Source organism: Lytechinus pictus, chromosome 13 (genome assembly GCF_037042905.1).
Source record: "Lytechinus pictus isolate F3 Inbred chromosome 13, Lp3.0, whole genome shotgun sequence".
NCBI lineage: Eukaryota > Metazoa > Echinodermata > Echinoidea > Temnopleuroida > Toxopneustidae > Lytechinus > Lytechinus pictus.
In genome coordinates, this window is record NC_087257.1 from 29613861 (window position 1) to 29685949 (window position 72089).

Here is a 72089-nt window from a genome sequence, read left to right on the forward strand (position 1 = left end):
TGTATAGTGACTGCACTATACGAGTGCTGATTTTCTAGTTAAATTTGAACTAGAAAATCAGCACTCGTAGTGCAGTCACTATACAAGCGCTGTAAGGGCTAAATTAGCACTTCATTTTTTAGTGTAAAGTAGGAAAATATGTCCTCATGACTCGGACCCATCTCAAACATGATATATGATATGAATAAATAAATAGTGCAATAACAAGAACAGAACCTAAAACAAAGTTCCTATAATTAGCACAACTATACAATCTACACATAACATTATAAATAGAGTTGCATGAAATATTTGAAAGCCACTATTTCCCATACTATATGTAATTGCACTTACCATACTTACATTGCAATTTTCTATTACACAATTAATTTTGTTAATAAGATTTACGGGGACAGTTCATATACTACATTGTTTTCTTACATTAAAAAAATTGATCATGAAATTAAATCATATTGCACCGAATAAAAAGAACACAATATCCACTTATAAGGCATAACTTAGTCATAATATTATGGGGATGTAGAATTTATACCTATATAAATAAAACCAATTGACTTTAGATAATTGAACAAAAATATACGAGTACACTCGTCAAAAATGAACATCAAACAAGCCCAATAACAATGAAAAGGCCACAAAATAATATCCATTTGGAATCAAGATCCACGTAAATAGACGTTAAATGTATCTGAAATAGACTAATGTTGAATGTATCTTATTATGCTTATTATTATGCTAAGTCTTCCACCCATGTATGGGATTTCCTAATTTTCCAATATCAAATAAAATTGTACAAACAATAAACCCTATTGCAACAGCAATGAAAGCTCGCAAGATTGGTTTCAGCCTGTGATTTTTTTATCAGTCACACCTTAAAACGCAAATTCGAATATACATACTCCTATCAAACTTCGTTCTGTATTTTATACAGAGGACGGTTGATAAAACCACCACTTTCTTCCTCAAACTGAAAGAGGAAGTGATGCTTTAAATTACCTTCAATAGTTGCTTCAAAGGCCTTATACTTGAGTAGTGCCACTTCAAAATTTGTAAGTGACGATTCACATTTCATCTCTTGTCATTTGAAACTACAGATAAGAGAATTCATTGATTCATAAGAAAAGCTTTTTCAATGATAATCATCGACTGGTTTGTCCTCAGCCAATCAGCTGCTAGAATTTTCCATAGCTTATAACATTTAACCTGAAAAACACCGACAGAACTTTTTATGAAACACTCCCTAGTTCTAGTTTTTTCTTCCTGTTTATGATAAGAGGCGTTTAATACTTGAGAGTGGTATTATGGACGCTCAAGTTATTTAACTCTGAATCTCAAGCATCATCATCATGGTCATGTTTAACTCGTTGTCAACTGATGGCGACAAACAGTACTACGTGTTACGTGAGAAGATTCCACTATACGATTTGTTCTTAAGGGGGCATATGTATGATTCAGAAATTTGAAGGGGCCGAGTTTGGGATACGGTGCGCTATAAAAAGATCGAGGGAACAAAGTGAGAGGACTCAAAGCAGGACTCATCATGTAAAGTCAGCCAATAATGTAACCTATGCTGCTTATATAATACCATTGCTTTCACTTCTCTGGAAGAACGCGACAACCCACATACAAAATTCTGAGGGTGTTTGATAAGATGAGATTTCCTGAGCCGGTTCGTCATTAGACCGGTCTAGACCAGACAAAGGACTCGGATTTGAGGGGCTATAAGATTATTGTGCACAATAATATTGCAACATATATACCAAGTTAAAGAACTGACAAACCCTCAACATGCTGCCTGCTTCCTGCGTTCTTTCACTCTCTAATAATGGCTCAGTAAAGATCAAGGAACAACAAGACATTCGCAGCTGTAGGTCCATGATGAAAACCTAGGGAAATATTCATCTACCAACATTGATTAAACCCTCCTACAGGACATTCCCATGGTTCTCTCTATATTAGCTGATCCATCCACTATTTGGAGATTCGTTAATTATGTCTCCTGTGATCTCGTTACCTTGTTTCCTGCAGCATCGGAGAGACTGTGCTCTTGCAGCTTCGTATCTGCATCATTGCAGCATCGTAAAGGTACATGCATAGTTGATGGAAACCGAGGGAAATATCCATCTACCAACATTGATCATACTGGGAACGCATCTTATGAGAGCTAAGAACGATCATCATCCCGCATGATGCGATCCAGTATCATGTTGGTAGATGGAGCATCTCACATTGGCAACGTTTCATCGAAATTCTTCATCCGACAAAATCTGAAAACTTCCCTTGGTCATGTTGGTTATGTCTGAGAAGGACGAGTGTCCGCCTGTTTCTATGGTAACATATTTTTTCGGATGAATCTCTATCAAGTCCTTTTATGAAGCGTTCTCTTGTTGGTAGTTTGATGGTTGTCGTGGTGTCATTTTCTCGTTGCGAGTACTCCTGCTAGAATAGCGACTACGATGACGATGAAAACCGTCATCACCACTGCAATGATGATTCTCTGCTTCCCGCTCCGTCTCTGAAGGTAAAGAGAATACAAAACAAAGAAAAATTATACACTTTCAAGGATGGAAGACAGATTATGCTTTCAGCAATGCATGGATTCTCTACATCAGCTGATAATTTCCTGCATATTTCAATCTGTTTATCTTTTAAAAAATCCAAATAATCACATTTTCTTAATCTCTGTGTTACTTCAAACAAAAAGGGGAGTACAACAGCATGTACAAGACAAACAAAAATATTCAGCAAGCATTGCAAATAAATTCGGAGTTTCTAATTGATCATGATGATATTCAGCCTAAACATAGTCTCTGCTTGTAATATTATTTTTAAACCAACAATACATCTGAACCGGCATGGAACAACTACCATTCTAGATCTATTAATAGATAAAATGAAAGTAAGATATTTAGTAAGATATTTATTATTGCGCATTCCGTATAATATTCCAATAATGCGCATAAATTCCATGGTTGTTGGTAATTCATGAAACAAAAGAGATATAATACATGAGATATAAAGTATATGTATTCGTTGGGTTAGTATGTAAAAATAATGTCTATTCATTCAGATTGATTTGTGCAACGCGTTGGCGTATTTTATCAGGGGCCCGTAACACATAGTATTTTGTGGCTGAATATCAAAGGAGAATCTAACATTTACAATGATAAATTATTTTGTGTGAAAGAAGGAAAAAACAACATAACAATCAGAATAATGGGAGTTTGAAAGAAATTCGACAAGGATTATGAATTTTAAAACTGTTTCGAAAATGAAATCATAAGACTTTTTTAATTGTAAATCCCAAATTTGCAAAATTAGTGAGAGGATTATTACAAGAGTATTTTTATCACAACAACAAAGAGATAGATAATGGGCGTGGAATTGAAGCAAATATTACCGTCCTGCTTTCATCAAACATGTGACCAGTTTCATATCCCAATTTTGTTAATGCTTTATGATGTCTTCCTCTCTTCTTATTCGTTTCAAAATATTTTACAATTTTGGTCGCGACCCCCCCCCCCCTGTAAAGAGTCTAAAAGTGAATCTAATACAGGCGTTTTTATTTAGACCTGTTTACTGCTTCAATTCAGGCTGATTCTATGACCAAATGGTGAAGTGAAAGAACCTCGATAAAAATGCTTTAATGATTGCGACCTATAAGTCATTTGCGAATTGGAAATTAAAATGGATGATATATCGAATAGATAACTCTGTGAAATTAATATACAATATCACTATTTTAGTTTAAGTCGTTGATGCCAGATGGCTAGCAACATAATACAGACATATTATAAAGAAAAATATACAGCTTTATCAGTATCACAATGATGTAAATGACTATAATGTAAATTATGTAATGTTATACTTACTTCGACTGTAGTGTTGTTTTGGCCATCCATTGCAGTAGTGTATCCCAACAGCTACAGTTACTGCATTCACAGTAGAAGAGTGTGCAAAGGATATGGTGTTCGACACTCATCTACTATGGCCAGCAGCAGTAGCATACGACTACATACGAGTTGATTATGTCCAGCAAACAATATTCATTTTCCGCCCAGCCCGTTTCCGACAAGTTAATGAGATTACTCTATTCCCGATTAAAACAACACATATAGCTTCCTTTCTAAAGGGAAATGAACAGGCAGTCTGTCTGTTATAGATAATGCGGGCAAGGGAGATTATATAGAACTATATCATAATGATGACGAGATGATTCGCAAATTGATTAATATTCATGAGATCGGTCGCGTGGATGGCACGCGACTGAGATTCGCTCGCTCCTCGTTGTTAGTCTGCAGACACAGACCCTGATTGAAACTTTGATCAACAAGTGTGTCTCCACGCAAAGACTAGCACATACAAAACTTGCTGTTTCAATTCTGAGCGAGAGGGCCTTCAGTACACAAGGCATGGGTAGGCTGCAATTCAGACCATTTACTCGAGTGAAGGGTTTGCACAGCAGACTACCTCATTGTGGTGTGCTTAAATGATTGTACAATATTGAGTGCGCAGATATACGGCACGCGACTGCACTCAGACTTATTTGGGTAGTAGGAGACTGGTCTTGCTATAAATAGATGGGTATTTTGCCCGCCCCCCCCCCCCACTCAGTGTTATTTAGGGTACGCCTATGCTCGTTCCCTCCCTTTGAAAGCACCCCCTATCGAAGGTCTGCCAAAATTTCTGAACCCCCCTTCGAGGGCTTTTTCTGCCTTAGAGACCCCCCTAAATCCGGAACACTGCTCAATGTACCCCTATCTCAGGTGAGCTCTCATTCCAACAAAAGGTCCGTACTTTACTTTTTAAAATGAAATAATCCTGAATTCAGGATTATTCAGGCTCATTCGAATAAGCTTTCAAAACTAGCAGGAATTTCAGGAATTCGATCCCGGGATTGGATCAATTTTTCTATGTTATTCAAAATATTTTATAACCCCCTTTTAAAATTTCTCAGGAGTCCAAAGAGAGAGATAAAAAAAACAACCCCTTTTTAAAGAAATCTCCGGGTGAAAATACAAATACACCCCCCTTTTTTACAATTCGCGGGCCAGACTTGTCCCGCGAAAAAGTACCCCTTTACCGGACATTTTGGGAACACGTTATGTTTAGGTTTCCTAATTATTTTGTTAAAATTCACTTCAAATTCATGGATTGATTTGATTATATTAACAGAGTGATGACAATGAACGGACTGTGTTGATTAACACTGTCTATATCAAGAGTCTTGACTTTGATGGCGAACAGGAAGACTGGGACTTCCTTGTTGAGGCATTTCAGCTGTTTTCATAACCATTCATTGATAGATTATCATTTTTCAAATTAATTTTGTTTGATTTTATTTATTTTGATTTGGATTATTATCTGAATTATTGCAGGGACTCAGTTTTAAGGGGAGATGATAGTGATCACTCGCTACTGCTCGTCTTTCAGTTAGAGCGATTTATCGCTCGCCGCACGCAGTAAAAAAAAAATTATACAACGCTGTTTACTATATGAACCTTACAGTAATTGTTTAAACAGTTTAAACAACTGTTTAAATCTTAAGCAACAAAGTTTAATTTTCAATATCTAATTGTCAATAAATTAAACATGATTGTTTAAACGGTTAAACAAATACTGTAAGGTTCATATAGTAAACAGCGTTGTATAAAATCTTAAACAGCGTTTTTACTGTGCAGCGAATTTGATTTTAGGGGGATATGAAATGATAAATGCAGAAATGCAAATAAACTTAGAAAACAGTCAACATCATACACATTAAATTGTTTGTACATTTTATTTTCATATGTAATCTCTGTTCTGACATCACTTAACCTGAACGTAGAACAAGAGTGTCAGTCAATGATTGAACCATAGAGCCAACCTTGTAAACCTCTTTCTCAGTCAAATGAGAAGACACACAACAAAAGCAAGAAAAAACACACATTACAAGAATGACAAAAAAAGTTCATTGGGATAAATGTTGCATATAAATATACATCTGATTGTTTGTCTCCTTAGTTGTGGTTTTGGTTCCTCAATCCATTTTGTAATCAGACAAAAAAAGTTCCCCTTGTATGTCGAAGAGCTTTTTGCAGTGCTCCCCTACCGCTCCCCTTATAACTTGTATAAGAGTTTGTTATTGCTCCCCTCATTATCATAATATGAGTCCCCGCATATATTATTGTTTTAAAACATTTATTTGAAACAATGAATTAAATCACAATCAATTTTACATGCCAATACAAAATATACCCTATTGGTAAGTCAACAAAATGGTCAGGAATAAAGATATAAATGAGGGGATACATGGGCGGATCCAGGAGGCCGAAGAGCCCCTTTACTCCAATATTCTTTTTTCTTTTTGCTCTGCAGAAAATGCCCCCTTCTGAACTGTTCAAACCCTGCTTGTTTCTTCCCTGGGAGCTACAACTGATCCTCAATTCAGATTTTTGTTATCATCATTAGGCCTATAAATGTTATTTGTTTCTAAATTTCAGGAAGGAAAGAGGGCCTTTCAAGCATTCTTATACCACAAGAGAACGTTAGAAGAAAATGCCTGAGACTCTGCAGGAGAGAAAACCAACTTATAATATTTACTGTCATTGTCTCCACAACGGATGATCGATTTTATAATGGTGATTCTGAGTAATCTTCTCGACACTTTTTAAAATTATTATAAATGTTTATGATTTCTAGATGTCTACATAATTGTGAACGAAAACCGATTTCTTCTATAGGTCATTTTTTCCAGGTTACAGGGACCGTTTAACATGTTTAAGATCGCATAGCATATGGGACATCTGTTTGTACTGTAATAAATAATGAAACTATTGACATACATAATTCATTTTTAAAATTGAAGGTCAAGTCCACCCAATAATTTTTTTTATTTGAATCAATAGAGAAAAATCAAGCAAGCATAACATTGAAAATTTCATCAAAATCGGATGTAAAATAAGAAAGTTATGACATTTTATAGCATCGGTTATTTTTCACAAAAAGGTTATATGCACAAATCAGTCACATGTAAATGTGAGAATCGATGATGTCCCTCACTCACTATTTCTTTTGTATTTTATTGTTTGAATTATACAAATATTTCAATTTTTACAGATTTGACAATAAGGACCATTTTGACTAAACCATATTAATGTTAAACACTGGTAATTCCATATGTTTAGGGAGAAATAAAACTTTGTTTCACAGGACAATGGGGAGAAAATTAGAATATTTTATATAATAAAATACAAAAGAAATAGTGAGTGAGTGATGTAATCAGTTCCCTCATTTGCATACCTACCGGTATAAGCGAAATTTATAATGTCATAACTTTCTTATTTTACATCCGATTTTGATGAAATTTTCAGTATTATGCTTGATTTTGATTTTATTCTTGTTATTTGAATTAACTTTTTGTTGGGATGGACTTGTCATTTAAGTATAAATGTATGAATCTAGATCATATACATTAAATATTTTGTGAAATATACAAATATTTATAAACAACTATAGCATGAATTGATGTATTTAGAATTTAAACATGTTTTATTGTCGAAGATTTTTTTTTTTATGATTAGAAACTAGCTGAAAGATATTTAACCTTGCCATGCTTGTGGATCCGGATTTAAATCTAAAAGATTTTGACTTGAAGCTTTTGAGATTTGTCAGGACCATGATGTAAAACAGTTTTTTAACTGATCTTGTCATCCTGAATAAATATATTTGAATAAATAAATAAATAAAAGTAAATCATTTGGATTCAAAATTCGGATGCTCTCAACTGAATTATGCACAGCCGCTCATTTTCATATATTCGATGAAAACATAACAAAACTTTAGAATGCAAAAATAATTTGCATTATTTTGGAATAATTGTTAAATAATCATAGGGTGAGTATGTGTCATGATCTGGGCCTTGTCTCACAAAGAGTTACGATCAATCCGATCAATCACAACTATATGGATGGCAAACAACATCAACTAAAAAAAAATCAAATTTGTTTAAAATATTCTCTAGATATGATGTACTTTCATATATTTTATAGTTCTATTGAAGATTCAGTGTGATTCTCTTTGTTTTAAGGAGATTGTGCGAATTCCCTATAGAAAAAAATTATGACACTGATGGATTTCCATAGAGTTACGATTGATCCCACCTGCTGTAACTCTACTATGGAAATCTATCAGTGTCATATTTTTTTCTACAGGAAATTTGCAAAATGTACTTTGTAAACAAAGGAGATCACACCAAATTGTCAAGAAATCAATGAATTTATGGATATACATTCATATCTAGAATTTAGGTAAAAAATAAACATGCATTTTGTATGTTGACTTTGCTGGCTTTCCATATTTGCGATTGATTGAATCAATTGCAACTCTTTGTATGACGGGACCCAGCTCTCGCAGAAGCTTGTTACGGATTCTCTAATGAAATCGGTCCCTTATTTGTACACCTTTTTTTTATAGATTTTTTAGATTTTATTTCCGTTCAACAATTTTTTCAAATTTTTCCACCTCCTGGAATTTCAGGGTTGATTTTTTTCTCAGTGTATAAAAATCATTTTTTTTGTGTTGTAGTCTTGACCTTTAAGATACAAATAGCAGATTTGAAAATAAATTTTAAAAAATCGACATCATGAAGATTTACTATTACATCCTAACTATTAATGTATAACTGTTTTACGAAAAGTGGTAACCAAGAAAAACTAGAACTTTTGAATTTAATTCGAAGTTTTATTTCTGTTTTTTTTCTTCATTTATTCAAATCATTCTATAGATCTAGATTTTAACGAGATATATTATTAATTATACAATATTACAACAACGAAAACGAAAGTATAAACGTTTAACTATGAATGGTTATCATTACTAATCAAATAAGGCTTAATGATGATATTTTTAAGAGCCTTAGTAACACTAAATTATTTCCATCGTCATTTTCAGATGTTCTGTAAAATTTTCTAATGAGGGTATTTTGTTTTATTTCGTGTAATTTGATCCTTTGATAATGGCCATCAGCCCCGTAGCCAGGATTTTCAATGGGGGTGTCGATTCCTTCTCTTTCGTTGATGAAAAATTTGACAATAAAAAAAAATGAAAAAAGCGAATTTCTGTTTTTTCCCTTATTTTTTCTTGCTTTTGAAAATTGGGGGGGGGGGGGGTGTTCGATCGGGCCGACCCCTCCCCACCCCCTAGCTACGGGCTTGACCATACAGTTCTAAATTGCATGTTCGTATTACATTAATTGTATCTCGTGTGTAACTCTTTGCGAGTTAATTAATTATGTTTTGTTTTTTGTTTGTTTTAACTAAATCAGTATACTTCTCCAAAAAGTATTGCCTCGATAGACTGATGCTGATTGATTTAATGAGTCGATCGCAGCGGCAGATCAAGCCAAGAAAATTAGATTCATTGTATGATTATTGTTATACGTAACGATTGTGTAATCAATAAAAAGTTTCAAAAGGACACACAAAAAAAGCATGTCTATATAGCTTTGGTGAAGAGTACTTGAGAATCATAGTGTTCAAATCTCACAAAATAATGTTTAATGGCGTGCTGTTTAACACTTGAATGGGAGAGTTTGTTTATATCCAGCACACTTTCTTAATATTTTTGTTGTTGAAAAGGAGAATTGAAGACCTATCTGTAAATAGGATTTCAGAAAGCTAACCACAAAGACCATTTTATACCAATTTATAGCAATTGAGTCTTGCAACTCTGGTTTGACTGCTCTCCATGCAAGAGAGTGGAGAAAGTGCATACATTATGTGCAGGAGGAAACCCCCAGATTTTGAACGGGCATCCGATCAAAACAAATTTTCTTGTAAAATTTTTAAATACACCCATTAAACTGAAGCAAGGGTTTACTATTTATCATTCCATCCACACCAAGACAGTTTTAGGAAATTTATACAATCATTATGTGTGCAGTGAAAAGAAAAATATAGGGATATTAGACATATTGTAGGCCTAATTTTAGAACTCGAAGAAAAAGAGTATAAAAAGGTCTGGGGCCATATGTAACTCGATCATTTCATTAAGAAAATGACCTCTTGCACTCGAGCTCCTTTAAATAATCAGAAGCCTGTATTTCATGAAGTACGTTTGTGCGGGATAGGAATCTAAGGGATCGAGTCCCGGCCGAAAACTACGTCTAAAATATTTCCTTTTTGTAAGCTTTATACCCATGCCTCCCCCCCCCCCCCCGGGCACCCATGATACTGTTTCTTTTCTGTTTCTCCCTTTCTTTTTTTCTTTTTGTTTGCCAGCCGATTGGACGCTCATTTTCACACTAGTGCTATTATAAAATCAAACTTCAATAAAGATGGGTGGGGGCTTGTGGATGCTTGTGCTCCATATTTTTCACAACCAAGAAAAAAGGTAAAATAGTAGGGTGTATTATGATAATGTTTTTTTAATATTATGTTTAAAAAATCTATTAAAAAATTTGATTCTTGTAATTTGAATGGTCAAAATTCACAAATATATGCCACATCTTGCCCCCTAATTTTTTTGGGGGGTCATTACGCCACTGATCTCAACAGAGCATTTTCCTACAAAGGCCCTATTTCTTCCCCTCCCCCTCTAATTCCTTTTTTTTCTGGGGGGGGGGGGGACATCCGACTGGAGTCCCCACCCCACCCGAGCTGCGATGTCTGAATGAGATATCCATGAGCTCCATGAGATATCTATGAACTTCCGATCGGCAGTGTGTGGATTTGGAGCGAGCAAGCTGAGCTGTCATATTTCGATAGAATCCCCTCGCTTTATTGGTTAATTTTCGATAGAGATAATTGCGCAAATACGGTGCTGATTGGCTGCCGTACTTGAGAGTCTGATGGTTTGTTCTCATGCCGAGACTCCAAATTGCATGCCCGCCACCTAACCATTATATACTATAAGAAACCCATCCCTTCAGCCAAAGCCCGGTTAGCTCAGTCGGTAGAGCATCAGACTTTTAATCTGAGGGTCGCGGGTTCGAGTCCCTCATCGGGCGGGAGCAAATTTTTTTTAAATTTAATTCCTCGGATTTTTTTTGGTCATGAATGTTATTTTTCCGGTGTTTTTCCCAGCGTCACGAAAAATTCGACTCCATACGAAGAAACACTACCGAGAGTCAACTCCTACTGAAAGTCAAGCCAAGGCAGCAAAGTCAAAGACAAGGCTTGTCAAGAAAACAGTCCCATATGGTTACATTCGCGTGAGTGCGGTATACCGGTACCGTATTATCAACAAACGCAGACGTTCAGCAACTGTCGACGTGGACTGCTCATTTGTGGATGATAAATTGCAAAATTCAGTGAATTATAAACAACAAGATACAGACCTTCAGAATCGCCGTAACAGTCACTAACATAAAGGTTAGTGACGAGAAATAAGCGTGTATTCCACTTTGATCTGTTTAGTGTTGGTACCGGTACTAGTTTTGACGATGTTTTTATTAGGGGCCGAACGTTAGATCTAAACAGTCATGATAGTGTGACTAGTTGCCGGTAGGTAATCGGTATAGCCTACCGGCAGTACCGTATGAAAATCTATCTGAGACTGAGACCTGAGTGTCTCGCTGGGGCTTCTTTGGCTCATGTGTAATGTGAGTGAGTGTATCACAGAACTGTGATTTTCTGTATGGATATGTGTGCATCAGAATTGTATTCACTGGTGATCAAAATGGCATGCAGTGTTGTAACTTGTACTTGTAGTCGACATTATTATATGCATCTTCAGAAATGCTGTCCGGCGATTGATAAATGATTTTAGATTTACTTAGCATGCTTAGGCCTGGCCTGGTCTGGCCTTGCCTTGGCTTGGCTTGGCTTGGAAATGGAATTAGTCTATAGATCTAGATCTAAGTTAGTCTTATTACAATACTATTACTTATTAGAATTTAAATAACATAATTTTTTTTTAACTCACTGAGAGTGAGACACTGCACTGTGCAGTGCCCTTACGCAAGTTACGGAAGTTAGAATTAGATTGGTCCCACCTTAATTGAATGGCCCTTAAGTAGGCACTTCAGTTGCGCGAGCGATCATGCGGACAGATCAGCTGGACGTAGATTTTGCATTGCAGTGAATGGTGAGCGCATATCTAACACAGACAGTTCGCTAGCTATGCTCGTCACTTCAGCCGAGTGCTGGAGTGGCATTATGAATACATGTAGCTCGAAAAAACAGTCAGTTTCTTCCTTTTATTCCGCTGATTTTGATTGGTTAAAAATTCTTGTGGTTGCTTCTTACATCTTCTGTAAACATCGGAATTCGGAAATATACAACACAGAGTTTCACTTACCTTCGTGCGATGGAAAGACCTACCTAGGCTACATACAATATCAACATGATCAAAGGAAAATGAAACCTTTGGAACAAGATACATGTAGCTGATGTGAAAACAGAAAAGTCAAAGAAACAGATCAACAAAAGTTTGAGAAAAATTGAATAAATAATAAGAAAATTATAAGCATTTGAAGTTTAGATCATTATTGTAATGTAGATCCTCCCATTGGCAATGCAACAATGATGCGTGATGTCACATGTGAACAACTTTCCCATTGCATTTGTATATATTTCACTTAAAATGCCTCTTTTATCACATCTATCAGTTGATTATGAATTCTTTCTATATGAGGGCTTGCAATACAGATTTTCAAGTAATATATTGTGGATAAAGAGTTTGAATCACCACAAGCAAGAGCCAAAAGAGACAGTTTAGGGGTATTTTATAGTCCATCAAATGGAAAGTTGTTCACGTGTGACATCACACATATTTGTCGCATTGCCAATGAGAGGATCTCCATAGCATTAGTGATCGCAATATTCAAATGTTCATAACTTTCTCATTATTTGTCCGATTTTTCTCAAACTCTCTTTGTTCTTATTCTTTGATTTTTCTCTTTCCATACAAGTCCACTTGTTCCAAGGGTTTCATTCCCCTTTAAGGTATTTCTTCTCTTTGCTTGTAATCGCCTTCTTGTATCATCGGATTTTAGTAAAACTCGGTGTATAATTGCATGAGAACATTTTATGAAAGTTTTATCGAATTTTGTTCGCAAAGAGCCAGCGGTTTTGAACTTCAATTTTGAGTGTTGTGAGGTGTTTTCAAATCTGACTCACTGATCAAGCAGGGGTGTTGTTTTGACCGTAGGAGAAGCTGTGAGTGACGTCATCCCCGCTGCTATGGGCATCGAGATTAGTCTGGATATTCAGACACATTTGGTTTCATTTGTTGTATATATTTTTAAATTACGATTTGAGCTCTCGTAATTATGAAATTTTAATTGTTATTTTGAAAATAATTTTGTAGAATTTGTGCAAAATAAGTATTCAGAGCAAAACTTTAAGTAAAATTCAAGAATTTTGTTTGATACATGTAAGTGATTTTTTGTTAGAATGCGTCTGAATGTCTAGAATATGGTATTGTTAATGGAAGTCCTATTCTTGAATGGCACAGGAAGCCCTTTTCATGAATTTTAATTTAGAAAAGGTTTGAGATGTTTCATGAATTTGATATCTGATTATAGACCTTTGTTATGGTGTTAATTATTATTTCGAAGAAATTATGAAATAATGAGATAAGACAATAATGAGGCAATAATGATGAGACAATGATAATATTATTGAGACAATGAAATAATTATTTGATAATTATTATAAAAATAATTATAATTATAGGCCTGAAAATTATCGAGATAACAATGATAATAATTATTATTATAAAATGTAATTATAATTATTATGATAATTATGATTGTACAGGGGTGTGAGACAATATTAATGAGACAACAATAATAATTATCATGAAAATAATTGTAATCATAATAATAAAAATGATTATAATTATAGGCCTAATAATTATTTCGACAATAATATTTTTTATTACAATAATAATTAAACAACCTACACGAGAGGATGCAGAAAACAGCATGTTCATGACTTACATATTCTATATAAATTCTATTTTGACTGGACGCCCTATTCCTGGAACGCCGTGTGCAGCGCTCTTTACATCTTAAGCTTTTTCGAAACATTTCATATACTTTCGTTAGCAGATCTTTGTCGTCACTAAATAACGCTCGTTTTTAATGTTGGCATTTTTTATTTTTTTGGGGAAATACATGGATACAACACTTAATGGTTTAACTTACATATCACTGACTTGAAATTAAAAAAGTTGAAACTGATTACAAAGAAAATACGTTTTTTTATTATATGTCACGTGATTGATGACGTTTTTTGACCCCTGTACCATAATACGTTCGGGGGGAGCCACTTCCTTTCAAAGATGCACAACATGATTGTCCAAGAAAACTCGTAAAGCCGGTTTAAGTTTCATCGTCGGGCGATATCTGTGCGTACAAAAGAATGGGTATCAATAGCAACAAATTTATTATTCTTTATTTTCAATGAATACTCAGGAGTTGTTGTTTTTAGTAGGTTTTCTCATAGTGTAAACAACGTCCCCCGGGTACAGAGGTTTTGTTGCTCTCGGGTACTCTCCGATTTGAGAATTATCTTGTTCGTTTTGATCATCGTGTTTTGATCATCGTACACATTTTTTATTCGGAAATGTTCGGAAAAGAAAACGCAGCTATATTTAGTGCATCACATATGTGCACACTGCATATCGTTGGTCATCATTGACATTGTTCGCCGTATTATTCAGGGTGATGGGTAAGTGAAAAGTATGGTCATGTGACCTTACTTCGCGCATGACCATATTTCGTGGACGGCCGTATATCTCAGAAAGTACTTAATATCGTGAAAATCTTATATCACTACCAGAAAAAGCGGTCAAAAATTATCCTGTAGTGAAAGTTTCTAGTTGATAAGATTGGAATTTGTTTAAGCTAGGGCTAGGCGATTGGGCAGGCGCGCGCACCTGCCTCAGCCGATCCTCGCCCATGCGCCCACCACTAACTTAGCACTTAGCAGGCAGGGTAGGACTTCGGACACATGATCCACACATAAACATCTCCAACTAAAGTGAGTACACTATAAACTACCCCAACATTGACTTCCAATCTAAAAAAACACAAGGTGAGAGGATGTATTCCCTGTATGGGCAATGCATCCTCTCACCACCCAAATTTTCTGATCAACAACTGTCCTTTTTCCAGCCATACATTCTCTGCTCTTTGATTAATGATTAACATGGGCAGTGAAACCTGATCTTATCCTCAGCATCCTAACATAGCTTCAAACCACTACCTCTCTCTAAAAACGCCCATTATCAACCACAATACAATCCATGAAATAAACACAATTTGAACACAAAACAAAACCAAAAAGCCTGTGTATCCATTGACATCTTTTATGATTGATAAGATATCCACGCATAAAGGATTTGGACATGTTCAAAACCATCACCCCCACCCCATGTGCGCCACAAATTCTACACCCTAAACATACTATAATAGCCCCTTTTCAGCTCACCAACCGCAACATATGTTATTCATATCTGGTTCCAAAATACACTGGATTTAATTATGAAATAGAATAGAAGTTAATGATAATTTTAGTTGTTAAATGTATGATTTTGAAAATGATTTCAGTGTAAGGGTTATATTTTTTCTCGTTTCCACTTTGTTTCAGAAATTTTTGTAAAAAAAAACCCATTTAAATAAAAATAATCTGATTTAAATCAAATAAATCTTCTTTTTTTTATTTGAAGAAAAAAAAAGCCAACCCTGAGATAGGGCATGTTACGCACATAACATGATAAGGGTGTAAAAAACACTAAAATAATAGAAAAAGGGTATCTATTTGGCTAGGAAAGCTACATGTTTACAGTCCAATTTGCAAGGGTATAGATTATGATATTTTATAAAGTGTGTACTTTTTTGCACCAACACTACGTATTTATGGTCCTGCGGGAGATGGGGTCGTACTTACCCAGCAGCCTTAACTTTAATGCCGACGTACGTTACCCAGTTTGTTTGTGTGCTTCTCTGGTATTGTAACTCAAATGTCCATACACATACTAGAAAAAATATTGCTGTTAATGCTGGGGCTGTTGAACTATTGCTGTAGATCTACTTGTTTAGGGGGTCACAGTAAGGGGAATACTTGTTAAGGGTACCTGTTTGTTTCTAATACTTGTTAAGGGTAGGATTTCACATGCCAATTTTCAGAACATGGAAAATACTTGTTTAGGGTGCTTTTCGAAACCCCATGTTCACGCATGGTATCCACTCGTCAATGGAAGTGCCCCCCCTCCCCCCTCCGGGTGTAGACTACATGCTCCAGCGAGCGAATGGGAGAATGTACATGATCAGGATATTGAGGAGCCATGATCTTTGTGTGAATGATCTGCGTACAATCTATGTTGGTTACTTAAGACCCTTTCTGGAATATGCGTGCCCTGTGTGGAACGGCGGAATCACAAAACAACAGATTGCTTCCCTAGAACGAATTCAGAGGAGAACTGTAAGAATTATTCTAGGTCCCTGCTTCACATCATATGACTATGCACTTGAATCACTTCACTTAAAGTCTCTTGCTGATCGAAGGAAAGATTTATGTCTTTCCTTTGCACAGAAACTTGAAAAGAATAAAAGACTATCACACCTGATCCCTAAGCCGAAGGATGTCGGCAGAACCATAAGAAACAGTAAGGTCAGGCAACAACTGAGATGTAGGACTTAAAGACTTTGTCAAAGTCTTCGTCTACATGCATAGAATCTGAGTCGTCGATCTAAATATGGGATTCTGATATCAGCTAAATTTTCTGCACAAGAGACAAAAACTTGATAAAACTGATGAATATTTTCGCAGATATGATGCTTAAAAAATTAGGTGGTCGATGAGGGGTGGGTCCAAACATACATGTACATCAGCTGACAAGCAATCAAAGTCACATGACAGATATACCGGTATGTAATTCTTAACCCTAGGAGCTCACTTCTATGATACTAAAGTTTATATACATTCCTTGTTTAATATGCCATGGTGGTCAATGCATGATATGCTGTGCAGTATGTACAGTACCATGTATGGTATAGCCCCTAAAGATGAATTACATTTTTTATTTAATAATTTTATTGTATTGGATGGCTCAGAATGGAATACAAGAAATATTCCAAGAGTTCAGGAAAGTATTCCATGAATCGCAGATGAGTGGAATATTGGCCCTAACGAGTGGAATATTTCTGGTATTTCATGAAATAAAGCAATCCAATATAATTATTATCATCTACCCCACCCCCCAAAAAAAAGAGGGAGCAATTTGATTTAACAAGTCATATCACTTATCACATTATGCCATTATCATTTCATAGAATCAATTTTGGTCGTTGACATGCGACTTACATGTACAGGGGCCGCGGAAGCGGGAGGGCTGGGGGGCTTCAGCCCCTCCACTTTTTTCCTAAACCGTGTACAAAAACGTAAAAATGACCATATGATTGTGATTTTTTGCATGGTCAGCCCCCCCACTTTTGGCTCAGCCCCCCTACTTTGAAAACCGTTCCGCGGCCCCTGATGTAGTTCATTGTGACATCATTGAGCGTAATTGTGATCTATGCTGCGCATCGCATTGCTTTCATTGTTGTACGCGCTGTATATTTCATGCATTCGCGCATGGGCACTAGACTGTTGAATATGGTCTCATACTCAATGCCCCTAAAGGTAAATTTTGTACAGGAGCCCATGGGATATTCGTCAGATTTCTGTCATTTTAGGGATACGCTCTGATACTGCACAGGCAATTGATGCAGATCAAAATACCCCGCAAAATATGCGTTTTTAATGTATGGCTAAAACGCTCTACATGTATATAGATGATAATAAGATATATTTCTCAAATGTCTGTAAACTCCAATTTAGACGAATAAAAGCAATAAGAAGCTGCTTGCTACTGCTCAATTTGTATCATCTTCTAATAATATCCAAGAACTGCAAGACGATGAAACTTAATTTTTGGCTGAAAAAAATTTGGTAAATTTAGGTAAAAGATAATGGTTTAAAAGAACTATTTTAGGAAAAACAAATTGCCTGCCCCAAAACATATGAATGGACACCAAAACCAGAGAAAAAGACCACGATATAAAGAAGTTGTGGCCAAAATTGTGATATTTTGGGGTTTGGCAGCCATTTTGTATTTTGGCCAGGGCACTTTTTTCTTGGCCCTGAGACAAAAAAATATTGTCATTTCATGTTGAGATACATTAAAAGGATTGAAAAAAAACTTAGTGTTACCATATCAAAATGACAAAAAAGTATTTTTGACCCATGTATAGCACATTCCTAATTCTAGTTGAAAATTCTCTATTGAACTTGTTTTAGTTTTTACCTGTGACAGGTACAATTAGGCCAGGGGGGCCAGTCAAATGTATTGCTGTACACATGTGTGACCAAATTATTTCCAAATACCCCGAAACAAGTTTTTTCTCTGTGTGCAAAATAACGCCCTAAACAAGTTTTTAGCGGGCTTTATTTACACATTTTGGCCCCTAAACAAGTTGTCGCCAGAATATGACCTTGGGGAAAAAGCTTGGGGAAAAAACATACCCTAAACACGTTTGGCTAGTCTTTAAAAAAAAGCTTTGGAAAAAACATACCCAACTATGTTTGACCCCACGATTGACCATTGACCAGTCTTTCAAAACCACCCTTTTTCTTGAAAATCAGTGTTTTTGACTGGGCTATTTGAGATGTACATGTATTGAGGACTGGGGGGGCCATGATGGCCCCCCCCCCTTCTGATCTCGACCGCCGTTCGCGTGATCGCACCGAAATTTGGCACGCACATTCCTTACCACATCAACTACAAGATAGTAAAAAAAAAAATTATAAAATTAATTATTTTTTATTAATTATGAATAAAATATGCAAAATTATTCATGAAAAACATTATTTGCATTTTTAACACCCAATTTTACTTCAAATTTTCTTCTTTTTTTGCAGATCTCATCTTTGTAATCTAATTTAAAGGTTTCCACAAAGAAAAATTGCGAAAGCCAATTTTTTCCTTATCTTTTTTTTTTTTTTTTTTTTTTTTAAATTTCTTATGTATTTCGTTGTTTTTTCATCTTTTGTTTTTCATTGTTTTTTTTCAATGGAAATTATTACAGACCATTTAACAACTAAATTAAACCCTAAATTAATTAAGCAGACCAATTAGAACAAAAAATAATCACCCTTTTATGAATTTAATCTCCAATAGACTTTGTACACAAAGTATAAAAATGAGCCATTTTCGGCATGACATTGTCTCGTAAAAAGTCACATGATGTCGCGATGCTATACCCGTATGTCGCAAATTTGGTCTCAAAAGTTGCGCGAGACTTCAAAGAAAAAAGTCTTAAAATTTTGCGGAGCTATCATTTTGCGTGGCCCGTGTCCAAAACTGAAAAAACACCCCTTTAAACACATTTTTTGGTCATGCATGTGTACAGCAAACTGTAAATTTGACTGCCCCCCGTCAATTTATAATTGCATATTTTCTTGATGTAAATTTTATTACAAGGTTATACGTAATATATATATATTGGAGAAAAGCATACCTTAAACATGTTTGGCTAGTCTTTAAAAAAAAAGCTTTGGAAAAAACATACCCTAAATATGTTTGACCCTACGATTGACCATTGACCAGTCTTTCAGAACCATATATATATATATATATATATATATATATATATATTTATATTTTTTTTTTTTTTTACAAATAAAAAATTATCAATGTTCAAATTTGTTTACACCCCTTGACATTTCATGTTATAAGTTAGCATTGCAAGCAACTCTTAAGTTGTGATTTTTTATTATTAGTTTTCTTTCATATTTTAAAAATCAAATTCACAAGAACAGGGATCATGAGTCCGAAGTTACACATAATTATTAAAAAAAGAAAATGCTTTTCACACTGCACTTTTTTTCTTAACCCCAGGAAATTGGTGGGGCTAAGGGGAGGGGGGGGGGGGGTCTTAGCCCCACCAATTTCCCGGGGGTTAGCTTAGCCTACTTCGTTTTCACACTACGTTTTAGCAAAGTGGGCTAGCACGGTAAATAGCACGGTAATATCTAGCCCTGCAAAAAGCCGGCTTATTGTGGTGAGCGGTGCTAACAGATGCAGTGTGAAACGAAAACAGGGCTAAGGAAAAGTGGGGCTAAGCATTAGACAATCACAGAAGTTGAAATTGCACGTTAATTGCGCTCTGTATGGTAAAATAATAGCTCTATGGTAAAATCATCAATATTCATGAGCTGTGTGATAATCCAGGGTTAAGGCGTTAATCCCGGCTATTAAAGCAAATAGTATGGGGTTAAGAAAGACAGTGTGAAGAAAAAAAAGTAGTATGGGGTTAAGGATTGTATGGGGTTATGGAAATGCAGTGTGATATTAGATTCCATTTGTCATGATGTCTTGATCAGATAAGCACAGCACATTTGTTTTTTGAGCTAGGTTTGTTAGTGGGTTTGCTTCTGATGTCATGGGTGTGTGAGGTAATGAGTGAGTGACCCAACATTTGGTCCTAAGATCCAACATGAATACTCAATACTAGGCATACTGTGAATTGTAATATACAGTAAACCTCTAGAATTTTTTATTTAATATGCTATCTTAATCTATCAATCTAGCAACTTTGATTTTGGCCAAGAGTATTGTTTGTGACTTGATTATTATTATTATTTGTTTGGCGTCTCCTGTGCCTGGGAGGTGAAAAGCGAACTGAATCACTATGACCCGCAGGTCTCTCCTCCCGATATAACTGATTACTGGGAGTGCAGGTGGACCACTACACTAGGGTTTCTCCCTACTCTTATACGAATAGTGCAGTGGGTTCTTAACGTTCAAAGGTGGTGACTCTCCTCTACACGGGGCCTCCATTTAACATCCTATCCGAGGGACAGAGTGTTTTTCAGTGTAACATAGCCTGCATCTATTGCACCCTTTTCATGTGTTCATACAATGTAGAGTGCAGTACTATTGGTGCCCTAGTCCTAATTTGATAATGATAATTTTATTTCATTCAGTATGTTCTTTTTAATCCTCGCTTTGCAGAAATTGATGCATCATGGCAACAAAAGGAGACAGAGACCAACCAGCTGGTCAGATGTTTGGAAGCAGAAAACATGAGCTTAAACTTGGAAAAAGCTTTCAAGAGGACAATAGTTGTGGATTTCATACTATAAGATGTGAGCTGCCAACATTACCCTCTTCTCTTTCCTCCTTATTTACATTTGAATTCTGATATTATTGTGATCTACATGATATGATTGGAATGAGATAGAGATAATATTTGTCTTATAAACATCTAGCATTCTCTCCTATTTTTTTATCTCCATACGTCTGTATGGCATTCAACTTTAAATTTGAATTCCAAGTTTAAGGATGAGAACTATCATTGCATTGAACTTTATACCTAATAGGAAAATAGCACCCTCTCCACATTGTTAGCACTCACAATCTCTTATTTGTTTTCATTTCAATAGTGTTTCTATTATTATTTTTACTTTTAAAAATCCATTGTTTTTCCAGTCTTCTATATTCCTCTCTCTTATTTTGTTTCTATATTTTGTTTCAGTGTGTAGTCATATTTCCATTTTAATTTATCTTTATTTTAATCCAAATTTTGTTTTGTATGTTTGTGAGAATCCTTTCCAACAAACCATACATGAATTTTGTATGATCCTCCCATCAAAGATATTTGTATTACATTGTTTGTTTGTATGTAAGTTTGAAATGGTTTTATCTTGAAGTGCAAGTAAATGAATTGGTTTTTTTTTCTCAATGCTGCTGATAGATGATTTCAAACCAGCATCAGTTGATCATTCTAGAGAGGCGGCTTTAGATGTCGGAGAGAGCAATGAAGTTAATATTACATTCCCAAATGTAGAGGTTAGTAGTTCTTTGTATGTATCCCACCTTTTTGCCTCTATTTTTGTGAAATTGAATTGTGAAAACTTAAAATGTTATGGTGTGTTGTTATTAATACAAGTTTTGAAACTCATAAATCACCATTTTTAAAACCATTTCCATAAAAATTGCAGGATTTTATTGCTTGAATACACAAATTTAGGCTATTTAAAATTTCATAAACCTGGAAATTATCATATTCTTAGTCTATCATATTCATTATGTAATTGTGTAAACTTGTGTAATTCACATGATATTCTTTGAGGTGTTTCTAAAAGTAAACCAAAACATCTTGAATAAACATTGATCAGCTTTTGTAAAGGTATTGAATCTGTTGATATTCTTCTAATTACAACATGTATCCCATGGTTAAATATCAAGGGTCATGCAAATGTTAATCCTTCACACTTTCCTAATCTGTGATTGACAGCCTTAGAAGAACCCTTCGTAATGATTACTTTTCAATCATTCTCCAGTTAAATCTAAAACATCAATTTGCTTGTAATGCATTTTATGCCCCCGCAGACGAAGGCAGGAGGGGTCATTAAGCGTTGCACTGCCTGCTGTCCGTCCGTCCGCCCCCCACTTGGTTTCCGAGCAATAACTCGAACAAAATTTAATGGATTAAAAAAAATTTTGGTGTGTAGGTAGATGACACCAAAATACAGGCTAAGTTTGAATTCGGAGTCCGCAGGTCAAAGGTCACAGCTCATTAAATATGCGAGTTGGTTTCCGCATGATAACTTATGAAATATTCAACAGATTAAAAAAAATTTGGGTGTGTAGGTAGATGACACCAAAATACAGGCTAATTTCTAATTCGGAGTCTGCAGGTCAAAGGTCACAGCTCATATATGCGACTTGGTTCAAAGGTTTAAATTTTTTCATTATGCATGTTGGTTTCTGCACGATATTAAGTTTAATCATATTGAATGAATTTCTAATCGTGTTATGCGGGGGAATCTGTGTCCTTTGGACACGTCAAATTTCTAGTCATTTTTCTTATAGATAGAAATTTCAAAATTTTACTAAACACTGAGCTACATGTAGATTATTTTTTGTAATGTGAATGTTTTGTTAGTTTGATATTTGTACGCAGTGCTACATATGGGGGTGATATGCTTCCAAGCAAAAGCTATTTATTATGCTTTTATCACCCCTGACCAGCATGATTCACTGCTCCATTCTGTATTGTTTGGTTTTACTATGTATAAAAGTCCTTTATGTTTGTATCATGATTTAGTCAAATGAATAATAATAATAATAAGAGGAAGAAACGGTAGCTATGATATGAATATTGTTTGACATATTTGACAATTGTTCATGAGGATATCACCATATTGTGATATCAAAAGTGGTCATAATTGAATACCAAGTTGAATACACAATCCTGCAGCCCTATGATATGTGATTTCATTTTATTTATTTATTTTGTAGAACAAAGGTAGCACAGTATTTGGTGGATCTAAGAAACCATACCAGAAAGAATGTGTGTTAATCTTTGATCATCGCACTGGTGAGTTTACACTGGAACGTCTCAGCTGTAACATTCAAGTCAAGAGGCAGAGGTGAGTTCATCTATTATCTATTAGTATCCTTGGGGGGGGGGGGGGGTAGGATGAGGCACTACCATTACATGTTGGGCTCCATGCTCGTACACAAAAACATGTAAACTTGTTTGTCTATCAAAACACACGTATATGTAGTGAAAAGGGTATCAAAATTGCAAATATGAGGAAAGAAGGGTATATTTTTCTTTAGCCTGGATGTGTAAACTCTAAAAGGGTTTCATAATCAGGAAAACTGTATATTTTAGGCAATATCACCCCGCTTGTGTAGGGTAGGTATGATAAAGTCAAAATTTAGGATTTAATTTTAAAAGCCCATTTACAATGTAGCATTGTGCCTAGCTTGTAGTGACAGTGATCTCAAATTTGCAAAATGTAGAACAAGTGGTAAGGACAACTCTCTCATTTGTTATGTATGTAATTATCAAGATTATAAAAATCTGATTGTTTGATGAAAATGTATGTTTCAAGACTATCCTACATGTATGACAGGAATTTTTTTTTTATATTCTGAGTCCAGTTCCCCTAAACAATATATCATGTAGAGGTTTTGTGGCTCATTGTATAATTCTCCAGACTTTGAACCACAAGGTCCGGGGTTCAAATCCCACTGCACCACTCACATTTTTTGGCAAGGCGTTTATCTACATTTGCAACTCTCCACCCAGGTGTAGTAAATGGGCACCCAGTAGGAAGGAATTCCTTGAATGCTTGGGCGCCCGATCAGGGTAGCTGTGCTAAAGCCGGGGTAATAGTGTGCAGCACTTAATTTGTATTAAGCGCTATATAAATGTTGCATTTATTTATGAGGTTCCAAATATCTAGTTGCCTATTCAGTGGCACACTATTACCCCAGGTGCTGAAAGTGCTTGGTGCATTCATTCATTCAACCCTGCTGGCAACCTCACCTGGGTTGAGTGCAGCACAATATTGATCAAATTTCTTGCTTTGTTTTTTCTGCATTTAGACAAGAGGGAACAAGCAAAGCTCAGATGGCTCCAAGAACCCAACAAACATCCTCTAAGAGTTCACCCAACCCTAGATCAAATAGCCAGGTTAACAAGAAAAAGGACACTCCAATTCACTCACCAGCATCAGAAAGAAAAGGTAAATTGCTAATTGTAAAATAATTCTGGAAATACTTTATTTCAGCCATCAATGATCCAACATTGTCCCTAATGACAATTGTTTCTGTCTTAATAATTATCTTTGCTGTTCCTAGCTGTCTATTAACAAAAAGACAGTTTCTGTGGGAGATATACAAGTTACTCTGCCTGAGTAAAATCTCTTTGGACCACAGTCCACAGGAATATATACCATACGTGAAATTCAACTTAGAAGACATAAAGAATACATGCTTTGCATATTCTGGTTTGAAATAATATTTTGATCATTCGACTTGAATGGAAGGTTGATTAATGCATAGTCTAACTATACTCGTTAACAATAGAGAATTCAGTGATACCATGTTCTACGACGATATTATTTTAATTACATTGTCAGTTATTGAGCAACTTCAATTAGACTAATGATTACAGAACATAGTGACAAATTACTTTATTATCATTATTATTATAGCCTTCAAATATAAAGTATTGAGCATTTTTTATATTCCTTGATATATTCCTGCTGCAGTTGAGCGGTCACCAGCACCCCAACCATCCCCCTTGGCCATTTCAGAACCTTCCCCTGCTGCACCAGCCAGTGTACCTAGCATCAATGACAAAGATGCTGACTCATCAGATAGTTATATGTCAGCCAGTGACAGTGATGATGATAGTGGTAGTAGTAGCAGCGGGAGTAGTTCTAGCGACAACGATGATGATGACGGGGATAGGGACACAGAGACGAAGAGAACTGAACGAACAATAGGTATTATTGTATTAAAATTAATATTATTTTTCTGTATATCTTGCACGATGTAATTCTTATTGATTGTTCATTTTTTTCTGAAGCATTGAATATATCCTGCAGGTAACTTAGGCACAGAGGAAGGATGCTTCAAATTCTCTTTTCTTTACTGTATACCTTGATTCAAATTTGAAAATTTTCCTTGATCAACAAATTCCTCAGCTTCTAAAATTGCTGTTAGGGTACTGTATAAAACTACTACATGTACACGTACTTTCACGAGGGTATTATTACAATAACAATATTTTACAATATGCACAAATATGCTGGTGATCTGTGGTGGGTTGGGGGGGGGGGGGCTAAAAAGGGCCCCATGCATGTCATGATGTAATCTACAGCATGGTATATTTACAAACTTATTCGTAATTAATTGATTAATCATTAAGTATGGTAATTTATGCATGAAATTAGAATTTGGCTGTAAATCTATTAATAAAACTCTTCAACTGCTTTTTATTTAATTAAAAGACTCTTCGTAGAAATCTGATCAAATGTTAATGACAAATTATTTGGTATAAAAATGTTTTCCATGTATTTATTTTTTGTAATATTTCTTGTATTTCTCTGTTTTTCTACTTTTTTTGTTGTTGCTTTTTAATTGAAATCATTGTTGACATTTTAACAACATGAAATTGAATTGTTTTCTAATCAGTAAATTTGCATTGTATTAATACATGAAAGCATGTTATTGAACAATTTTGGGTTTGGCATGACATACATAATATTGCATGATTTTTGGAAGCGTGTATAAACCAGATTTCGCAAATTTGGTCTCAAAATTTTCACGAGACATAGAAAAAAGTCATGAAACAACGCCAAAGAAAATGGTCATGAAGTGATGCTTTTTTAATTATTGAGCATATTGTCAAGGGGGTTTAGGTTCCCCTGTGTGTGAAAGAAAAAAAGTAAGTTTTAAACCAGGGATCAGTATAATGAGTATATTCTTTGATTTTACCCATTTTTCTGTTCGCACGGTTGATCACAATTTTTATGTTATTTCTCCAGTTTCTAGTAAATTTTCACCATCTCAACCAAGCCCTGCTTCAAGATTAATGAACGTCAGCCCTCAAATATTAACACTTAGTAAGTTTTCTATTGCTTGTTTTTTTTCTCACTTTGGTCACTATTCTGTCACATTTTGTCAATAGATAATGATGTGTATCACTGCTGAGTGTATTAGGTTAGTCAGCAGAGGTGTTGAAAAGTAAACTCAATGGTTATAGCTCCCCCTTTCCCCTTTTTTCCACTATAATGAACACATTGCAATATTGTAGCTTGTAATCTAGATACATTTCTGCAATGTAATTCAACAGAATATGGAAATACATTTTTTAATTTGACGTAGTGAATAGATAAGGAGAAAAGAAGGAATGATTTCAATATTGGCTTTACTTGGTACTTCAACCTTTCAATCTTTCTTCAATATTCAAATTCTGATATCTTGAGTAAATTAGTCTAAGGAGAAAAAAAGGCATGCTCTTATCATGAGAAAGCAGGTTTGTTCACATTTCCTATTGTCATAGAATAATGATAGTGATATGCATATATATAAAATAATGAAAATAATAGTGTGGACTTGTCCAGCAGATTTGTTTTTCTTCAATTACTTTCCTTTACCAATTCGGCCAACTTTGTAGATCTTTTGTAACACAGTAAACTTAAGGAAAAGCTTGGGTCTGTCTGTATTTTGTGCTATTTTGTAAATTTTATACTGGTACCCAAAAATATCTTCATTTACCTACTTTTGAAGGTTTCTTTAAAGGGAGGGTCCGGGCTGACAATATTTATATCTAAATAAATAGGGTAAAATTTACAGAGCAAAATGCTGAAAATTTCATCAAAATCGGATAACAAATAACAAAGTTATTGAATTTTTAAGTTTATTAATATTTTGTGAAAACAGTTATATGCACATCATCATGAATATTCATTAGGTGGGCTGATGTCATATCCCCACTTTCCCTTTTCTTATGTTATTATGTGAAATCAGAATTGTTTCAATTTTTCACACATGTGTAAATGACGTGGCTCCATTATGATGAAATAAGTTGCAGCAATAAATAATTAATGCACTTAATCAGTTGTCAATCAAATTGTTTTAGTTCTTGGTAGAAAATTGTGAATAAACCTAATTTCATATAATAAAATACAAAAGAACAAGTGGGGATATGACATCATCAGCCCGCTTACTGAATATTCATGAAGACATGCTTAGAACTGTTTCACCGGAATAATGCACATCTATAAAATTCTATAACTTTGTTATTTGTTATCCGATTTTGATCATATTTTCAGCATTTTGCTCTATGAATTTTACTCTATTTATTGAGATATAAATATCTCCAGCCTGGACCATCCCTTTAAGTGTGTATCATTTGATATTCTGTTTAGAGATACCATACATTATTATTATTTTCTTCTTTCTTATTCCAGGTCAAGATCTTCAGTTAAGTGAATCTGGTAGTGACAGTGACAGTGACTGATTCATGGAATTATTTATCACAGAGATCTATCAGCTTCCATTAAATGTGCAATTATTCTTATCATGTTCTTGTTTAAAAGTCAAGTCCACCCCAACAAGAAGCTGATTTGTAGAAAAATGGAATATCAAATAAGTATAATACCCCCAAAAATGTTTGATATAAGAATTTTATGACATTTAAAACTTTGCTTATTTTCATAAAGTAGTGATATGTACATCATGGGCGGTATGCTAATGAGGGAACACTTGGTATCATACACCCACTATTAGTTTGTTGCATTTCATCAATTGAAAAATGAATAGTTTTAATTTTACCATCGAGTGATGGAACATATAAATATCATCATTATGATGTAGAGATCGTCTTCATCATCAGTCAAGAACAAGAATAAAAAGAAGTAGTGAGTAGTTAAAATCATAGGGTTCCATTTTTTGACCAGGGACCCATTGCATAAATACTTTTATGATTGCAAGTCTTGCAGGGACCCATTGCATAAAACTTTTGTCATAAAAACCCTGACAAACAAAATTATGCCATTGAAAATTACACATTAAAAAAAACAGTCAAAATATGGCAAAAGTTTTATGCATCAGGTCCCTGGAATGTCAACTTCCATGAAAACGGTGAAAATTCTGCCATTTGTTTAGCTCTTCCAAGGAAATGTGATATTGCAATAAGCGTTGCTTTCATAACAACTTTATATGAAATGAGACCCAGGTTGTTATTGGCAACAAGCAAAACTTTATATTGCCGTAACTTTCATACATGCAGTCGATTTTGATGCAAGTTTTAGTGCTGATTTTCTCTTTTTCTTTAAGTCAACTTTTTGTTTGGGGACATGGCATTAACTCATAGTTTCATTCAAGCATTAGGTTGAGACATGGGAGAGTTCACTCAGGATAGTTAATTACTTTTCAGCTTAAATGAAGGGTTACTTCATACACTGATGGAAAATCCTAAGTTTCAATTGTACACCAATTTCACTCCCATAAGAGGAATACCTTGTCATACAATTTTAGCCATATCGGGGGTCCAACATAGATATTTGAAACTTATTTATATGTACAACATATGCCACAATTGTTTAATTGGACCATTACCAAGCCATATATGACTTGCTATGCATTGCCTGATTTGTTTGAAAATCATTCATCTTTATTTATATCCTTGATCAAAGACTTTTGAACTATGTGGGTGCCGCCTTTATTAAGGCATGGCCCAGATTACAATCATACATGAGAGAACTTGTGTTAGGTAATGTTATAATGAGTACGTTTTTATATCTGTTACCCCTTCCTGTGTGGGATGGGCGTTTAACTGTAAATAATAATGAAGTGAGAAACAATGGTCAGTTACATGTAGCTTGTATGGGCATAAAAAATGTAATGATCTGACCAACCACATTGCTTGACCACTGAGTTGGGGAATTTTGAGTTGCTCCACGATAAAATTGGGGTGTGCAAGTGTTCAAATTGAGGGTTATATAATACACTGATAATGAATAGATGGTATATATGTGAATAAGTAAAGCTGAGTGAATTTTGTAGGGGTGCTCTATACTTGGAGGGGCCGTACATGTCATAGGTCCTGTTGAATGAAATGAGTGACCCTTTTTTAGGAGCTAAATCAACACCAATGATAATTTTGACATGTATCCTTCTTTAACACAAGAAAGAAAACCATTAATTACAAATGGCAAAGTTATGAAACAACCTGTTCGACTGATTAATTTTCCATTTATGAACAAGCCATTAGAAAGACTCCTTTGATAGTATAAATAGACCTTCATGCATTGAAATCATCAGAAGCTTATCAACCAATAATGATGCCATGTTAGAGGACAAACAATATGCTTGCCAACACACTTGTGATCGTCTGATATGAATTTGAATTACACATGATTGCATGTGATGAATATCCTCCAGCCACCTCGCTTGTCCCCTGAGTGAGGGAGCATTTGATTTCTTAGGCCATGTGACATCATGTACATATAATGTTTGTGCAATGAAAACTAGCATACCTGGAGTGTGTGGGTTTCCATGTGTACTCTGTTATACAGTTGTAACCATGATGCTCAATACATTAATGTACATTGCAGGATAATAAATATTATTTTATTTCATTAAATTGTTTGTTGTACTCCCTTAATTTCTCCACAAATAATTAGTCACTGTGAACAAAATAACATCTGTGGGGGTTGGGGGCACAAACATCCAATTGAGCCCTGCACAGGAACTGCAAACACAAAAACTGACACAAAGGGCAGTTTTCTGGCTGTGGGCGGCTTTCCTGATTGGGGAATTAAAAAAAACCCAGCAAATGAAGAAAAAGGATATCAAATACAGCAAAATCAAGAAAAATGTTTTAACAAGATTTTCTGTTTTAACAGTGATTTTGTATTCCCTGTATATGAGGGGGATTTGAGAAAGTGATTTTCTCTTGGTTACTGTTCAGGTCCAAATGGTACATCCCCCCACTCCCCCGTAGATATCCGATGCATGTGAGAACACTGATGCAACAACGGCCGCAGAACATTTTTGAAAGGGGGGGGGGGTTGAATTATCAAGCCAAAGCAGACATATGGTCATGTTCACTTTTTTGTACACATTTATTGAAAATGGGGTGGGGTATGGCTCCTAAAGTGCCCTCTGTTCAATTTCTGTCTTTTACATATTTTGCTCTGATCCCAAAAATGACCTACTTGACTTTGTTAAATTTACACCAAAACTGATTAATGCACTATCAAAATGAAGATACTGTACACCCTCGCTGGCCATATATACTAGTACTGGTATGTTGTCTCATTTACATTGATTCAGGAATAATCAATTTTTGGTCAATGAATTTTCTTTACTAGAGCATTTATTTTGAATCATTCAAATGTGGCCATAATTTTTGTGTGTAAGGGAGGTGGATACTGTCCAATTTCTCAAATCATATACCATTAAAAAAAAAAAAAAAAAAAAAAAAAATCTTTACCTGTTATAAATTGATTGTAATTGGGACAATATGGCAGGTATAAGGGTATATAGATACATATGGTAAGCTTTGCATTACAAAAAGTTGTATGTTAATTTTATAATCATGCAACAAGATAATTTTTAATCCATTTGAGAAGAATAACTATTGTACACTTATAAGGGTTATAGAAAATTCGAACAGATGTTACCAAACTTAATTTCCCTCTATTTAAACCCATTTGAAGATTAGGGCTTAAGACAATGTGGGTTTGCCCCATAATTGTTAGGTGACATTTTTTACTCGAGCTTTCCTTTTTGCAATAATTTTGAACAGGGCCCATTACTTTTTATCCCTGACCCTCTTCTCTCTGATTTCTAGGTTTCATGCCAATTCGTCCAATTGCCAACTCGTCTACTACCATTTAGTTTATCATCAGTTTGTCTACTCACCACATGGTCTACTTTCATTTAGTCTCGTGCGATTCCGTCTAATAACCAGTTGGTATTATTAAACTCGAAGTGTTAATTGTGCAAAATGAATGAAAAGAAAATGGGTATTAGACGATTTAGACCAACTGATTATTATACGAAATGGTAATAGACCAAATGGTGATTAGACGAAGTGATGATTGGACCAAATGGTAGTTAGACAAAATGTTGATGGACGGAATGGCATCAGACTAAATGAACGTAGACCATGTGGTAAGTGGACGAGTTGGCAGTTGACGAATTGGCAATTTACCGATTTCTAGATATGCCTTAATGATACGACGAAACAAAACATTTTCATTTATTCATAATTTAATGAGAAAAGCTATGTTAGTGCCGTTTGGACCACCCCTAGCTTTCCTTTTCATAGGAAATAAAAATTATACAAGTAGTATAGATCGAGTATCCTTGTCAATATTTTTGTCCTAAGAAATGATAAGATCCTTTATACAGTGCGTATAAAAAAGACGGGACAGTTTTGAAAAGTCTATCATTTTTTTAAAATCATGATGTCTATATTTTGATGTTAATAGATGCCCTGATGTCTTATCTTTCAAATGCCATAAAAAAAAAGAGTTTTGTTCATGCTTGAGCGAACAAGAAACGTTTTTGTCAGGGGTTCAAAAAAAAGGATTGCGCCAAAGTGGCATCAAATTAGAAAATATCGATCACCAGACTTCTTCCTAGTTTTCATTTAACTTGCTCCCATTTCTCAATTTCTGCATCAATTATGTTCATACTTGGTAAATATGATCCTTGAGTAATACCACATATGTGTCCATGAGGATGATGAGGTCGAAGGTCATGTAGGGGTCAAAAGGTCAAATGATATGTGGTCATGTCCATCCTTTTTTGAAGTTTTTGTTCAACTTGCTCTCATCTCTTTATTTCTGCATCAATTATGTTCATACTTGGTTAATAATTATGATCCTTGGGTAATACTACATGTGTATTCATGAAGATGATGGGGTCAAAGGTTATCTAGGGGTCAAACGATTATATTGCATATTTTTATTATCGCAAAATCAGGAGAGACTCGTGGTTCATAAACCACCTTGTTACATTTAAATATGTTATCTTTTAGCACTGAATATTCTTTGATAAGTAAGAAAAAATAACCCTTTTCGTCAACCTAAGCAAGGAGATTTCCATTGTTAATGGGGGAAAGTTTGTAATTTATTTGTATCCCTTTATTCTGTGCAACAAAGATATGGTGCTTTTGAAAAACATGAATCATATTGTCAAGGGTACACTGATTCCTTGAACAAGTTAAATTTTGTGCTTGACAGGACAATTTTAATTTTAACAGAAGGATTTATGTCTTTCAAAGGCACCAGCATAGCTGGCGCAACATTTTTTTTCTGTCTCACAAGGCGGACCCATATGCAGCCTTCGTCAATAGGGGGTGGGGCCAGAAATTATTTCCACCATTATTTTCCCCCATCGGCCGCTCAAAGTTGATTTTTGTTGTTTGAAGGGGTAGTCCTTACAGTCATTTCTTAGCTTTATTCTTATAAAACAACATAAATGTGAAATAATCTTATAAGCCCTGCATGTATAAAAAGTGCGAGTGTTAAGCGCAAGCTAATTTTTTTTAAGTTTCATGTATTTTGTTCTAAAAAGTTAACATTCTAGGTAATGTTGTGATCATGAACAAGATGCGTATGTAACTAGATAATTACTGCGAACGCCAAGCGTAGCAGAAAGTTTTGATAAACGTTCTGGCCTGAAAAGAACTGATTGCAAGACGATGCATATTTCAACAATGAAATATTGCTAGTGCGGCAAGCTGAATATTTTTGACATTCGGACCTAAAAAAATAAGGTCATTCCAAGTAATTTTTGTAATCATGGAAGGGGTAGGTATGTAATTAAACAATTGATGCGAGCGCGAAGCGCAAGCAGAAGAAAATTCAGATTTTAGACCTAAAAATCCTAATAATGCTAGCGTGATCGAAGCGCAAGCAAAAAATTATAAATATTCTGATCTAAAATTGATAGTTTAAACACGTTTCAAATAAAGAACAAGCTCGATAAACATGCGTGCACGTGTTTTAGATTTAGACCTAGAATCTGGGCATTCTGAATACATTTTTTTAAATCATGAAGATCAATAATGCGCCGAGCTCGAAAAGCGAGCTGAAAACATCTACCGGAAACATTCGATATTCCGATCTGAAAAATAGTCAATTTAAAGGGGAATGAAACCTTTGGAATAAGAAGGCTTGTGTCAAAACATAAAAATCTAAGAATAAGAACAAAGAAAGTTTGAGAAAAATCGGACAAATAATGAGAAAGTTATGAATATTGCAATCACTAATGCTATGGAGATCCTCCTGTTGGCAATGCAAAAAGGATCTGTGATGTGACATTTGAACAACTTTCCCTTTGATGGACTATAAAATACCCTCAAAATGTCTCTTTCTGCTTTTTCTTGTGGTTATACAAACTCTTTATCCATGATGTATTCTTTAAAAATCTGTATTACATGCCTTCCTATAGAAAGAACACATGATCTACTGATAGATGTGATAAAAGAGGCAATTTAAGTGAAATACACTACTCAAAAAAAGTTAAGGACCACTTTTTAAAACGTACATAAAGATTTTATACAAGGTGTTTTATTTCTGGAAATACCTCAGTACAACTGTCCTAAATGTCCTTAAACACGCTGTAATCAATTTCACGCATGGGTGGTTTCAGTTGTTGCACAATGTCTCTCGCATCACTGCACATCCTGAAAAGTGGGCCCCGAGGGGTATCAGCTACCGACATGAAGTGGTAAAAACGAATGTCTGAGTGTCTTTCAGGCAGTTCAGTAACGAGTGTGACCACCTCCTGCAGCAATAACGGCTTCACAGCGCTGTCTCATGGAGCTGATGAGGCGATTGATGTCTCTGACGTCCAGTGCATCCCATGCAGCCTCCAGAGCCACACCCAGCTGCTGCAGTCCAAGTGGATGGGCTTCGAGCTGCTCGAGACTCCTCCCCATCATGTCCCAGACGTGCTCTATCGGGTTTAAGTCCGGGGACCTCGCTGGCCACTCCATACGCTCAATCCCCTGGCCCTCAAGGAACTCGGTCACCACCCTAGCTCGGTGGGCACGGGCATTGTCATCCATGAAAATGATGTTTTGTCCCACATTTTCTGCAAATGGCACCACTATAGGTTCAAGGACCTCATCCCTGTACCTCACTCCTGTCATATTGCTCCCACTGGGACCACGTAGAGACGAGTACGGTTGGCGTAGGTGATGCCTCCCCACACCATGACGCTGCCTCCCCCATAACGGTCATGTTCTGCAATACAGGGGTCTGCAAATCTCTCTCCTGGTCGCCTCCAGACTCTCGAACGTCCATCATTGTGGTCAAGGGAAAATCTGCTCTCATCTGTGGACAGAACTCTACGCCATTGCTGTCTGGTCCATCTGAAATGCTCCCGGGCCCAGTGTCATTAGCAGAGCAAATCAAAGACACCGAGAGACAGGGCTATACTCCGAGAGACCCCGCAGTGGCCGACCAGTTTCGACAACCCCTAGAGATGATCGCTACTTGACGAATCTCAGCCTCCGCAACCGCTTTCACAGTGCACGCCGCCTCAACAATGACTTCGCTGCAGCAACTGGAGTGATTGTTTCCACTCAAACAATCCGTAACCGACTTCACAGAGCCAATATGCATGCCAGACGGCCAGCTCAGTGTGTCCCACTCACCCCTGCTCACAGAAGAATTCGTCTCAACTGGGCCCGGGAGCATGTCAGATGGACCAGACAGCAATGGCATAGAGTTCTGTTCACAGATGAGAGCAGATTTTCCCTTGACCACAATGATGGACGTTCGAGAGTCTGGAGGCGACCAGGAGAGAGATTTGCAGACCCCTGTATTGCAGAACATGACCGTTATGGGGGAGGCAGCGTCATGGTGTGGGGAGGCATCACCTACGCCAACCGTACTCGTCTCTACGTGGTCCCAGGGGGAGCAATGACAGGAGTGAGGTACAGGGATGAGGTCCTTGAACCTATAGTGGTGCCATTTGCAGAAAATGTGGGACAAAACATCATTTTCATGGATGACAATGCCCGTGCCCACCGAGCTAGGGTGGTGACCGAGTTCCTTGAGGGCCAGGGAATTGAGCGTATGGAGTGGCCAGCGAGGTCCCCGGACTTAAACCCGATAGAGCACGTCTGGGACATGATGGGGATCGAGTCTCGAGCAGCTCGAAGCCCATCCACTTGGACTGCAGCAGCTGGGTGTGGCTCTGGAGGCTGCATGGGATGCACTGGACGTCAGAGACATCAATCGCCTCATCAGCTCCACGAGACAGCGCTGTGAAGCCGTTATTGCTGCAGGAGGTGGTCACACTCGTTACTGAACTGCCTGAAAGACACTCAGACATTCGTTTTTACCACTTCATGTCGGTAGCTGATACCCCTCGGGGCCCACTTTTCAGGATGTGCAGTGATGCGAGAGACATTGTGCAACAACTGAAACCACCCATGCGTGAAATTGATTACAGCGTGTTTAAGGACATTTAGGACAGTTGTACTGAGGTATTTCCAGAAATAAAACACCTTGTATAAAATCTTTATGTACGTTTTAAAAAGTGGTCCTTAACTTTTTTTGAGTAGTGTATATACCAAAGTAATGGGGAGAGTTGTTCACAAGTGACATCACACATCTTTGTCGCATTGCCAATTTCGCAATATTCAAATGCTCATAACTTTTTCATTATTTGTCCGATTTTTCTCAAACTTTCGTTGATCTGTTTCTTTGATTTTTCTGTTTTCACACAAGTTATCTTGTTCCAAAGGTTTCATTCTCCTTTAAGCACTATCGCAGTTAGCACTGTGTATAGGAAAATTTCGAAGTGGATGTGGATCACGAAGGGCGAGCTGATATTTTTTTTTATCATTTTGACCTATAGGACCGGGACATTCTAAGATTTTTTGTCATCATATGAAAATGATGACTATATGCGCGAAATGAAACTTGTCGATATTCCATTCTGAAAAGGGGCCAATATTGAAATTGAAAATGTTATTTTCTTATTTATTAATCTAACAGGGGGGATCCAGCCTTCGCCAATAGGGGGGGGGGGATTTTAGCCACATTTTCCCGATCGGCCGCTCGAAGTTGAATTTGGTTGTTTCTTTGAAGGGGTAGTTCTAATAGTCACTTCTAAGCTTTATTCTCATAAATCAACATAAATATATAATAATCTCATAAGCCTTATCTAAATAGTGCGAGCTATTTTTTTATTTCAAGTATTTTGTCCTAAAATTTAAATATTCTGGGCAGTGTTTGTGATCCTAAACCAGATGTGTATCCAACTAAATAATTACTGCGAGCGCGAAGCGCGAGCAGAAATTTTTAATATATGTTTTGATCCGATCAAAAACGGATCTGTTAATTGGCTGCTTGCAGTTAGCCATGAAGACCCTATATATTTCAACAATCAAATAATGCGAGCGCGAAGCGCGAGATGAAAATTTTGACATTTCTACCTGAAAAATGGAAATTCTAAGCACTTTTTGTAATCTTGATAAGGATAAGTATGATAAAAAAAAAACAATTGATGCGAGCGCGAAGCGAGATCGGAAAAATTCTAGATTTACACCTCAAAATAGGACACTCTATTCATGTTTTGTAAATCATGAAAATGATGAGTAATTGGAAATCTTTCTATAATAATGCGAGCGCAAAGCGCAAGCAGAAATTTTTTAATAAATTGGATAATGGTTTAAATAGAGAACAAGCTGCATATCTGAATAAACATTCGCCATCTAGAATCTGGGCATTCTAAATACCTTTTTTTATCATGAAAAATAATAAAGCGAGCGCGAAGCGCGGCCTTAAAATATTTGATATTCCGATCTGAAAAGGGGTCAATTTCAGCTCTGTATTTCAAGCACTTTGTAGGAAAATTGTGAGGTGGATATGGATAAAAAAGAGCTGATATGTTTCAATCTGAAAAAGGGACAGTTTGATTATTAAATTAATATCTTATTTAATAATCTAATAAGCATGATAAGAGCGCAAAATCTGTCAATATTATGGCTAGAAAACTGGAAATTTAAAGCACTTTTGTAATGAATAAGATGTATAAGTTAATATAATTATGTTCAACAATCAATGCAAGCGCAAATCGCAAGCCAAGATTTTTTATAAACTTATGAAATGGGGATTTTAATTTTAGTTTGTATAGAATTAATATTGAGATATACAATGTACATAACTCTCCAATCAAAATGCGAGCATGCAGCGCTACCTGATACGTTTTGACAATCTGACCTGATTGAATAGGGATATTTTGAGAACTTTATGGAATACAGGAAAATAATAGCTACCTGACAAATCGAATTTTAATATTCAGACAATAAAACATGAATTTTTACAGAGCACTTGTAAAAATCAATTTGTAAATCAAACAAAATAATAAAAGATCGATTTCCGAGCTGTGTATATTGACTTCTAAATTTAAGCTCCATATTGCATGAGCAAGATTATGTGAATCACCCAAAAAGCAACGCGAGCGCAAAGGGAGAGCGAAAATTTTGTATAGTGACATGAAAGATTTTAAAAATTCTTTTCCAAGTCTTCCCCTCATCTTATTTTATTCACTCGTCTTCCTCCTCTTATGTTTCCCCTTCTTTTTTTTCTCATCTCCTTTTACCTTCTTTTTCTTTTTGTATTTTTCTCCCTCTTTTTTTTGTTGCTCCGCCAATAGGGGGGGGGGGGGGCCTCGGCCCCCTGGATCCGCCTATGGAAGCGTGGAATATGTTGATATTAAGGCCTGAAAACTGGAAATTTTAAGAATTATGTAATTTATGATGAATATAATAATGGGTTAATACGTTTTTAACAAAATATGCGAGCGCAAATCGCGAGCCAATTTTTTTTTATGAACTGTAATGAAAAGGGGACTTTAAGTAGCTTGTTATAGAATTATACATAACTCACCATGATCAGAATGCGAGCGCGCAGCGCTAGCTGGTAGGCCTACGTTTTGAAAATAAACTCTGAAAAGGGATATTTTGAGAACTTAATGGAATACACAAAGACAATAGGAACTTGGCAAATCAAATAATGCGATAACGTAGCGTGAACTAATGTGAATATAGTAGACCATATACGGACATTTTACAGAGCACTTAAAACAATCAAATTGTAAAGAAAAAAAATAATGAAAGCTCGATGTCCGAGCTGACATATTTTTGTATATAGGCCTATTGACTTCAAAACTTGACTTTTAAGCCATCACAAACCATAGTGATAGTTGCATTATGTACACGTTTTATGTACCCCATGTCTGTATACATAGCCCCCGTCCAGGGCCCTGGGAATGATTTTTTTACTGGGGTTGCAGATATAATGGAAATTTAAAAAAGCTTTTCATCACAATGTAGACGTCATTTTGGTTACGAAATTTGAAAGCCCCCCCTACAAAAAAGGGTTTCACTACAAAATGGAGGTCCTTTTGGTTGCATTTTTTTTCTCCAATTTTTACACACCTTCTAGAATACCTGAGGGAGCTACCTATGGAGAACAAGCAGCACCCCCAAGAAAAAATCATGGGGGTGCTTCGATCAGCACGGCCCCATATGCCCGGGGGCCTTGCCCCCTTCCCTTGGGAGACCAACACATTGTTGAATGGGCTTCCCTGTTTTTAAATAAATAAATAAAAAAAAATTAAATTCCCTTTACAGCGCTCGGACCGGATTTACGTCTCTGCATGCATGCATGCGACTAATATAGGTCGATTGATTTCATTTTAAAGAAATCTTTCAATTTTTAGGCATTACCAAATGGGCATTTTCACGGCGTTACACGGCACAATTTTACACACTGTGTGTAAGCTCTAATAAAACAACAAATGATGGGAGTTTGCTTAAAGGACAAGTCCACCCCAACAAAAAGTTGATTTGAATAAAAGGAGAAAAATCCAACAAGCATAACACTGAAAATTTCATCAAAATCGGATGTAAAATAAGAAAGTTATGACATTTTAAAGTTTCGCTTAATTTAACAAAACAGTTATATGCACATCCTGGCTGGTATGCAAATGAGGAGACTATGACGTCATCCACTCACTATTTCTTTTGTATTTTATTTTATGAAATATTCTAATTTTCTCCTCATTGTCAAGTGGTACAACGATTAATTCCTCCCTGAACATGCATGTGCAGGGAATTAACATATTGTTTAATACTATAAGGTTCAGTCAAGTTGGTCCTTATTGTCAAATCTATAAAAAATGAAATATTGTATAATTCAAACAATAAAAAAACAAAAGAAATAGTGAGTGATGGACATCATCGACTGACTCCCCTAGTTGTGCATATCACTGTTTTGTGAAAAATAAGCAAATTATAAAATGTCATAACTTTCTTATTTTACCTCCGATTTTAATGAAATTTTCAGCACTATGCTAGTTTGATTTTTCTCTATTTATTCAAGTCAGCATTTTCCTGGGGTGGACTTGACCTTTAACAAAAGCAAACTCCCATCATTTGTTGTTTTAGATATAATTCATATACACAATGAAAAGTATAAGACTGATTACTATCTGACTTACTAACAAGAGTAATTTTCGGCATTTTTCCCCGGCATTTTTCTTGAAATACTACATTGCCAGAAATACACGTCCCGAATTAATGGGGGGGGGGGGGGGGTCGCTTGAAGATACATCACATGAAATTCAAATTTCAAAATGGACAGCAAACATAGATATGTATACTAATAACGCAATTAGTATACATCTCTATGACAGCAAACAAGTATGGATGCCCGGCCTGGATGCAGCTTGATGACGTAGTGTGTGTCCAGCGGATCTTGGAACATTCGCACACACGATGATGATTGATTGATTGTACAAAAAAATACATCTCTTTGAATGGGTTGTGCACCGCAGATATGTGTGTGCATGTGATGAGAGAGATGATAAATAGACGTCGACCGTTCGAAAAACTCCGAGAACTACTGACTGTAAATGTAAACTGAGCCTGAAGAAAGGAAAATACAAGGTAAATTGCCACGAAGTAGCTTCTATTTTCTTTTTAATTAAATAAAATCAGTATTAGAATTCATCTACACAGGTAATAAGTTATGTTCACTCAACTCGTGTAAAATCACGCGCGGAATTCGTGGTACCGTATACCGTATAGCTAGTGTAGTGGTACATGGTATACAGTCGCAGAGCACTGCACTCCGACCGGTATGGCACCGGGACAAAGCCAGCCCGCAGGCCAGGCGCTAGCGCAGCTCGCAGCGCAGTAATGTAACGTTACTCGTTTTTTTTAGAAATCAGATTAAAAAATCGGTGACACCGCAGTTGCTGCTCCGGTCTTTATTTCGATGTTCGTCTAAGATATAGATCTAGCCTCGGATTCGGGTTGCAATAGGGTTTTTAGGAAAAATAGGGTTTTATTTTAGGAAATTATCGTTAGGTTTTGAACTTGAAGTTTGACTTTGAACATGATCTAATAAATAACTTAGGGTTTGTGGCATGTTTGGTCACTCACTTGTTCAGTGTGTTATATTAATTATAAGTTACGTTTCTAAAAAAAGTTACAAGGCCAAGGGGAAGATCGGACACTTTGGCGATTTTTTGAAACGCCCGATTAATTCTCGTGTAGAAGGACGCCCCCTAGCGTTGACAGGGCTGCCAACTTTTGAGAAGAGTTTGGTGAGACAATTACATTGCGAGGGAGCGAATTAAGCCACTAAGCCCGAGGGCGCCTGAGGGGGGGGGGATGGTGTGGAAGGGGGGTGTCCCCCCTTCCATGGTAGGGAGCTTTTACAATTTTGCAATTTAAATGGTGCAATGTGGCACATACTTTTAACTCTGATTCCATTTATAACTTATAAGGCAAGATTCAAATAGGTTAATTGACTTTTTAATTTTAATGAAGTTCACTGACCTTGAAAAAAAAAAATCCACATTTTCAAGTGCATTATTCCAAATCAACTGTCCTTAGCAGTGGAACCTCAACCTGTGATTATCTGCTGCTCCCTTAACTAAGGAGTAAAGAAAGAAGGAAAGAAATAAAGAATGAAGGAAAGGAAGGAAACAAGCAAGCAATATAAGAAAGAAATAAAAGGTAAAAGAATAGATTAAAGGAAGAAATAAAAGAAAGACCGAAAGACAAAGAAAGGAAGGAATGAATGAATGAAGGAAGGAAGGAAAGAAAGAAAGAAAGAAAGACAGAAAGAAGAAAGGAAGGAATGAATGAAAGAAAGAGAAAAGGCTGAAAGAGAGAAATAAAAACCACAAAAGGGTAAAGAAAGGATGGATGGAAGGAAGAAAGAACAAAGAAAGAAACAAAGAATGAAGGAAAGAAAGAAGAGATAAGTATAGGATGGATGGACTCAAGATTTAAAGAAAGAAAGAAATCAAAAAAGAAAGAAAGAGAAAAAGAAGTAGAGAAAAATGTTTTTTAAAAGGACAGAAAGAACAAAAGACAAAGAAAACAAGGAAAATTAATAAAGAAAAATGGAAGAAGAGAGGGAAGAAACAAAAAAAGATTGAAAATAAAGAAGGAAAGAAAGATAGAAAGAAAACAGAGGAAGAAAGCTAAAACTATCATAAATAAATTATCAGTTTCTTTTTGGCTCAATTATTAAAATAAAGCTACGAAAGAAACCAAGTGTATCAACACACACACAAATGCATATGTTGGGCTATCATGTATTCAGAGCGCCGGGCCGGCGGGCTATCGCCATGGCGTGGCATTGCATTAACACTCGATCGCTCATTGTGCCTCGCACAAAAACCCCGCTTCATAGTAAATATTCGACGTCACCAGCTCTCACACGCGGGATACAGTAAGCCAATCGCAACTCATTATCTTGTCTTTGCGCGGCAAACCAAAACCAATTTGCATTGATGGTTTAGCTTTGCTCTTATGTCGTTAAAAACTTTGAAACTTTTGCCTGGCCGGGTTATAAAGTTATTGAATATCCGATATAGGCTAATAAACTTGTTTTTCTCTCTATTTTCGGGGTTCAGCGTGAGAATTCCTATGATCAGCGTGAGAGCGTGAGAATCGGGTGAATTGTGTGAGACTCACGCAGATTGCTTGAGAGTTGGCAGCCCTGCGTTGAGTAAGTAAATCTCACATAGGCATGATCGGCACGCTGTCATATGGAGAAAATAAGAGGGAAATTCGGAGAGGGCTCAAGGGTGGCGCATGGGCAAAATTCAAATTTTAATTTCCCAGAAACCTCTGACATATATTCATCTCTAATTTAAATTGGGTCAGAATATAATTTTTTTTGGCTTGCGCTTTACACTCGCATAAGTTTAGATAGATACCCATAGCGTTCATGGTCACAAAAAGTGCTTTAGAATCTGAAAGTTTAGGTCGGAATATTAAAAATTTTCAGCTCGCGATTCGCGCTCGCATAATATGTTTATTTAGATAGCCATTCTGTTCATGATTACCAAAAGTGCTTAGAATGTCAAAATTTTAGGTCAGAATACCAAAAAATTTCAGCTCGCATCATTTGTTTTTAATAATAGATAGATACCCATCCTGTACATGGTCACAAAAAGTGCTTTAGAATCTTAAGGTTTGGGTCGGAATATCAACAATTTTTCAGCAAAGCTTCGCGCTTGCCTGAAATGTTTAGGCAGATAACCATTTTGTTAATGGTCACAAAAGTGCTTAGAATGTCCAGTTTGGCTTGGAATAACAATAATTTTCAGCTCGCGCTATGCGCTCGCATAAATAATGATAATGATATGTCCATTTGCAAGGCTCCACAGAAACTTTTTTGAAGGTTTTGGTGGCCCATTCGGGCCACCAAAACCTTCATATTTTTTTTTTGTGGCCCGAAAAATATAAAGAAAAACATTAAAAATTAATAAAACAAACTTCTGAAATATTAATTCTGCAGCTATTACCACTAAGTTACTTTCCCTTTGTACATCTTGTATGTAAACCTTGTTTGCTGTTATTTTACTTTGCTAATTGATTTGTGGTAAAATATAAATTGTCTATCATTGTAAATATGAAATTATTGAAAGAGAATAAATGAATTGTATTGTTCCCAGGTTGTGTGGACTTTTTTTTACATCTCTGTATAGACACACACTCATAATGGTAAATTAAAAAAAATAGTGCATAGCATACTCAGATAGATGTACAAAACAATGATTTGTCCTTTCTTCCTCTTTGAATCCTAACACCTAGATTATGCAGGCCCAAAATTCAGTTTATTTTTGTTTTCTTTTTTGCAGCATATTATAGCAGGAGAAAATCACAGTAAAATATGCTGCAAAATTAGAACAATGCATAAAAGGGGGAAAATAACAAAAATAATTTTCAAAAAGTATATTACAAAAAGAAAACAAAAATAAAAGAATTAAGTGAAGTAAAACAAAAGAAAGAAAAAACAAAGAACAGGAAAAAAAAAGAAGAAAAAAATTTAGAGAAAAAAGAAACAAAAGAAAATGAAAGAAAAATGAATAAAACAAAATTAATATAAAAATGGGGAAAAGGGAAAAAAATTCAGAAGCCATTACAAATATTTTTTAACAGCTGTGGCAACAGTTGATTCTGACTGGAATATAATTAAAAGCCAAGCAAATAATTTTCACTTACCAGTACCTTTTGGGAATGGGGCATTTCTATTTTTATGTCCTTTGGTGTGTATTATTATTTTTTTAGTAGAAACATATTCTTTAATCAGGCATATTCAATCGGAATGGGTATAAATGGTTCAACCGCTGTAAAAAAAAAATGATAAAACGGCAAAAGTTATATCTGGAAAAAAAGTGTGAGAAAAGTCCTTCCCTATATTTGCCAAAATGTTGGAAAAATTCACATTTCATATCAATGAAATGCTTTCCTAAAGTATTTACATTCTCAAGAGTTGTTTGAGAAGTCATTTATAAACAAGAAAGAAAGTAACTGTCTGTTTATTTTTTGCTAGAAAAGACACAGCTTCGAAAGAAACCAAGTAACAACATACATACAAATGCACACGTGGGACTGTGATGTACTCACCTATGTGTTTTTATGTGTATTCATTTGGAATCGGTCTTTTTGAGTCAAAAGAGAGGTCATGATTCCTCTTTTTAATGCTTGCAAATAATCAGGTTTTACCAGATTTTAGCAAAAAGGACTGGAGAAGGGCATTTCATTGGTGTAAAATGTGACTTTGGCTTAGATTTTCAAAGTTCTTTGGAAGATTTCTTAGCAGCAACATTTCGTATTGCAGCTCCCTGAGTCTGAATAGGCTGCTAACACACAGCTGCAGTGGCTTCACGCATGCAAAGCTCACGCCAGCCGGCCGGCGCGGACGGCTGGAAAATAGAGCCACTTAAAGGACAAGTCCACCCCAACAAAAAGTTTATTTGAATAAAAAGAGAAAAATCCAACAAGCGTAACACTGAAAATTTTATCAAAATCTGATGTAAAATATGAAAGTTATGACGTTTTAAATTTTCATTTAAAGGAGAATGGAACCCTTGAAACCAGCTGAATCCATATCAAAGAGAAAAATCAAAGAAACATATTGTTGAAAGTTTGAGGAAGATTGAATGAATAATAAGAAAGTTATGAGCATTTGAATTTTGAGATCACTAATGCCATGTAGATCCTCCCATTGGCAATGCGACCAAGATCTGTGATGTCACACACGTACAACTCCCTCATTGCTTTAGTACTTATTTCACTTATATTCTCACTTTTATAGAATCTATCACAAGGTGAGGTGTTCTCTTTATGAGAGGACAAGTACAGAGATTTCACAACATTATATTATTGATGAATCGTTTGTCATATGATTAGAATGAGCAAAAAGAGATGTTTTGGGGTATATTTTCAGTGTCCACAAGGGGAGAGTTGTTCATCTGTGATATCATAGATCTTGGTTGCGTTGCCAATGGGAGGATCTCCACAGCATTAATGATCTCGACATTCAAATGCTCATAACTCTTCTATTGCTAGTCCTATTTTACTCAAACTTTTGTTGATCTTGTTCTTTGATTTTTCTGCTTTCACAAAAGCTAACTTGCTCCAAGAGTTTCATTCTCCTTTAATTTCACAAAACAGTTATATGCACATCCTGTTCGGTATGCAAATGAGGAGACTGATGACATCATCCACTCACTATTTCTTTTGTATTTTATTATATGAAATATGAAATATTCTAATTTTCTCCTCATTGTCAAGTGAAACAACAATTAATTCTTCTCTGAACATGTTGAATTAGCATTGTTTAATGCTATACGGTTCAGTCAAGTTCGTCCTTATTGTCAAGTCTGTAAAAATGAAATATTGTATTTATAATTCAAACAATAAAAAACAAAAATGGTAAGGGACATCATCAACTGACTCATTTGCATGTCACTAAGATATGCATATCATGTTTTGTGAAAAATAAGCAAAATTTTAAAGTGCCATAACTTTCTTATTTTACATCCAATTGTGATGAAATTTTCAGCGTTATGCTAGTTTGATTTTTCTCTATTTATTCAAATCAACATTTTCTGGGGTGGACTTGACCTTTAATGCTATAGCAGTAGGCCTACGTGTACTGCATGACAAACTTTGTGTGTTGATCAACAAAAAGGGCGTAAGATGAACTGGCTTGCAATTTGAACTGTAGAAAGTTGATAAATGCGTGTAAAATGGGGAGAAAAATTGCGCTACTCTGAAAATTATTAGTTGCCCGATTCGGGCCACCAAAACTTAATATTTTTTCAATAATCGTTGCCAGAGGTGAATTTCTGACGGCCCCGGGCCACCGCTAATGTCGAGCCTTGCCATTTGTATAGCGCAGTTACTATGTGCATATAGTCAACTGCGCTTTGATACTTTGTATCATATTATTACCCTTGCTGTAGCTGAGCCGTCATATTAATAGGCGCTAAAGTGTTTAAGGAATAAATCCTACAGGATACCCATTCACCTCACCTGGGTCGAGTGCAGCACAATGTGGATAAATTTCTTGCCGAAAGAAACTGTTTAGTTAAAGATACCCATTTTGTTCATGATTACCAAAAGTGCTTACAATGTCAAGATTTTAGGTCAATATCAATATTTTTTAGCTCGGGCTTCATGATTGCATCAATTTCTTAGTAGGCCCGTTTTGAAAGTCCATTTTTGATGCACGTGTACACGGCGTGTTTTTCGGTCGTGTACACGTGTACACGTTGTAAACACTCTGAGAGCGAGTTGTTTTCATGTCGACACGGACCTGCATCAACATGTCATTAAAAAGGGGGTCTATATAGCCTAAGTCACGGTTTTAAAGCTTACCAGAGAAGTTTGAAGTATCAATCCACAAAAATTGGTGCAAATTAAAAGTTTACTCAGCTTAGCAGCGCATTAAATTAATAAAGAATGCAAAAGAAAATCAGTGCAGGGCCCTGCTAGCGCCGACGCTCGTTGGATGCGCATTTTGTATACTGTACCGTACGTGCATGCACAGATCGCTGCAGAATGAAGTGTAACTGAAGTTATCGATTGATTTTCATTATTTTGTTGCCAATTTGAGGAGCGTTTGTTTGTAGGCTTGTAGCACATGTGTACGAGCGTATAACACGTAAGTTGTAGCAATGATCGCTGTTGCAATTGGTGATTCTCAAATTGGCTATGAGTGTAATTGAGCAACACTTTCGAGACCGGAGGCGGAGCAGACCCATTTCGTGGTACAAAAACTTGAGTCTCCAGAATGTATGTGGATTAAATCGGCGATTTTGGAAGTGAACTCACTCTAGATTAATTGAAATATATTGACATATTAGTAATTAGAATATGTGCAGTGTCTGAGAACTATGATTTAATGTGAGGCTGTGAGCTTGTTCACTGATTTTGTAGTCCCATGCAAGCTTTATGCAGATGCTACCGTGTACACGGTGATGGAATTTAGTACACGTGCACTGACTTGACCGTGCGTGTACACGTGTACACGTGTACCCGAAACGGGCCTATTTCTTAGATAGATAAGCCTATCCATCCTGTTCATGGTCACAAAGGTGCTTTAATAAAATGTCCAGTTTTGTGTTGAATGACAACAATTTTCAGCTCGCGCTACGCATTCACATGAAATGTCTAGTTAAATACCCATCCTGCTTGATGACCCTAAGTACTTAGAATGTCAAAATTTTAGGTCAGAATATCAATTTTTTCAGCTTGCGCTTCCCGCTTGCATAAAATGTTTGTTTAGATACCCATCCTGTTCATCATTCATGTTCATGGGGGGCGTTATTTTTTTAAATGTACACAATGTTGTGATTTGTATTCCCATACAAATAAGGACTCGAAGGCAATTTGTTAAGGTTCCATAATACAAGTTGACTAATCCTTTATTTATTACTTCGGACAGTGCCGCGCCTTACCCCGCATGCAAAGGGGTGTACATACGCGCAGTACAAATAGATACAACTCATCTCATTACATCTCCCTTCTTTTAACAACAACATCGTGTTTATCCTTAAAACAATTTGAACAGTTTCCATAACATTTTGGAATGATTTCTTTTGGTTACTTAATTTCTTCTCACTTGCAAAAGCTTTTAGGCATGCGCATTTCCTATTTATTTGCAATATCATATGTCATACATTTTCACAAAACTTATCCCTCCCAAAAAAAAAACTGTACATATGCTCAATCCTTCAACTATTGAAAATCTCTCTTTTCATCAATGTTAACAAAAAAAAAGTCCAGACAATGCCAATGATTTCAGCAATTATTTTTCACTATAAAATATGAACAGTTAAAAGTTTGAACTCTTTAAAACACACTTGTTTTGCTTTGTAGTGCATCAATCCACATATAAATTTTAACGTAAATTGTTTGCAAAAATTTTCCAGTTCTTAGTTATCTGAATCATCGTACATATTAATAATATTTAACAAGCTTTTAGCACCTTTAACTTTGCGTGCCTAAACATATTTACATATAATACACTTAAGGGTCAAAACGTTCAGGTCTGTGCACATGACGACCTGATCTAGTGATATATGTGTTCTGGGATTGTCTGCCATTTTTTCTGACATGTGTGTCTTGAGTTTGTTTGTCACTGAACTTTTGTGAATTGAGTGTATCACTACTTGCATCAGTACTGTCATGATCAGGCTGTGGAATGACCTGTTCTGTTTCATGTTGGGTTTCATGTTTTTCTCCGGTTTCCCGGATATGCCTACGGGTGCGGCGTAGAGTTTGACCACTAGGTGTTCGTACTTCATAAGATTTAGGTTCAGGTCTCTTGTTAAGGATTGTTCCTTTTTCCCATTTTCCGCTCTCCTGATTCTGCACTCGAACCTGTTGTCCCTGATGTAGTGGTGGAAGGGAACGTGTGTTCCTGTCATAGTAGGTCTTCTGCTGATCTTGTCTTGCTTGGAGGCGTTCTTTGATAGCGTCTCTGTTAGGATCGTGGTTTCTGATCCTAGTTGGAAGATCTGATTGTATCTTCCTGCCTAACAGTATTTCTGCTGGTGATGGTAGGTGATGGTCAATGGGAGTGGCTCGCAAGTATTGCAAGGCTTTGTTGATGTCCTGCTTGGCTTGCTTTGCTTTCATCATTGTCGTCTTGATGGTCTTGACCTGTCGTTCAATGTAACCGTTGGACTGGGGGTATCTTGGACTTGAGGTTATGTGAGTGAACCTCCATTCTTCAGCGAAGGTCTTGAACTGTGCGCTACTGTATTGTGGGCCATTGTCACTCAATAACTTTTCAGGTGTGCCTTGTTCTGAAAATATTTCTTTGATCAAACTGATGATATTGGCACTTGTTGTATGCTGGAGTTTCTTCACGATCGGAAACTTGGAGTAGACGTCCGCAACCAACAGATACTCCTTCCCATCCAGGTGAAATAGATCGGTTGCGATGACTTGCCAAGGTCTTGTCGGGATGTCATGAGGATGCAGTGGTTCTGGTGTTTGTGACTTTCCATATTCCTGGCATATTGGACATGACTTCACTCTTTCTTCAATGTGTGAATTTATGCCATGCCAGTAGATGGAATTTTTGGCTAGTAGCTGGCTTTTTATCACTCCTTGATGTGCATCGTGTAGTTTGTCTAGAGACTCTTGTGTTATGGCTTTTGGAATGAACACTCTTGACCCCTTGAGCAACACACCATCTTCAATGGACAATTCATCTCGGTATGCCCAGTACTTTCTCAGTGGTTGTGCTACATCACGTCGATCTCCAGGCCAACCTTGAAGGATGACATCTCTCAATGCGCATAACTCATCATCTTGGGCAGTTGCATTTCGAACTTGCTGAATTTTCTCTTCAGAAAACATGACATGATTGATGCGCACTGGTGTTTCTATAGTCGGACCTGGTAGGGGATTGAGTCTGGACATTGCGTCTGATAACAACATCTCATGTCCAGGCTTGTATTTGATGACTACATCGTAACCTTGAAGGCGTAGAAGCATCCTCTGTAACCTTGGGGGAGCTGCTCCGAGGTTCTTTAGATGAATCATCTCAAGTGGCTTGTGGTCAGAAAGAATCTTGAATGGCTTGCCATACACGAATGTATGGAATTTCTCGCAAGCGAATATCACAGCGAGCATTTCCCTCTCGATGTTGGCGTACCTTCTCTCTGTGTCAGTCAGTGACTTTGATGCAAAGGCTATAGGTCTGCCTTTCTGTGTCAAGGCAGCCCCGAGTCCTCTAGATGAAGCGTCAACTTCGATCACCACATCTTCCTCAGGATTGAAGTACGCTAGGGTAACTTCATCACTGATCAGCTTCTTGATGGACTCGAATGCCTGTTGATGCGATGCTGTCCATGCAAAGATTGCATCCTTCTTCATCAACTATCTAAGTGGAGCTGTTTGTGTTGCAAGGTTGGGGATAAATGGAGACATGTAGGTCACTATTCCGAGGAACTCTTGTAACTGCTTCGTACTTGCTGGTGCCTTGATGGCATCAATGGCTGCAGTCTTCCGAGGGTCTGGGTGAACACCATCCTTGTCAAAAATCAATCCAAAGAATCGGATCTGGTCCTTCTTGATTCTACACTTCTCTATGTTGAATACTAGACCATGTTCCCTTGCTACTTGCATGAGATGGTGTAGATTCTGGTCGTGCTCTTCTGAGTTTGCTCCAATGACGGCGACGTCATCAGCTAGGCCTATTACCCCCGGACATTTCTCTAGTATCTGGTCCATCTTCTGCTGGAATATATCCTGGGATACAGACAATCCAAACGGAAGTCTTTTGAATTTGTACCTGCCGAATGGACTGTTAAAGGTAGTAAGGGTACTTGATTCATCATCCAGCTTTATTGACCAGTATCCGTGCTTGGCATCGAGCGTTGAAAATACCTGAGCTCCTGCAAACTTGTGTTTTATCTCCTCTAGGTTAGGAATTGTGGTATGCGCTCGCTTGATTGCCTTGTTGAGGTCTTTGGGATCCAGACATACACGCCAACGTCCATTTGGTTTCTGGGCATAAACCAAACTTGATACCCAATCTGTTGGATCGAAAACAGGCTCTATCACACCTAGTTTTTCCATCTCGTCCAATTCTTGTTTTATCTCATCTTTGATATGTATTGGACATCTCCTTGCAGGGTGTATGACAGGCTGTACATCTTTATCAATGACTATGTGATATTCTCCACTGAACTGTCCTATGCCTTCAAATCGATCAGGGTAGAGTTTTCTCAACTGCTCCTTGTCTGTGATAGTGCAGTCTGAGGACTCCTTCACCTCACAGTTCATTTTCACAAGACCCAACTTCAGCGATAATGGCAATCCTCCTAGGGCTGGTCCATCAGCATTCACCACATAGAATCTCGCGTCAATCTTCTTGTTGCCTCGCATGCATGTGATTGTGTGGATTCCGAACAATGGTATAACCTTCTGGCCATATCCTGTAACAATTGTCCTTGACTTCTTGAGCATCCCAGGTAGTGGTCGGCCATCTTTGCCCACTCGGTCTGTGTACATTAGCTTATACAGACGTAAAGGTAGGAGGTTTCCTTGGGCTCCTGTATCCACTTTAACCTTTAGGACTGCTGGTTTCTTTGGCTTAAGCATGATATCGATGTCTGCAAAAGCTTCATCCTTCTCAATGTAATCGATAGTAATTGTCTCAAATCTGCATACTTCAATCTCGTCCTCTGGATAATCATCCTCTTGCATTTCATGGACTTGCTTTGATGAATGGCGACCTTGGTATTTCTTTGGTCCCATCTCATACTTCTCACCCTGTTGCTTCTTCTGATATGATTTTCCCGAGGTGGTTTTCTTTCCTTGGGAAGATTTCCTGCAACACTTCTGCCAGTGGTTCTGTCCTCCACATCCGCGACATTGGGTACCATATGCTGGGCACTGCTTACTCGGATGAGATCTACCACAGTTTTGGCATTTCTTCTGCCACTTACTTTCGGTGTGTGTTTTCTTTCGAACTGCGTCCATGTTCATCTTGGGGTTCCCAACAGCCTTCATCATGCTCATGTGGCTTTCTGTTGCTTCATGTGTCCTGGCCGTGTCAAGTGCTGCATCCAGCTTGAGTGTCTCGTCTTTTCCTAAGAGTCTCTCTTGAACCTTGACATGCTTGGTACCAATGATGAGTTGTTCGATGAGACGTTCTTCCATTTCAGCATCTGTAAACTTGCACTTCCTTGCTTGAAGTTTACACCTGCCCACAAAATCATCAACTGTCTCATGTTGATCTTGTCTGAACTTCTGGAGGTTGAATCTACTCACACGGAAGTTTGATTTAGGCTCAAAATGCTTGGAGAAAGCTTCAAAAATCTCATCAGGCGTTTTGAATTCCTTAGCCCAGGACTTATATACTTGTATCCCTTCTTGTCCTAGCCACAGGAGAGTATAATTGCATTTCTCTTCATCTGATTTCTTTGACAATGGACCTTTGAAAATTACTTCACAATATTGTCTAAAATTCTGAAAAGATGACGGAGGATCTTGGGACTTCCAGTCCATACAAGGTGGTATAATACCGGTCATTTCCCCCATTTTGAAATTATTAACTCGTCACTATTTGTGTGTGATAAATTTGCTTAATTTTCTCTTTTGTGCAGATGAAGATTTGTGTACAGATCTGTTTGGTAAAACCTTGTGTTACACCTTAGATCTAAATCTAGAATCTATACATCAAATATAGTCTACATACAAAATAGAGAAACATGTAATAATTCATCATTCATACATAAATAATTTCAGGGAATTGCCTTAAGTCTAACACATCAAGGAATATCAATTTCAATAGAAAGAGTAAGAACATCAAATTCAATAGAAAGAGTAAGAACATCAAATTCAATAGAAAGTGTCCTCAATGCTCAATACACATTCATAGGTCCTAGTCTCAGTTCCTCATTTGAAATAGATAGGCTCTGATTTTGACATGTCCTTTCACATACTCACTGATGCGGTCACTTAGTCTTAGTTTGTCATCTGTGAAATTTATCTTCTGGCAGATCCAGTCTAAGTCAACCACCCAATTTGTCTCTCATTGTCTCAACTGGAATCTAAGATTCATAATCATTGAACATTCTGATACTCAGTTAGGCAGCCCGTGGAAACTTATGGAAAGTCTCTCTTATGATGGATCTGCAGGCCCTCTGTTACATCTCAATTTCACCGGGATCCAGTTCAGCAAGTCTTGGTCTACTTGTCGTTCCCAATAAAGAGCTAGATGTAGACGTTATCACAAAAGGGTCCCGTCCGGTCGAATTGTGACGTCGACGATCCTCATCAACATAATTTATGTCGCGATGCTTGACCAATCAATATCAGTCCGCGTCGATGTCATGGCAACCTGCGCTTGAAAAGTTCATGGGTGTGTGTACCATAACGTATCACCCCAAGCGCCGTAGTGGATTCCTTCGGCACACAACGGGAAGACTTCGGCACGGTGTCTCACTGGGCTTTCGCTCAAACGACCAGGCCGGTTCAGTCAATTCCGTCAATCACACGGCACAATATAAAACGTTTCTCATCTGATCTTTAGGGTAGATATATCGAATCAAATCGATCCAGTCATTTCTATGATAAAAGTTCTGCACCGCTGCCACCATGTTGTGATTTGTATTCCCATACAAATAAGGACTCGAAGGCAATTTGTTAAGGTTCCATAATACAAGTTGACTAATCCTTTATTTATTACTTCGGACAGTGCCGCGCCTTACCCCGCATGCAAAGGGGTGTACATACGCGCAGTACAAATAGATACAACTCATCTCATTACACACAAGGGCGCCAAAATCAGGTAGGTCCCACGGGTTGCAAAATCCTGTCTGCCTTATTAGATATCTCATCATGTTTGTAAGAAACTAAGATGTTAAAACTTCAGACTTAAGTGTGGACTACCCTGTAAACAAAAATATAAACAAAATCAGATTTTAGCAGCTGACTGGGTAAATGTAGGTGAAAATATTTTTTCCGCCCCCCCTTAATTTTCACGCTTCTGCCTCCCAATGCTCCCATGTACTTATCTTTGTCTGACTTGAGCCTAAAAGAATCGCCAAGCTAACTTAGGATCCGTAACCGATAGTGGTTATAAAATTAAAGAGAGAGAGATAGAGAAAGGAAAAACTGGCCACTCATCAAATATTCAGCATCTAGGAGCAAGTGCTGACTTCAAGTCAGTCTTTACCTCGGTTAAGGAAACTTACATTACGTCATCACTAAATAACAATGTACAGTAGTAGGCCTAGGTGAAATCAAGAAACTGAAATAAAGCTAGGCCTACATGTATCTATAAAAAATCTTAAAAACAAATAAAACTTACAAAGGAACTGGTGACATTTTAAAATTGAAATTAGGTAACAAAAGCCCTCAACCTTTGCCTCTTACCTTTGACTCTTACAAAATTAATCTAATTTTAGCCAATTTACATTTTTTTTTCAAAGGTGACAGTCTCTTTCAGTGTGGGGATAAAAAGTAATGTAGGTCTATAGGTACAAAGTGTTTCCCAAGAATGAATTTTAAGGCAAGGTACTTATTTCTACAGGATTATCAGTGATATCAGCCCTCACATGCAAAAAATTGCTCATCTTACCTGGCCTTCCCCTATTTCAAAAATGGAGGCACAGTAAATACTATTTTTTTGCATGAGAAATCAAGTGCTTAGCTTTATGACCCCATCCAAATCCTGCAGAGAAATCGAGGTGTTTGAAATTTGGCGGGATTTTCCTTTTAGTGAGTTATGTAGTATTCTATGCTTAGGTAATGATCTCAAGAATTTTTCTCACAAATTAGAGTATTCTGTTTATTAGAATTGTCATAGTTTTTGGCTCGTCTGGCCCAACGGGCCAGATGAACTTATGCCGTGTGGCGTCCGTTGTCTGTCGTCCGTCCACAATTTAAATTGCTTTTTCTTTGTCATTTCAAGTCCAATTTCAATTCTGTTTTCTTTATTTGATAGCACTAGGTGGGGGATTCAAAACTTTTAATCAGAATTTTGACACTCATGAAATATGCTAATTTATGCACAATTTTCAAAATTTACAAAAAAGCTTCTTCTTTATTTTGTTGACCGATATTGATTTTTTTTCTTCCATCTGGTAGAACTTCATGAGGTTCACCAAACCATGTAAACACAGAATTTTGAAATTTTGACTAGAACATTTTTTATGCTAATTTATGCATATTTTAAAAAATTCACCTAAAATGCTTCTTCTTTATTTGATGACCGGTTTTGATTTTTTGCATCCTTCTGGTAGCGCTTCATGAGGTTCACCAAATTTCTACCCAGAATTTCGAAATTTGGACTAGAAAACTATTTGTTAATTTATGCAAAATTTATTCATAATTACATGAAATACCACTTCTTTATTTGTTGACCTTTTTTTTATCCATCTGGTAGAGCTACATGAGGGTCACTAAATTTCCATACAGAATTTTGAAATTTTGACTAAAAAATTATTATTCATGCTAATTTATGCAATATTTATTCATAAATCACACAAAAAAAAAGTTTTTTCTCCTTCTTTTGTTTGCTTTATATGATAGCTCTGTGTGGGGATACAAAATTTCAACGCAGAATTTTATGCATATTTGTCAAAACTCACAAAAAATACTTATTTACGTATTTGTTGACTGATTTTGATTTTTGTTTGTTCCATCTGAGAGCTACATGATGTTCACCAAGGTTCTACACAGAATTTAGAAATTTATGCTAATTTATACAAAATTTATTCATAAATCACAAAAAATGCTTCTATGTCATTTCTTCATCGATTTCAATACTGTTTCCTCAAGTCATCAGTATAATTCACTACAAACTGCGCTGAAATAAAAAATTGTGTTAAATTTTGTTGCGAGTTGCCAAATGAGCTCCATATCATTGATGTGCTAGTTATTGCTAGGAATTCCTTGAATGCTCGATGCGCCCGATCAGGGTAGCCGTGCTAAAGCCGGGGTAATAGTATGCAGCGCTTAGAAACATTTGTATTAAGCGCTATATAAATGTTGCATATTATTATTATTATTATTATTGTTTGAAAACAAAGTGCGTACATGTAACTTTGGGTCCCCCCATCATACAATTAATTTTTCTGTGTGCATGCGTACATTGATTGAAGTACTTTGAAATTACATAGAAGCAAACAACAATTACTTTTTCTCATTTGCCTCTCCAGAATTGACCCCAATGAGTTTCTTGAATGATATATCATCATTCTCAAAGGTAGCTTTGAAGAGTGTAGAAACCTGTGTGAGACGAGAAGACGGGAGCCGTGTCTTGGAGGCACGTGATGCATCAGGAAAATTTTCCATTTTAAGAGATAAGAAACCAAACGATAGCAGTGGATCAGACATGGAGTATGGCTTTGTTCCAGACTATGAACCAGACTTGCAGATTGTTCAAGTCAGACCTTATCTGTATATGTGTAAGTATTTTGTCCACCAAGTGAATGCTGACCGTTTTACGAAGGAATAGTTTTTGTCTCACCTGCATAGCAGAGTGAGACTATAGGCGCCGCTTTTCCGACGGCGACGGCGGCGGCGACGGCGGCGTCAACACCAAATCTTAACCTGAGGTTAAGTTTTTGAAATGACAGCATAACTTAGAAAGTATATGGACCTAGTTCATGAAACTTGGCCATAAGGTTAATCAAGTATTACTGAACATCCTGCCTGAGTTTCATGTCACATGACCAAGGTCAAAGGTCATTTAGGGTCAATGAACTTAGACCATGTTGGGGGAATCAACATCAAAATCTTAACCTAAGGTTAAGTTTTTGAAATGTCATCATAACTTAGAAAATATATGGACCTAGTTCATGAAACTTATACATAAGGTTAATCAAGTATCACTGAACATCCTGCATGAGTTTCACGTCACATGACCAAGGTCAAAGGTCATTTAGGGTCAATGAACTTTGGCCGAATTGGGGGTATCTGTTGAATTACCATCATAACTCTGAAAGTTTATGGATCTGATTCATGAAACTTGGACATAATAGTAATCAAGTATTACTGAACATCCTGTGCAAGTTTCAGGTCACATGATCAAGGTCAAAGGTCATTTAGGGTCAATGAACTTTGGCCAAATTGGGGTATTTGTTGAATTACAGCCATAAATTTGAAAGTGTGTTGGTCTAGTTCATAAAACTTGGACATAATAGTAATCAAGTATCACTGAACATCCTGTGCGAGTTTCAGGTCACATGATCAAGGTCAAAGGTCATGTAAGGTCAAAGAACTTTGGCCACGTTGGGGGTATTTGTTGAATTGCCATCATATCTCTATAAGTGTATTGGTCTAGTTCATAAAACGTGGAAATAAGAGTAACCAAGTATCACTGAACATCTTGTGCGAGTTATAGTAGTTTTCAAAATCAGCACTGCTGCTATATTGAATCGCGTGATGCAGGTGAGACGGCCAGAGGCATTCCACTTGTTGTTTACTTAACTTCCATTTTCCAGTTCCATTATTATTTGATTAGTTTGATGCCAGGAATTGCAGACAGTTGAAGAGGTTTGATTTGAATACTGTTGGGAAAGTTCCCAGATTGTGAAAATGATAGCAGATTTTATGGTTATATAGAGCGTCTATGTGTATTCGGACTCAAAGAGTTTTTCATGACAAATTTTGGATACTAGTTTAGTACCAATATCTGACAACAAATGTGATATTTCAACAAAACTAAATGAAAACCCCTCTGTTTGAGATTTGTGTAAGATTATCTATTATTTCCTGTGATTTGAAAGACATTACAGTGAATAACTTTGATTGTCCTATAAAGATTTCAGTTCAATACTGCAGTTTCGTTATAATTATTTTGATATATTTGTATATTCTTTTTTAATGTTTCAGCATCATGTGATGTAGCATATAATCTTGATATCTTGAAGCTCCACAACATCACTCATATCCTCAACGTTGCTAATCTTAATAACGTTTATCCAAATCAATTTTCGTATAAGAATCTACCAATCTGGGATCTTCCTGAAGTTAAAATTACCAAGTAAGTCAAAATCCTTTGAATTGCAATATCTAACCCTTGTGAAATTCCCTGAAATTCTAATCTGATGAACTACAACTTTTCAATGTGTAACTTGCTCATCATTCAATTACTTCCACTTTGTTTTAGTTTGTAGTGAAAATGTGGAATGTTTCCCTGATTTCAAATGAGTTTGTATGTTATTATTCACCTTCAACTTTCCACCATGGTCGGTAATTTTGTAATTTCTAGCCCTCTAACATAAATAATCTAAACTCTATACTTAAAGTTCTGTATAAAGTACATACATTATGATTTGTGGAGGAATGATCAGGTCAAATGTTAAGTCTTATCTAATCACGATGTAGCAGACTTCTTGCAGTATCATTAGTTTGACATGTCATGACATGGTGTAGACTTGGACTCTTTCAATCTAATTGTTGACGATTGAATCTCACCTGGCTCTTATGTCCTATGGCAAGGCACTTTTGGATGCATTTTTATTCTCCACCCAGATATTCAAGGGTAGGATGCGAACATCAATGTGGTTAGGTTGACATGTGTGCACTGGTAAATATTATACAACTCCCAAGAATGTTTTGTCCAAATCGGATCACATGATATTCAGCAAATTGCACTATTGCACCCAAAATGCACTATCCTGCACTCTGACGTCAGAGTGCAGGATAGTGCGACTTCTGGAATTATCAAGAATTATATAGAATTTGGATCAAATATAGCAATGGGGGGGGGGGGTGTATAAAACGAACAAAACATGCATTCTTGTGCATAGAGGACCTAAATAATAAACTCTGTGCTCGACTCGCCAAATGGATATATTGCACTCGGTACCGTGGACCTCTGTGCGGTATATCCATTGGCTGTTCTCGCACATTGTTCATTATTTGGCCCTGCATGCACGCGCTTACATGTACATGCAATATTTGTATAATGTTGCCTGGCCAGGTTGCTTCCCAGGGAATGGAGATGGTGCATTTTTATGTGTGGAGCAGTGACAGATATAATGACAGGCATATCATTGCTTTAATACACAGAGAAACACAAAGCATTATAAATGTAGCTGTTATTAACATTCAATTCTATTTTCCCCGTTTTCTCATAGATTTTTCAAGTATGCATTTGATTTCATCAACCAAGCTAGAAATAGCGGGGGCCGTGTTTTAGTCCACTGCAATGCAGGCAAATCTCGTTCAACGACGATTGTGGTAGGTTACATCCTGGCAGATGAGCACATCCGCATCAGTAAAACCCTTGAAGAGATTCGCGTTCACCGTCCTTTCGTCAAACCAAATGATGGCTTCATGCAACAGCTGGAAGAATACGAGACGTCTATTCTTGCCGAGGGTGGGGCTACTGGGGCACCAACATAACGTTAATGATTAGCTGCTGGGGTAGTGTGCTTCCCAGCAGATAATGGTTTTAGGTCTTGGTGTGTGTTGTGTGTATGGGTTGATCAGAGCCTGCTATTTATTAGAGATGGACAATGTATTGCCTTGAAATGAGATTTATAGAATCATTTAATACCAGATGTACATGTATGGGTGATCATTTGGTCTTGTACAGGAAGCAAAGAACTGAATGTAAATGAGGTTTATGGTACACTTTGAGTTTAGCAATGAATAGGAACAAGGAATCAAAAAGTAGTTTCCTAGGGTCAACACTGAAAATGGATTGAATGAGGTAGATGTTATGTGAATTAGTTATCAAGTATCTTCTTTCTTGAAACACTGTGAAAAACACTTCTTTCTGAGATTATACATGAATCATGCTAAACCTAACAATGAAATTATTAGGTAGCATTGATACATTTTACACGTTTCTCTATCTTTTAAAGATAAATCCTGAGCAGTAATGTCAAAGTACAAATCACATATTTGAAGTATCATCTTTCATGTACCGTAATAAAACTCATCGTGTTTCCATAATAGGATGTTTGCTGTGCACATCATTTCATATTGAACAAACACTTATTCAAAGATTGATAATGAATGCCAATCATATTGAGATATTTCAACCTTTGATCACTCATGAAAAAGCGTCTGTTTGGAAAAGGTGTTTTGATAAAACATGCTTCCAGGGCAATGAACTTGAAAGATAAATGTATACCATCTATCACAACTCAAATAAAATCAAATATTAGTACCGAATGCATGCTTTTAATTGCTCATAAATCATGTTGCTTTTGGTTGCAATAAAGACGACAATTTGCTATGGGCCGTCATATTTCTTTAGCCAGCATAGGCCAACATACGTATGACAAGCTGTTGATATGCCAACATACGTATGACAAGCTGTTTATATGCCAACATACATATGACAAGCTGTTTGTATTCCATCATACATATGACAAGCTGTTTTATCGTGATGTCAAGAATTCCACTCTACATCAAGAGAGGTTCTTTTATTGCTTCAACAATTGCTGATTCTTGATGTTAAGATTTGAATTATTGATTTTAATATTTCCTTACTTGTTATATGAAATTTTTGAAAATTTTATGAAATGAAATTATTGAGGAACTGTTAATTTTCTTGGTACCATGAACTGTATTCTTAATAAAAAGAAATAAGATTACAGTCAATGGCCTGTCATATGCATACTACATATACTCTAGCTAAATCATACAGGTATGACAGCTTTTTCCTCTTTCTCTTTTCAAATAAGGCCATATTTACCCGGACTATTGTGTATTCAACCATTCTCAATGAATAGCAGGCTCTATGAAGTAGATAAGCTAAGAGTAATATATATATCTTGATCATTTTACCTTGCATGCTCTTCCTTTCAATCAGGTTTATGTTTGTGATTTCATGTTTGTTACATTGTGTGTTAACATGCCCCACCCCACATTTATCATGAGAGACCGACCTACTCTCCCCTACATGTAAAGTATGCACCATGAGGGAGAATTAAATATTCAGTTTCTCAATGAATTCCAAGCAGAGAAAAGGAATAAGGATAAGTCAACAACATTACTTACATAGCACCCTGCATTAATCCAGTTTTCTCTTTCTAAGTGATTCAAAACCTCAGTTGAACACTAGTTTTCTTGAGATCGTTTCATCAAAATGTTTGTCAGATCTGACAACTTTCCTTTATTTTGATTGGCTTGAGGAACTTATTTTGTAACTATCATATAAATCATACTTTGTCAGATGAAACAAGAGCTTCCATGAACCTGTTTCTGCTAGTTCTACTCATTTAATCCTAATTTTCCCATGCGCTTGGGATTCATTGTTAAATATTTTTCTGGGTGTTTGTTTTTTTCAATTCTGATCCACAGTGTGTGCTATGTAAGTTGTTGACCTATAATGTAAAGTAGGCTTCTCATGATACAAAGCATTGGTGGCACAGGTACAGTAAGTAGCTTCATCATTGTGTATCTTCTATGTCTCCTAGCAATGGGTGCAGGGGGCATTACTTTATTATTTTTTTCTTGCCATCAAAATAAATCAACAAGGATACAACGCTGTTTTTTTCCCCAATACTTCATATATTGAATCATGTTCCTTAATGTTGGCCATGTACTGGAAGAGTGATTGCATGAATAGTGTGTGTGTCTAGTGAAATTATGCTGATTTCACAAGAAGCTCTTCATTTCACACTTGTGTATACTTCATGACCTTGTCAGATAAGTTTGTTTTAATTTTATTATTCAGTCCATCATTCAGTTTTCCAATGGCTGTGCATGACACTTTTATCAAAACTTTGCTATCTTTGTTAAATTTCTCATTTATTTCAAGTAGAAGACCATCTTGATTTTGAATTGATTTAAATGAAGGCAGATACGTTATGTAAAAATATTTTAATAATAATATGAAAATATTGACAACCCATCAAATTTTATCACTAATCATTAAATGGTAGAGTAATGAAGTTTGTTCTTTAAAAAATGTGAGCAGCCTTCGACCCCAGTGACCCCACTCCCACCCATGGTATATCATGAAATGTAAACTCCAAAAAGTACCCCCCTATTATGTTATTTCATAGTGTGTAGGAAATAATATATTTGATCAAGAAAACATTATGAAGCTTTTTAAACTTTTTAAGAAAATCACATTTTTTTTTATTTACATGGCATACATGTATGGTGTAGCTACTCAGGCATGGCAAATTTCACACTGTTATTTATTGATTGATAAAGTTTCTCCCAGTTTTCTTTTTTACTACACCCGGGTGAACCTTTATATGTAAACCAGCAACATTAATCCTTTTACAAAGCTTGATTTCATTGCTATGAAAATTTAAAGAAGTCAATTTTTAAATGATGTCTCTGATATTTTGAGAGAATTCAATAGAGCATTTAACATACATTTTTTTTCTAGACACTGTTGCATGTAAAAATTTGATCAAGATTTATGAGACACGGACATTCAAACAAACTAAAATAAAGTGCAATATAATAAGAACCATAATCTTTTATGGTTTCACTAACATGAATTCATTTGGACTTCCTGCATTTCTGGTACTAAGATGAGCAATGTGTGAGATTTTAGTCTCTGAAATAACACCTGGGCCCCATTCAATGAGTATATTGGATAATGAAAGAAGTTTACACTTCACAATTTGAATTTGTCAAGCTTATTATCACCCTCTGTTTGTATTTCTGTTGTAAGGTTAAACAAATAAGTGTTTTTGTTAAATTTAGAACATGTTTGTAAAATTCAATTTTGGAGGCAAAGTGACAATATCAGGCAAATGGTAAATTACGTATACAGATGTATTCTGAATCTAAAGTATTTGAATCTCAAAGAAATCTAACCACTCCATCATTGCCTATTATTAAGATTTCAAGTATTGATACGATTCTCATTTCTCTTTCAATGCTCAATGGGGCATTCCACACAAAAGAGTTTCAATGGAAGGTAATGGAATTTTATGGTGTCTGTTTTTAAGGTTTTAAAACTACTAAGTGTTCAGGGCAGAGATGTGAATCAAAGTGCTTGATTTAGGATCTAGCAAGTTTTGTTTCAGTTATTGTAAAATATGCAAAGAAAGCCAACCTAAGCCCAAACCAACATACATGTATAAACCATAATCTGAATCCTTACATTTTCCTGATCCTATCACAGCCCTGCTGTTAATATTATGTCTTCAGAGGAATCGAGGCAGGTGTCGTCACAGAATCAAATGTTTGGTCACTCTCAATTAATTTCAATTATTTCCTCCTGTTTTTTTTAAATAGTAATGCTCTTGAATTTGACACTGATGGTTTTGTCAGGGATTTGGAATTGGCTTTTTTTTTTCAATATATATTTCAGCTTTTTTAATAGCTTTTCCCTATATTTCTTCTGTTAAAAAGTATACAACCTTATTCAATTTCAATCTTTTTTTCAGCTCTTTATTTCATGATCAGACACAGCCCTTTATTTAGATGAAGATGTGCATTTATTTTGATGATCATGTCTGTGGAGATAATGTACCGGTAGCCGTTATCGATATGTTTTTCGTTTAAATTTGAACTTTCAAAAGCACGAGATAAGAATACTGTTTAGCCAATCAGCAATCATGGATGTATTTCAGAGATCCATTCTATTTCAATCCCCACATACTTTCATGTGAATACATCATGCTGCTTATGATTTATTTAATTAATGTAAATATGTAATACATCGACTTCATATGTATATGTACTTATGTATCAGATCATGCTGCATATCATGTATGATTAAACCTGCTTCTGTAATGAATTCATTTTGTACAATCTCAACCCTTAAAGGAGTAATCTACATCAATTATAGAAAGAGTAGGTCCATGGTAGGAGGCACTCTATTAATATTTAAGAAAACTCTTGCAGAACTCCTTTTATAATGTTCCATGTGTTTCTTGGGTCGCATTAACCTTGTACATGTATCTCAGAATCAAGAGTTAAATGGAATAATACTGTATCTTATCTTCATCAGCTGGTGGATGATAGAATGAATTGACACAGCCTGGTCAGAATCAGTTGATAAATCATCTATCAATTATGTCATCCACAGTATGAGATACATCGCCCCCAGTAAAGCACTGTAGAATTTTTTTTTTTTTTTGACAATCCAATCTTTGTACAGCCCAATGTAGAGGTCTATTGTGTTGTCATTTTGTCCGTATTTTAAATCGATTAAAAAATGAATAACTAGCATTGCAAATACATAGGAGCAAGTTGGATTTTTTTAATTGATATGTATTATTTTGAATTGACCTCTTTTAGTTGCACTTCATCAGTGCAACACTATTCTATTTTCATTATTGATTTGTTTGAAAGGATTTTACAATAAATTGCTCTTAATAACAAAACAAAAAAAGAGAGAAAGAAATGTAAATTCATTTGAATTGTCTTTAATATTGACATGTATATGATGTAATGTGAGATTGATAAGATTGCCTTTTTACCCCTTCATATAACAGTGTTTAAAGGTCCCACCTTGCCCAATCCAAATGATTCCACTAAAGAGTGTGTTTGACACCTGCAAAATTAATTTGATTAGTTGATTAATTAGTTGAAATATGAGTGTCATCTTCTTACTCCAGTGTTCAGGCCAAGACACCACTGAACAAGATCTCAATTTTGACTAGTTAATCTCAAAGCTTTACTTTCATCTGTCAACTGTGGTCGCAAGACAGTGTCTCAGTCTTGGTCAGTAGGTAATGTAGAGGATCCAAGAACACAGTAAATGTATTTAAAATGACTGTCAAATGACAAAGAACAGATGGGAGGTCTTTTGTTGAAAATAGGTGAACCAGAACAGCATTTCCATCTTCAAGTCTCCTACCTGATGAAAAATTGCAAATGTCATTTAAAATGCTGTTTTGATTCACAACTTTTTGACAAAGACTTTTTTGTTGTTCTTTGTCATGAAGGGGATTTGACAAGACATTTTCTCTTCTTGTATCCTCCATACGTCACTGTGATAGAACTCCCTTCTATCTTAAAACTTATTCCCAGAGCTACCAAGTTCTATTTTGCATTTTTTGATGAAGTACACACTAATTCCTCACATGATACCTTTTAACTGCATTATGTGACGGGTCATCTATGCAGAATAATTTGTGCATTCAATGCCTTTTAGGTGTAATTGTATTGCCAGCATTGATATTATGTCATCTGTCACAAAATTACCGTTTCATTTTGAAGAAGTAATTTTTTCTTCGCTTCTCCCATACAATATGTTCTTCCCCTTCAAAATTTGTACTCGCTATTCCACCGACTGTCTTTCAGTCCTCTCTCAAATCTTGGTAACTGAAAGCATACACACTTGATAAATAGGGAAATGCGCAGGAAGAACAGGATCAAATTAGATGGAGGGAGAAAGAGATGGAACGAAATGGATGAGAGCAGAAGAACTGAAAAAGGAAAAAAGAAATCAAAAGAAAGATAAATGTATGAATTGAAGGGTAAGAGTGACAGAAGAGGGAAATAGTTTGGAGTGGAAAGTACCAGCATGAATGTTACATTAAAAGAAGAGTAAATACTACACATTTTGATTGAGGATAAAATTTTCATCATATTTCATATCATCTGACAAACATTGTAAAACCTTGGAAAAAGGTTATACAAGACACACTTGCATATGGATTCCTACTTGTGCAGCATGTGACACATCATAGTCTGTACCATGGAAGATACAATTAATCTTCCTGTTAAGATAACTAATGTAATCTGGGCCCTGTCTCACATAAAATACCCATTGATCTGATCAATCACAACTATGGATGTCCAGCAACATCAACATCTAAAATGCAAATTTGTTCAAAACATTTTCTAGATATGATGTATATTCATACATTCATCGTTCTCTTGAAGATTCAGTGTGATTCTCTTTGCTTACTAAAGAGATTTTGCAAATTTCCTGTAGAAAAAAATTATGGTATGGATAGATTTCCATACAATTGAGATCGATTGGATCAATCGTAACTCTTTGTAAGACGGGGCCCAGATTTACAAACCATATACTACGTGTTGTAATTAATAACAATATATTTTCATGTATTAATAAACACAAATTATTCTTGGGGGACAGATGTTTACATCACCAAATATTCAGCCTGGAGTATCCCTTTTACCCTTTGAACCCAATATGACAGAAAACTGTCCAGGGGGCCGTTTCATAAAGCTGTTAGTAAGAGCGACTTTACAAACTACGTGATCCTTTCATATTGTCGTAAACGGTATACACCAAGTGTTCATTGGTGGTGTAGCGCGTAAGAAAGGTTCACCAGTTCTTAAAGATAAATACCAGTTGTAACGATCTTAAAAAGAGTTCGAACAGAATCCAATGAAATTACCATCAAAGTGTTTGCATACATGTAAGAAAATGCATAATTGCTGAGAAAATGAGCACAGAATTCCATCATATCTCGGGTATTTTTCGAAGCAATATCAATACGCTGTCCCATAATAATATTTTGACAATTAAAGGTAAAAGACAGTGGTTGCAGCAGACAATTGTTTCATGAGAAATTCTATTAAATGTAAATCAAGATTAATTGTCAAAATAGTATCATACATCTAGATCTGGTACATTAACGTAAACTTATCTTTGTAAAATCATGAAATTCTGAGCTCAAAATTGATAATTCTGATGATCACTAACAAAGAAAAGCACATGTGGGACAGTGTATTAATATTGCTTAAAAAAATACCCGACATTTGAGAGTATTCCGTGCTTATTTTGTTCGTTTCTCAGCAATTACGGGTTTTCTTCCAGAGCTATTTCGCATAAATTTTTTATCTGTACATACAAACACTTTGGTGGTAATTTCATTAGATTTTATTTCGAACTAATTTTGAGATCGTTACCACAACTGGTATTTATCTTTAACCTTGATTTAAAAGACTTTATCATAAAATAATTGATTGCTGAAACTACTGTATTTTACCTTAAACTTACAAACAGCTTTATAAAACACTCACCAGAAGTGATGTGACTTGACAAACACTGGTCTTAATATCAGGTGATCTTTAAAAAATGATGTCATCTTGCTAATATGGTCTGGGGACATTTGTCAATAACGGCTTTGATTTGGAATGTTTTAACATAAACAAATGGCCAAAAGATACTACTCTACTGACAAGGCTCATGCAATAGTACTCTGCAAAGCATCTGCTAAGTATGATATAGCTATTGATCAGTCTTTACAATCAAAGCAGTGACTTAGAGGACGAAACAGACATGAACTGCAAAACATCAGCCGGGCAACGCTGGGCCAGGTACCAGCAGAGAAAGATGGCGCTGAGGCCAAATCAAGGGAATGGGAGATTATTTTCATGTCAGTATGCTTGATAAAGGCGCAAAAAAATTAGGATGAGGATTACAAACATCCCAAGCAATTCAGGGTTCAAAGGATACAGTTTGAATTCAACTTAATAATACAGAAAGTCAAAAGGGGCCTAAGCTTTCGATCCTAGCAGAATCTTCGTCAGAGGCAAAATTTTGCCTCCGACGAAGATTCTGCTAGGATCGAAAGCTTAGGCCCCTTTTGACTTTCTAATTTACTCTATTGGCTCTCTTTTATTAGATAAACAGTTTTCAGCAGCTTCTTTTTGCCATTCAACTTAATAATACACCATAACATTCCTTTGAAATTGTGTCTTTATCTGCCCATTCCCACATACATGTCTGCTTATGTGCACATGCAACTTACCGTACACATATTTCATTAATAACTGAACAATTTCCCATAAATTGAAACATATTAAAGCGACCTACTATTGACAATTCATGGGGAAATCAAGGCCAATCTCAGAACAGAGAAGGGTTTAAGTCTTTCACTCGGCTGCATGCCTGGGGGTGTTGTGTAATAGATGCCAGCATGTTGGGAGGTCTAATATAGGAGAGCAATAGTTAGTAGACTAACCAACCGGAAGTAAACTGCATGTTTTCACTTTGAAACATTAAACTTCACAGAGGATATTTATTTTGGTTTAGCAATCAAGAAACCTACCTGCTAAGAGTATAGGAATTGGGATTGTTGGAAACTAGAACTGCGACAACCTGATAACAATCACGAGTTCGGTCAAATTTGTGCTGTCCAAACTTTTATCACATTAGTCTGACGGGCTCTCATGACGGATGGATTATATTATGCAGTCAATTATCCTTTTGCGAATTTCGTATTGATTCAATTTCCCCATGATTTGTCAATGGCATGCCGCTTTAAACAAGCCACACATGCATATTGCAATCCTGAGAATTCCAAAAAGAATGGCAGTTGATATAAATAAATATATAGCTTGGCTATAGTACGTACATAACAGCATACAAAAATAGGATTTGACATGATAAAGGTATACAAGTATTAAGTTGCTTTACAAAAAATACATGTATTTGGCTGATATACATAATGTAAACAACATATAAAATTAGAAAGTCAAAAAAGGGCCTAAGCTTTCGATCCTAGCAGAATCTTCGTCGGAGGCAAAATGACAAACATATAAAGTGGAAGGTTCCACTTTATATGTTTGTCATTTTGCCTCCGACGAAGATTCTGCTAGGATCGAAAGCTTAGGCCCTTTTTTGACTTTCTAATTTACTCCATTGGCTCTCTTTTATTAGATAAGCAGTTTTCAGCAGCTTCTTTTTGCCAACATATAAAATTACATTTTCTAAAATATACAATATTACATGTAAATATGCATAAAATTCCATAAGTACAAGTAAACATACAATATATTTTTTTAAATACAAAAATCTAAGCTTCGATTGACCTACAGTAGCCTACCTGTATTAGAGTGATGCTTTATGCAAGCATTCATCATCTTTGCACACTTGAATGATATAACATTCAAAGAAAAAACAATATTCATTTAACCTTCAATTCTGGCACTAATACATATAGTAGATAATTTATCAAACAACTCGAATGTCGATAAATTTAGCACTATTTTATAAAAGATAATGATGGTGATAATTCATAACATGTGTGACATTGTTGCTTGTTGACTGGTTTTATCCCAACATATCATAATTTAAAATAAATTACTTATTTGTGGTTCATACCATTCATAAATGAATATAAAGAATTAAACATTACAGTTCAGTTTTCATACTTGTTGCTATGTCTGACAAGCCTGATTATTCCTACTTCTATTGGATGTGTAGTTATATTCCTCTTCTTTCTGATGTGGAATGTAAGCAGCCCTATAAAAATTCAATACCAATCACCATAATACAAAATGAATAACATGTTTTTACTCCTTCAAAATTTCATTGTACATGTACAAAACAAACAAGACTTGCTGATGAAGTTTATGATTGCTACTTTCTTGTGAAAGATTTTGCTCTTAGGTGGAAAATGAGAGCTTAAGCCATCAAGCTTACGTTACCGGTACATCAGATTAACTTGAGAAAGTACAAGATACACCTCCAAATTTATGCTCATTAACCTTGAAATTAATAGGTGCTATAATTTGTAATATAGTCTTTGCAGATGAAAGCAATGACTTTTTCCCTTGAAGCATATCTATCTGACATAACTTGCCAACCTGAAGACAACAAGAACTGCAGTTTACAGCTGAGAGGAAGGCACCGATTTGGGTATCGATTTTGACTCATCAAGTCATGATAAACCTCTCAGTTCATGAGTATTATAGGTTAACTAATGCTTACTTATAGTTTGTAGCTAAAAGAATCTTTGCTCTTGCGAAGGAAAGCCAGAGCTTTAACCCTCAAGGCTTGCCTGTCAGATGTGGTCTGGTGTCCAGGATCAACCTTCTGTAGGATACTGTCTTCTGAAGTCCTCAAGAATGGGTTGTAGGTTTTCTCTTCACCAAGGGTTGATGGGCTCTGGAATACAGCAATGCAGAGAAATTGTAGGAAATTACAAGAAGGAATTCTTTGAATGCTAGAGTACATAATCAGGGTAAATAGCCAAGGAAATAGCATTTAGTGCTCAGACACATATCGCTAATTCACAGCAGAATTCCAGTGGAGTATTTAAAAGTTGCAAACAGACAGAACAATATGGCAGTGTCCATGATACAGGACTATTAAGTCACAGGCCGATAAGTAAAGCAAGAAAAATAAGAAGTCCTGCTGAGAATTAAATTGTCTGTTCATAGTCCTACTTGATTTGATGAAATTTTTATCAGCTGGTTGATTTTCAAGGCCTTTGACACTGTGAATATCTAATGCATTTATTTTTTATAGCCCATCTGACTGGTGACAGGAAACATTGGATAGTCATCTATGGGCCTGTTGGTTCAACTCAGTCATATTGCATTCTATTAATATGATCAGAAACAGAGTAGGTGGAGGAAAAAATTGTTTCATGGGAAGCTTTTAAAAATATTTTCATTTGAAACCAATATAATTCTTCTTGACATAATTTTGAATGTAGGCAAACAACATGATAAAATTCAATAGGTAATCAGTCAATACATTTGAAAGTAATCTTCCAGTTTCAAATACAAATTCTGGCTTTTCATCACCATGGGGTCCATCAAAACTGCATAACCCCTCCTCTCATAATAAAAATATTTCAATAGACTAGATTCTTGTACATGCCGTAATAAATCAAGGAACAGAATTCCAAATGTGAAACAACAAATCAATTGTTCTTTATTCTGGAATAGATGAAAACTTAAGAAAACTCCTTGATTTTGATAATTCACAAGACTTTCAAGTTTAGAAATAATACAGAGGAACAGTGGCATATCCTGCAGGGGGCAAAGTGGGCATGTGGGCCAGGCGCCACTTTCAGAATGAACAAGGATAATTGGAAAAATATTTGCACACATTCATATGGATTTATTTCTGGGGAGCTTTGATGTAGACAAAACAACCTCTATAATAAAAATGCTTAGAATTTGAATTCAATGCATGAAGATGATTGATTTAAGAAGATATAGAAATGTTAAGGCTAAAAAATCCATCCAAGCCCTAGACCATTCATAAAGAAATTATCTCCAGGCAGTAGGCAAGCAATCTTTCATCTCAGTGAAATATGTATAAGGTATGGATCATGAACAATATACAATTAAAACCTAGAAAAAGAGTAAAATCATATAACAATTATTATTTTCTTCAAAATCAATGTTCATTTCACTTATGTTACAAAAACTCACTGTAATTTTCCTTTCTTTTCTCCTCTCCTCCACCCAATGTAATTTTCTCTGCAAAAGATATAACATAAAAAATAAGCTAACACATGTACATCACTTTCAAATCAAATTATCTTACTTCTCCTTATATACATACTAGATGAAAATTCATATGTAATACTACATACAGGATTTCTACAATTTATCTACTTTACTTTAAAACCTGAACTGCCAACCCAAGGTATAAAGCATATTTAAATTGCTGCATTCAATTGATATGATCACTTTCATTAATTTTCAAACAGCATTACTGGGGGGGGGGGCTGACTGGGAAGATGGTTGCCCTAAGAGGTGATGAACTTTTTTTTTTTTTTGGGGGGGGGGGGGTCTGTCAGTTTTTTCATTGCATAAATGGCCCCTTTCCCCACTGAATGATCAGCCAACCCATTTCAGGTATTATTTGTGGCATCTGAACAACAGTCCACTGTACTGGATCATAATCTAATGATATTCTTCCTCAGTACAATTTTTTACACAAAAAGAGGATTGCTATATTCCCCTCACTTGTCATTTTTCTATATTAAACAAAAACCCTGCTTTTACTTACCGTGACATCTTCATTTTCTGCATCAAAGTTGTGGGCAAACTGGAGATTATCTAATGCATATTCATGACCTATTCATGAAGATAAAATGAAACAAATACAAGGTATTAATATGAGCTTTTACCCTTAGAAAATACTCACTGAGAATGGAGATGATTTTTTTGTGTATTTTTGTTTGCATGTCAAGGTTTTTTCCATTTCTTTTAAAGTGCCCCCATACTCCCCCCCCCCCCCTCTCGCTCTGACCAACTCTCCCCTTTGGAAACTGAAAATATACCCCAAACATCTCTCTTTGCTCATTTTACATGATAGCATGTAAATTCTTTATCAATTAATATATTTTGTGAAATCTGTATTACATGTCCACTAAAAAAAACTTGGTCAGATGACAGACTTGATAAAAGCTAGAGAAAACTGAAGTGATTTACAAAAGTAAAAATAATGGCAAAGTTGTTCATGTGGGACCTCACACATCCTTGTTGCAATGCCAATAGAAGGATCTCCATGTAGTATAAATGATCTCAACATTCGAATGCTCACAACTTTCTTGTTAATTATTCATTTTATCTCATTTTGACCTGCTTTTTTGAGACTTCAAGTGATTTCAAGGATTTAATTCTATCTTGGTGGAATGAAAAAAAAAAACCCTAACAAACAATTGTCCTTACCCGGCCATATCAGGATATTGTCAGAAAGACTGCAGATTTTATCAAGACTACTAAGCATGATAGATGGAGCCCCTTCAAACATTCGACCTATTAGACAAAGTAGAGATAGGAAGTATTCAAATCTATTCATGGTATCATC

At 36.0% G+C, this 72089-nt stretch overlaps 3 protein-coding genes, 1 long non-coding RNA gene and 1 other non-coding gene across 8 annotated transcripts in view; 3 read left to right on the forward strand and 2 right to left on the reverse strand.

Annotated features, from left to right (window-relative positions):
* Positions 1–1045: 1045 nt before the first annotated feature.
* LOC129274648 (uncharacterized) lies at positions 1046–4230 on the reverse strand. Its single transcript, XR_008585920.2, has 2 exons — positions 3873–4230; positions 1046–2515 (listed from the first exon to the last, which is right to left on the reverse strand). It is a non-coding gene; the product is annotated as an uncharacterized LOC129274648 (long non-coding RNA).
* Positions 4231–10907: 6677 nt separating this feature from the next.
* On the forward strand, positions 10908–29929 carry LOC129275156 (ELL-associated factor 2-like). Of its 2 annotated transcripts, none has more exons than XM_064108574.1 (8): positions 10908–11351; positions 20986–21119; positions 21728–21822; positions 23278–23408; positions 24376–24515; positions 25044–25280; positions 26325–26402; positions 27753–29929. In XM_064108574.1, exons 2-8 carry the CDS (start codon positions 20999–21001, stop codon positions 27800–27802), a joined length of 852 nt encoding a protein of 283 aa, XP_063964644.1. In that variant the 5' UTR covers positions 10908–11351; positions 20986–20998; the 3' UTR covers positions 27803–29929. The 2 variants fall into 2 exon arrangements, with proteins under 2 accessions (XP_063964644.1, XP_063964645.1); XM_064108575.1 differs by having other exon boundaries at positions 11216–11581.
* On the forward strand, positions 10915–10987 carry TRNAK-UUU (transfer RNA lysine (anticodon UUU)). The gene has a single exon. It is a non-coding gene; the product is annotated as a tRNA-Lys (tRNA).
* A 25902-nt stretch (positions 29930–55831) lies between the features above and the next one.
* LOC129275152 (dual specificity protein phosphatase 19-like) lies at positions 55832–64373 on the forward strand. Its single transcript, XM_054911939.2, has 3 exons — positions 55832–56079; positions 57509–57659; positions 58759–64373. Exons 1-3 carry the CDS (start codon positions 55842–55844, stop codon positions 59024–59026), a joined length of 657 nt encoding a protein of 218 aa, XP_054767914.2. The 5' UTR covers positions 55832–55841; the 3' UTR covers positions 59027–64373.
* Positions 64374–68688: 4315 nt separating this feature from the next.
* LOC129275154 (probable hydrolase PNKD) overlaps positions 68689–72089 on the reverse strand; it is a 12640-nt gene continuing 9239 nt past the window's right edge. For 2 of the 3 annotated variants that reach the window (XM_064108231.1, XM_064108232.1), the window contains 4 exons: positions 71951–72037; positions 71286–71353; positions 70703–70750; positions 69154–69422 (listed from right to left, as the gene is read on the reverse strand). In XM_064108231.1, the coding sequence (XP_063964301.1) occupies positions 69246–69422; positions 70703–70750; positions 71286–71353; positions 71951–72037 (380 nt within the window). In that variant the 3' untranslated portion in view covers positions 69154–69245. Of the gene's footprint in view, positions 68778–69153; positions 69423–70702; positions 70751–71285; positions 71354–71950; positions 72038–72089 lie in introns of those variants that run through there. The other variant, XM_064108230.1, reaches the window with a different exon arrangement.

What these genes read in the sequence shown, in the direction of transcription:
- LOC129275152 (XM_054911939.2), top strand. Translation starts at nt 55,842, where the DNA reads ATGAGTTTCTTGAATGATATATCATCATTCTCAAAGGTAGCTTTGAAG. An exon ending in CAGACCTTATCTGTATATGT is followed by an intron (nt 56,080 to 57,508) that starts GTAAGTATTTTG and finishes TTAATGTTTCAG; the next exon opens with CATCATGTGATGTAGCATAT. An exon ending in CCTGAAGTTAAAATTACCAA is followed by an intron (nt 57,660 to 58,758) that starts GTAAGTCAAAAT and finishes GTTTTCTCATAG; the next exon opens with ATTTTTCAAGTATGCATTTG.
- LOC129275156 (XM_064108574.1), top strand. Translation starts at nt 20,999, where the DNA reads ATGGCAACAAAAGGAGACAGAGACCAACCAGCTGGTCAGATGTTTGGA. An exon ending in GAGAACTGAACGAACAATAG is followed by an intron (nt 25,281 to 26,324) that starts GTATTATTGTAT and finishes TTATTTCTCCAG; the next exon opens with TTTCTAGTAAATTTTCACCA. An exon ending in CCCTCAAATATTAACACTTA is followed by an intron (nt 26,403 to 27,752) that starts GTAAGTTTTCTA and finishes TTCTTATTCCAG; the next exon opens with GTCAAGATCTTCAGTTAAGT.